This window comes from Mytilus californianus, unplaced genomic scaffold (genome assembly GCF_021869535.1).
Source record: "Mytilus californianus isolate M0D057914Y unplaced genomic scaffold, xbMytCali1.0.p SCAF_8, whole genome shotgun sequence".
NCBI classification, from domain to species: domain Eukaryota; kingdom Metazoa; phylum Mollusca; class Bivalvia; order Mytilida; family Mytilidae; genus Mytilus; species Mytilus californianus.
This window is the reverse complement of record NW_026262734.1, coordinates 101664088-101736176: the sequence shown is the minus strand read 5'-3', so window position 1 is coordinate 101736176 and position 72089 is coordinate 101664088. Positions and strand designations below refer to the sequence as shown.

The window sequence follows — 72089 nt, the reverse complement described above, 5'->3', positions numbered from 1 at the left end:
CTACAAATCGTCTTCAGGACTTAAAACTTTCCAAAGATGTTTATTTTTGGTAAGAACTTGGTTCTTATATGAAATTCTACAATAAGTAAAGTGAGCAATATTGGTCAAATATGCCATCTTCCATATTTTTAGTACATATCACAGTGACGTCAAAGATGAAATTCCTTCACAAAAGTATACATATTATATCATCCTATTCATTGATCAATTAAAGACACATAACTCTCATGGACTTGACGAGTTTTACTATTTTTGCCATTCAGGGGTTTTGTATTGTATACATTTTCATTTCTTTTTGTTTGCTATTTAATTTGATTAATCTCAAAAATATATATATTATATATATTAGCATGCAGTTCTGCATACTGCAGTTACTTTCAAATCATTTAAATACTTGACATCATTATCAACGTTGGCTTCGGATCTAAGGGCGCGAAAACGTGTCTCGTGTGTTTAGATACAGACAATTCATCAAATAATTCGTGATTGCGACTACAATTTGCAAAAGGTTAATTTCAGTTTTTCTTACTCACAGTCACATGGATTGTGTGATTTAGAAACGCAATACTATAAGTAAAGTTCGTTATAATGTTTACATTCAAGCGTTTAACGTATCAACTGAGACATGTAAACAACATACCTTTTGCAGAGATTATAGTACTCCTGAGAAATGAGAAAACCAAAATGTACAATTAATATCGACACTTTTGCCTAACATACTATTTTGTAGTGGTCCACCTGCTTAAAATTCATCTAAAGATCCAGATACGAAACAGACTTCCTAGTCTCGGTAGTTTCCATTATGTGACGTTTTTGGGTGTAGTCAAACCCGTATATAAAGGCCACCCTCAAAACAAGAAAAACACATTAATAAGAGATGCGATATTTAGATTGAGATTCAAAATGCATAGATATTACTTCATTGTTACATGAAAAGCTGACCTGACAAGACATGTTTTGGTTTAATAGAGGAGACCTTTAAAGCACGTTCGAATTCATATCTGAACGTGCAATCAAAGAACTTGTCAAGATGTGTCTTTCGTTTGATCCTTGTGAAAGTTTTGAATGAATTCAGCTTCATGCAAATACAAATAACAAGTCGACCAGAAGGAATGCACATTTACCACCTTTTTGAAATCCAATTATTTGTTGAAATATTATTCCACCAAATGGTCAAATGCCTGTGTTATTCTTCAAAAAGTCTAGTATTTTGACAAAATGAGTCAAAATAAAATATGTGTGTACTACAAAGGTTAATCAATAAAAAAAACGTATAAATCTTGAAATAGATTTTGGTGAGTTATTGCAAGCGTTGTTGAACGTGAAGAGAGCATGACTCCTTCTCAGTTCAATACATCGGATGACCTTTGAACAGATTTGAAGATAAACAATAAGAAAAAAGCTTTGTTTCTTTGATATACTAACTAATAATAAAGATATTTTGTGTGATTGATTTTGGTGCACATAACCAAGATCGTAAGTACAATGTTGATTATCATTACAACCTTAATTCAAAATAAAAAAAAAAATCGTTTGCAAATTCATACATCACATAAATTCAAACGTCGCCTTTATGGGGAATCTATATATCGTGAAGCAGAAGCTGGGACCTACTTCTATATCCTTTTGTATCGTTGGTGATAAGCTGAAATATAGATATAAGGGTTGATGTACATCAGAAAATAATCTGTAGGAAATAAACAATGTTTTTAATAAACAACGCATTTTTGGGTATAACAAGTTGTTAGAAGGTCTTCAATGATGCACTGTTATTGACACAGTTTTCAACCGGTAAAAGAAAATAGGAAACTTACAACATGTCATCACATTGAACAGAAAAACATTTGCAAGAACAAGTGGGAGGTTTACCTAGCTAGCTTTAAAACCAGGTTTAACCCACCATTTTCTTCGGAAAATGAATGTACAAACATCAGAAATATGGCAGTTGTTTTCATTTGTTCTGTTGATTGATAGCGTTTGAATTTGTCAGTTTTTAAGGACTTCTCCTTTTTTTGAATTCGCCTTGGAGTTCGGTATGTTTGCTATACATTGTTGATGTACCAGAGCATATTTTGACTATGAATGATAGTTCAGCGACAAAAAAAAAATTTAAAAAAATGTAATTAAAAGTTGTGAAAAGATTAGAATACAACAGAAAAGGTTCAGTACTTCAAAAATGTCCTTAAGAACTATCGCTTGAAATTGATATGAATTAATTGATTATCGATTATTTATAACATTATTTGCACGTTGATAAACTTTAAAAAATGATAACGGTTATCAGTTACATGTTTGTATTTTCTGAAGTTCCAAAAGTGAAACTAACTTTGTTTACAGTAAACATGTATCTAAGGCCATCGGAAATTTTTTATTTTACTCACAGGATTCAATTTCAAAAACTTTTGGATTGTCAACAAGCCATTGTTACACATATATTGGAGAAACATTAGATGATCTTATTAATGGATCAGCCAAAGTTACGAGTATTCCGAGAATAAACGTGATTTGGTGGAAAGGAAAGTGGTTTACACAGGACAATCGCAGACTCTGGGTATTCAAAAAAAGCGGAAGCACTTGGAATGATAACTTCCATTCCTGTGTATGAAACCTTTGGAGTTAATTCAATAAAGTTTACAACGTATAACGAGGGATCGTGTGTGCGTGTTCGAGGGAATGCCGGCGGAATAGCATGGCGTCGGCTAAAAAAGGAAAGAGCAAACAATCAATACCAAATATATAATCAATCTTTAAATAGCACGAATATGTATAACCCTGGACTAAAAACTTATTCTAGATCATCCGACTACCCATATTCTAATGAGACAAGTCGATCTTCTACATTCTTGGAATATTCTCATATCGTACGAACAAGATCAAATGAACATACCAAGGTTGGCCGAGTTCATGAAAATTGGTATTTTAAGTGTTTTAAGTGTGTCTTCCTCTTATGTTTTATTTCAATACTATTTGTTTTGTCAACGTTTATTATATGATAAGAAGTAACTAGTTTTTATTCAATATAACTTTAATTATACAATCAATAGAAGACAGTTGTAATCGCAAACTATCCATTGTATTTAATTACTTGTAAGAAATTGTAATTCCCTAATTCACATGACTGTTACAAAAAACTCATCAAATATACCAGACTTATAATTTGTTATGCCAGTCGCATTTTCCGTATGTCGACAAATCGAGATATCGAGTTTGCTATATAAAAAGAGAGGGATGATACAAAAGCGACCATCATTATCCATAGATCGAAGAGAAACCGACAACACCATGACAAAACAACGTTTGCAACGTTTGGTGTCAGTTTTTATGGACATCCCCTTTTTGCATTTACCATAGAGTTCGATATTTTAGTTATTTTTTTACCTATTTTTCAATATATCTTTATTTTTGAATAGCTTATAAGTGGTCTTTTCTAGAACATCTAAAAGAGGGGCGAAAGATACCAGAGGGACATTCAAACTCATAAATCGAAAATAAACTGTCAACGCCATGGCTAAAATAGAAAAGACAAACAAACAATAGTACACAAAAAACAACATAGAAAACTAAAGACTAAGCAACACGAACCCCACCACAAACTGGAGGTGATCTCAGATGCTCCAGAAGGGTAAGCAGATCCTGCTCCACATGTGGCACCCGTCGTGTTGCTCATGTTAGTACAAACCAAATAAATAGTCTAACTCGGTAGGTCACATTCGTGAAAAGGGAACGGGATTGTAGTTACGACATAAGGAACATAACTGCTATCATCTGTGAAATGGATATTCCATAACGGTCAACCAAAAGTTCTTGTCTTTTAATTTGGAATGGAAAATACTTGTGTAAAGTGTAGAAATGTCAAATGTTTTAATACTGTTGCAAGATGAAAGAGTCTTCGATTGTATGTACTCTAAAAGATCTTTGGAATTTTTTAGTATCCACATATGATTCACGCCATCTCTAGAATAGGCAGTGACAAGATACGTGATAGCGTCAGTAAAATTTACGAAGGGATGATTTCAACTTCACCATTTGGAACTCTTGGTTAAATAGCTTTCTTGTGAGCAGCAATCCTCTATCAAGGAAATCATGATAGGAATTACAAGCCTGTGAATATCGTATCAATTGGGAGTTATTTACTCCGTATGCCGGCGCTGCGGGAATGTTGCTACATAGAAATGGAAAGTTCACAATTGGGAAGCTGAAATCATCTCTTTTGTCGTAAAGTTTTGTTTTCAACCGACCCTCATTGTCAATTTCTAGATGTAAGTCAAGACATGAAGCAGACTCAACTGTATCTGTTGTATCCTTTATCTCTAGTTCGATGGGATAGATACGTTCAACATTGTCACCAAATTTTGAATTATTTAGTGAGAGAACATCATCTATATAGCGGAAAGTAAAGTTAAAGGATACTGCTAACTTCTTTTCTTTCTTCCTAAGAAGTTTCTGTATTAAGTCAGCCTCATAAGAATAAAGGCGAGCAAGAAGAAGGGCACAGTTGGTTCCCATGGAAATGCGATAGTTTGTTGAAAAAACACGTTCTCCAAACGTAACAAATATGTTGTCAATCAAGAAATCAAGCATCTTGATAATTTCGGTTTCAGAGAATTGTTTGTTTGAATCAGAGTGATTTTTTACAAAGTAGGATTTATCCCTCCTTAAGACAAGATACTTGTATTTACGTTGGCCATTCTTTTTTATGAAACAAAGCAATACCAACTCTTTGAATTTGCCTTTTAGTTTGGAATGGGAAATACCTGTGTAAAGTGTAGAATAGTTAAATGTTTTGATACTGTTGCAAGATGAAAGAGCCTTAGATTGTATGTACTCTAAAAGATCTTTGGAATATTTAGTATCCACATTTGATTCACGCCACCTCTGGAATAGGCAGTTTCACAATAACTTTGAAGCCCGGCTTTGATTGCTGATAAAATTGATGTTAATAATTTAGAAAAGGGTTTCGTGGAGCACTTGGAAGACCCAGCGATATACCGTTGTTTGTAAGGATACTTATGTAGTGTAGGTATCCAATATAGTAATGGAAGATCCAGTTCTTCATCTTTGGTTGAAATTACAAAGGAACATAGAACAGACCTATGATTATCCAGGATTTCCTCTTTAGTAAGTGTCATGGGGGTATATGTTTGGTTTCTACGTGAATTGTCAATACCTAATTCATTTATCAAGCAGTTAACGTAATGTGATTTACACACAAAAACGATGTTGTTTGGGGCTTTGTCTGCGGGAACAACAACATATTTGTCATGGAGGTAGGACAAGTGTTTTACAACATTTTGGTCTATAAAGATTGACGTAGCATTGGTATTGATTGACCCATTCAGTTTCTTAATTCTGATTTGTATCAACGACCGCACAGCCTTAATCCATTCAGAAAGAGTATCTACGTCTTCTTTCTCGCGTTTAACCCATTGCATGGCATAACATGCATAACCCTCGACTGAATCCATCAGTATTTTGAAGTTGTGTTTCCTATTGATGGATTTAGGCTCACTAAGGAATGCATTTATTTCGTTTTTAGCATGTGATATCAAAATCTAGAAAACAACACAAATAGAATTGAAATGTCACTTTCTGGTGTCTTATCCTTACTAATAGGTAGCTTATCTCATAAATCAGAAAGAAGATACAAATAAAATAAAACAAAACAATAAGTGGTCACAATGCATAAACCCTAGGGTGAGAATTTCATGCTTGTTTGCATGACCTGACAAAGAAATCCACTCAAGGACGACGGAGATCGGAATACTTAGTGCAAATGAAGGTTCCAGCCCGAAAAGTAATTCTGGTCATGACTTATTTACGAAGGGTTTTCCTTGATAAACAAATCTTTTGATAAAAAAGACTTGAATATGCTAATATCCAAACAGAGAACATGATCTAATATAACTTTCCACCCAAATATCTTTTAAATAGCAGAGTCAGCTTATTTGAGAGAAGGTTTAAAACCCGTGTTTATGCTCGCTTTAGGAAAAATTAAAGCCGGACCTTAATAGGAGAAAAGACAACAAAGAAAATTAAATGTTTGAACTCTGGGTTTAATAGCTTCCTTGAAAGCAGAAACCCTGTATTATGGAAATCATTGCTCTGGAATATCTTATCAAATAAAAGTTATATACACCATATGCAGTCGCTGCTAAAATGTTGCTACATAGAAATAGAATGTTCACAAATGGGAAGCTGATAGCATATCTGTTGTCGTAATGCTTTGTTCACAACCGACCCTCATTGTCAATGTTTAGATGTAGGTCAAGATATGAGCCAGACTCAACTGTATCTGTTGTATCCTTTATTTCAAATTCGAGAGGATAGATGCGTTTAAGATTTTCACAAAACTTTGAACTATTTAGTGAGTGGACATCGCCTTTATAGCGGACCATTAAGTTAGAATGATTGTAGATTCTTGTTATTTTTCCTAAGAAGCTCCTGTATGAAGTCTGCCTCATAGGAATATAGGAACAAGTTAGCAAAACAAGGAGTACAGTTGGTTCCAATTGAATTATTGGTTGTGTGTTTAAAAGACACTTTCAATACTCCAAACGTAACAAATATGATCTCATTTAAGGAATTAAGCATCAGTTTCAGAGAAATTAATTTTGAATCAGAGTGGTTTGTTACAAAGTCCAATTTATTCCTTCATAAGACAAGATATTTCTATCTACGTTGGCTATTATTTTTTATGAAACAAATGAGGACCAATTCTTTCATATTGTCTTTTACTTTAGAATGAGGGATACTTTTGTAAAGTTTAGAAAAGTCAAATTTTAATTTTTCAAATACTATTATAGGAGGGCATATATTGTAAGTACTCCAACAGATCTCCGGAATGTTTAAGTATTCTTATCTGATTCACGCCGCCCTATGATTGAATAGTTTCATAATTGCTCTTAAGTCCGGCTTTGAGAGCTGATGCAGTTTATGTTAATTTAGAAAGAGGTTTGGAGGAGCACTTGGTAGACCAAGCAATATAACGTTTTTGTGAGGGAAGTTATATAATTTAGATATCCAATACAGTGAAGGAAGATCCAGTTCTTAGTAATTGGTTGAAATTCCAAAGAAACATAGAACTGATGAATATTTAGGATTTCCTCTATGTTAAGTGTCGTTAGGGTATATGTTTAGTTTGCGCGTGAATTATCAATACCGTATTTTTTATTTTTTCCCCGCTAAAAATCAAACTTCCACAGGATATAGCTTGAAAACTAGTACGGTTGATAAGAACTGTCTAAGCACCAATAGATTTGTCGTTCATTTTTGTTTTAAAAAGATTCTGTGGACCAACAACTTAGAAAATCTTGATAAAGTAAAAATATCTGCCAATTTTTTTTAATTTTCCCTATATATCCTTTGTAGTTTTTGCGTATCATGCTGTTCATTTCAACAACTTGTATCTGAAAAGCGAAAACGGTTATCCGCATTTTTATATTATTTTCTGATGTATTTTTACAAAAGAGAATCCATATGTAAGGTTTGAAAAAAATTCTGTGGAGTAGTTAATTACGTACATTTCGCCTTAACAGGTATGGGATTTGCTCATTCCGGGAGGCCGTATGATGACCTACACTTTAATTCACGCCATTTGTACTTAATCTAAAATGATCGGAAATTTTTAAGGCAGAACTCTACTCTGAAAGCTTGTAGTCAGTTAAGGGAAACCAAATTGTGTTGCAATCAATCTTAGAATTTGAAGTTTTCAGAATAATGTCAGATATTCTTACATATAAACAAACCACTCTAATATGAAGCAGATAACCTAAATGGATCCCTTATCTAAAAATTACTTTTTTTATTAATTTGTTAACTAGAAATCATAAGAGTGGTCGTTTCTATGCTGTTCTTTGTTTGTCTTTGTATTTCTTTTAATTTTGAAAACTGTAAACACTAAAAACTGATTGGAACTTGTTTGTTCGTCTGTTTTGAAGGCTTATTTTTCACGATGTAAGGTATTTTATGTTGCAAGGTGCACAGATGCATAATAGAGTGCTGATTATGTGCCACAAAAATCAACTTAAAATGCTAAATTTTTCTTGGTTCAGTGACTTATCGATATCCCGTAATTCATCTGAGGTTTAGATATCAAAACCTTATTGACCTACAGCCAAACAACAGTGTATCAAAGTAGTATAGCAACATTCTTCAAACAAATTTTTCACTAACCTACACGTATTGCTTCCAATAAATATATAGATCCAAGTCAGACCTCAGATGCTAAGTGACTTACAATCAAATAACTTGGCGTACGGATGCACCTTAAGAAGTAAGGCAGCTTCCACGGACAGTAGGTCACTAAGAATTCCATTAAACGCTTTACTGACTAATAACAAGTTTTAAATGAGAGTTAGGATATCAGACACCAAGTGACCTACAATTACGAAATGTCATGTGAGGATACACAAATGGTTGCATCTAAAAATATAACAAATGGAATGTCACTTTGGATTTCAATTGACTTATGATTATGAGTTCATCCCAGTTGTGATCTCAGATACTTAGTGGCATGAATCTAATGTAACAACTGGATACAAATTTTACCCAGAAAAATATGTCAGCACCTTATACACGTTGACCCACATTTCACGGTTTACAGATTACTAACCCTTTTGGAAGCATGAAATGTATAAAGTTGTTTTCATCGACTTACGTATACATTGTAACCGACACAGATATCACGCAGTATAAGAATGCACTAAGTGGAGTATAGAAGCATCTTATATAAAAAGATAGGTCTCTTTCACTTTCTCAAAGACAAACCATCCTTCCAATATAGAAGGTGGGAAATAGACTGGTTTTAAAATATGTCATTAGGAAGAAACACATACTTTTTTTTAACTTTTATTGTAACGAAAGCTATACATTAATCATATCTGGAATGCAATATTTTATTTTGATTTACATGAAATCAAAGGGTACACTTTTATTTCATTTGTGCATTTTATAGACAAAAGCAGTCATTTGAGTATCTGGTCTACATACTAATATTGATATCAAAACTCAAGATGTACATGAATTAAAAGTCTTTTACAAACACTACCTGGTGATAATCTTTATATGGCCAATTAAGTAAGGTGGTTTTTTGTCTTCATGTAAATTCAAAGTTGATTTTTTTAATTGAAATGTTATCGGTACCGCATTGTTTAGAATAAAACTCGACAGCACCTCTGCTTTGATATCACAAATTGAAAGAAAAAACCCAAACCAAACAAGAAATCGGAAGAGTATAAGAAAGATATTGGGTATGAAAAAATAGAAAATAAGTCAAAAGTGACAATAAGAAACACGTATACATTAACAGATAATTAAAATAATAATTATGTAAGAAGAATTAAAAAACAAACAAAAAACAAAAAACACGCAAAATACGAAACCAAAAAAATTAAATTAAAAAATGTACCTCTGAAATAGAAGAAAATTCAAGAAAATGCAAATAATCAAACTAACATTGAAAAAGAATAAAAAATAAGACCAACTAGAGGAGATTGTATTTTAAGCTTGGCCTTCGTAAAACGTAGATTGTACTCTCGCAATTTGAGTTTACCTAGCGACGCGTAACGGAGCTAGGTAAACCGATATTTGCGACAGTAAAATCAAGTTTTACGGAGGTTAAGCTTAAAATAATATACAGTTATTTCCATTCTAATGCCACATATTAAAATAAATTCCATTTGATAAATATTTTGGCTTAAATATGCCATAAATGAAAAAGTTCGAAAAACTGTTACAACGTCTTTATCATCTTAATAATGTGACGTCATAGGTATACTCCTGATGTTAAACATAAACACTAGACGTATACTTTTCGTACGCTTCTGAATGGTTTAAATATAATTGACAAAAAGGAAAATTTTGAAGCACAAAGTAATTTATTTTTTTGTTTATTTTCTGAGAAATTACACACAAAAAATTCGGAATTCAAAATGGTGGATTTCCTTAGTTACGGACTTGAAGAACGTGGGTATCTAACCTTTCAAAATACCTGTCAACGTCCCATGAAAATTATCGTTCCAAACAAACTGCATTAGAATTTATTTACTGATTCGGACGCAGGTATTTCATATAGTGCTGTTTTAATTTATTTTATTTCTGTAGCAAGGTAAACATTACTTTCTCTGTCTAAAGTTTTGTAAAGTGCTGTCTTCTCGTTTTTCATATGAATACATTAAATTTGCAATTACTTTAAAGATATTTTGGGATTTTGAATTGAAAAAAGGGGAATATTTAAAAGGGGCTATCAAAAACAACTATTTGAAAATAGAAAACAACATGGAAAAAAAAATATAATACGAACAACAGTTAACAAAACACTATAAGGAAACTAAAGATTAAGAAATACGAAACCCGACAATTGTAATATGAACTGTGTTGTTTTAGCTACCTGCGAAATCCTCAATATATGTTTGAAGGAATCTTTTACGTACAGGCAGCCGATACTTTATACTGAACGAGGCATTTGGTTTAACTTCATCGTTTCTACCTATGATGGCTGCGTATTTATACATCCCGCACAGCCACACATTTGGTACAGAATATTGTTTTTCAAATCGGATAATATTGTGTATAAAGGCAGTCACAAAGGCATTCTTTTGTCAAAATGAGTATTTCTACATATTCATATTCACAAGTCATCTTTGCTGGTGTCTAATACCAATTGTTCTCTAAATATCAATGCATTTATAACTTTTAAAACTGTTCTATGGTTGTTTACTCAGTTATCTTTTGGCTATTTTTAATGTTAAAGAAATCATAGACATATAGGCAAGACTTCTGAAATTGGAAAAGAATGTATCTGACTGGCCTTAAACATTGAACTGAATGAACATTGACATATTTAAATGATAGTACATTCGTTAATTAGCAGCAGCATGTCTCTCACTTATTAAAAACCCTATACTGAATTAAATCGAACGCGCTTAAATTCAACTAGTATAGTAATCATCCATTTCTTCTTTTAAATTAATATCTGCAGCCATGCAACCTAATCACTCCTTTGGACAATAATGTTACGCTCTTCCAAAGAACCTATTATCAAGAAGATCAGATCGATATTTACTCAGAATTTACTATGTTTGAAGTCAAAAACAGTGAATTTTTCTTAGTATTTTATCGATTTCCTTTTTCCAGGTAGGCTAACCCCAATGTAACTAAGGTATAGTTATGTGGCCAACTTGGTCTTCTTCCAGTCGGCAGTATAACAAATTCTTGGGCGTCCTTCTTGCTGTTTATGGTGTATGAATACGCAGCCACGTCCGGTGTATCAAACACACAATAAACTTATAAATTTCATATATGTGCACATACATTTACTAGTAAAACTGTTTAACTATGAGAGGTTATCAATATTATAGGCATTAATATTATATAATGTTTAACTATGAGAGGTAATCAATATTATAGATATTAATATTATAAAAGAAGTACTTATAGTAGTCATTTAATTCTTCGAATATTTGTTTAAAATCGTTAAATTTTCCTATTGTTACCAAAACTAAAATAAACATGTTTTTTTTCTTGAATCACAATATCAAATGAAAAGTAGTAACTAATATTACAGACTTGAATATATTTCATTTCGATTGAAATTGGGGTTTTCCCGTTTGCTATTTGTAGTACTTATATATAGATGGGAACTAGTATAACTAGTTATGATACTAGTTCTGCAACAGTACTTACTATTTATAAAGTTTGATGTTAAATGCATAAGACACGAGAAAAGTTTTGACGGTTTCTGTGGGTAGGGTTTTATGGTACTATATAAAGTTTGGCATTTAAATGTATTGGTATCGAAGGTGCTCACATTAAAATCGAGAATGGAAATGGGGAATATGTCAAAGAGACAACAACCTGACCAAAGAGCAGATAACAGCCGAAGGCCACCAATGGGTCTTCAACGCAGCGAAAAAATCCCACACCCGGAGGTGGGCCTCAGCTGGCCCCTAAATAAAAATGTGTACTAGTTCAGTGAAAATGGATGTCATACATAACTGCATAACATAAATGAACTTAAATTAAAAAAAACATAGAAGACTAACAAAGGCCAGAGGCTCCTTACTTGGGACAGGCGCAAAAATGCTGCGGGGTTAAACATGTTTTGTGAGATCTCAACCCTCCCCTATACCTCTAGCTAATGTAGAATAAAGAAACACACAGGAATACGCACAGTAAAACCCAGTTTAAAAGAAGTCCGAGTCCGATGTCAGAATAGGTAACAAAAGAAACTAAGCAAAATGGCAATGATACATACATTAACAAAGGACTACTAGCAGTTACTGACATGCCAGCTCCAGACCTCAATTAAACTGATTGAAAGATTATGTCTTCATCACATGAAAATCAAGCACAATCCCTCCCGTTAGGGGTTTAGTATCATACCATCATAAAATATTTCAGAAGAACATAACCCGTATCATGCCAACAACTGGTTTTAGAATAAATATGTTTATTTCCGATGCGATGCAAAGATCCTATGAGTGAATCAGTATTAATACCAAAATATGCAATCATTTAATGACCTGACAACAGTATCGTAACTATATCCCTTCTGAATAAGTCTGTTTTAAGGTTTGGTTAGCTTTTGAGGTGAATACCGACATTTTTGTGCTTTGTAAAGAATATTACCATAAAAGATTGGGTGTGAGATACCTGAACGTATAAGATGTCTGCATGTTGATTTATATCTACGAATGATGGCCTTGTACCGATGATAAAATCTAGTAAATATTTTGACTAGTTTGTGATATCGAAAACCCTGGTGTAATAATTTTTCAGTAATACAGAGATTTCTTTCGTTAAAATCAAATACGCTGTTACATACACGAGCGAATCGAACAAGTTGAGATATATAAACACTATAAGATGGTGACAAGGGAACGTCACCATCTAAAAATTAGTATATATACAGTTGCTGCTATGTTTATTACATGTATTTATAAAAGAAATTAGTACAATTAAGTAAAATAAAATATTGTATTGCAAGAGAAAATACTATGTTCCTGCGAGCAACTAATCCTATTTCTGTGTTTGTCTTGTTTATCGCCAATTGAATTTAGAGTAGTAATACTTTAAATTCGGACGAGCAGGGCGAGGGAGAATTTAAAGTAGTATAACTTCACCAAAGTAAACATTCATATTTTAAATGGGATGAATATATCAAATCAATGTTTACAAAGATGATCGTCAGGCAATCCAAAGTGTTTCCAAAATCAAAGTGTCAGCTCTTTCGAACCAAGAGGAAACACTCTTTTTTTTCTTTTTTTTTTGGACACCGGGGCAGACAAACATTGTCCGAATTAATTTCATTTTATTTTATTTGATATTAGAAATAAGTTTACGATTGATAAATAAATGGATTGGGTTTTAACGTCCAGTTAGCAAAGATAACATGTAAATTAGGACAACATGTTGATGTGATATGAAAATGAACCCTGATTTGTACTAAACAGACAAGTTGAGCCGGATTTTGAGTGCAAAAGTTCACAAAGTTACCGGCTGCAGGAAGACATGTCACCATCATTCTGACTCAGGGTTGATCACTCTTTGTTTTTACCCCTTATACCGCGTGCTTAGCTAAGAAATTACCAACTTTCAAGTCTTTGGTTTGAACTGGCCTGATATCGTACCCATGACGTATCACACTAGCGGCAGTCACGCTTCCAAGAGACAACCGAAAATGTTAACACTCGAGAAAAATTTTTAACTCTTGAACAAAATTATCACATGAATTTTATTATACGTCTGATTTGTTTACCAAAAAAACCAGTTGAGTATACGCATTTGTGTAGTTCTTCTACAATGTAAGGAAATAATTACTAGTATTTGTAAGAGAAGAACTTTTCACCATTTATTCAGATGAAAACGAAACCACACCCACTTCGATTTGCATGTAACTTATCACAAGGAGCTTGTTATGTCAACATTGTTGGAAAACGTCAGACATTTTTATTTGGTACCTTGTTAAAACAACATTATCTTTTATCGACATTTGAAAAAAAGCGCATATACTTTTATACAAAGATGTGTTATAAATTTATTGTTTTAATATGATAATATTATTTTTAATGAGACAGACCAAAAGACGTTGAAGTTAATAACTATAGGTCATCTTACGGCCTTCAACATTAAGCAAAGCCCGTACCGGACAGTCAGCTGTAAAAGTCTCAGGAATGACAAATGTAACGGCTTGATTTGTGTACGAAACAATTAACAAAAACAAATATGATATACAGCAACAAACGACAACCTCTGAATTACAGGCTCATGACTTGGGACAGGCACAAACATAATGTGGTGGAGTTAAACATGGTTGCTGGCGTCAAACACTCCTTCTTACATAGGACAGTGGTGTATAAGTACAACATATGAACATTTTTAACGATTTATTGTGACTTTTTTTTTTACTCAGCTAACCATAGACAGGACTTGGTATAATAATATTGTTTAATCTGAGACATTATCTGCAAAATAATTGAAACTATTAAATGACAAATACTGTTTGAACCCAAAGGCTTTGAAAACTCGATACTGAAACTTAGTAACTAATTTCTCTGATGTATTGGAACTGCACTAAGGTTATAAAATATACATGGCAATATAATTACTACTGCAAAATGTTAGAAAATGATCATTAAAAACAAATATATATTCATATATAATCGGTATGCTCTGCAACACAGACACAATTGTTGGAATTAATACAACGTTGAAAAATTGACTACAAACAATTGCAAGTAAGGTAGGCATTTGCGAGATTCTATTTCTATTTTTGTCAATTTTGTGATTTGCAAATAGTGTATTATGTTCTAATTTTGGTTAAAACCAATATATTGCGTTTATTTCTACCTTTAAAGGTGCTGAGCCTTACACGAGACGTTTGAATTGCTCTGTGCGAAATTAGTTATCTACTTAAAATTTTAAGGATTAACATTTCATTGGAAAATTTGTATACCGTCCTTCAAATCTCAATTAAGGTTAGCATCTTTTTTAATACAGTAGCGGTATTCTAATTCCATTTAAGGGGGTCTGGGTGGGGTTTAAGGGTGGGGAAATGTCCTTCATTTTTGTATTCTTTAATATTGTAAGTCATTTTTCTCTGTTCTTCATATATTTATCTGATTTTCTATTCTATATATTTAAGCACTCTATATCTCTCTATTCTTGATTTTTTTCCCTATTTTTCTCCATTTAAAATTTTTTAAAGTTCATTTTTTCAGAAGATTCGTTATTCTGTAAACCCCATACAGACCCTAATTGAAAGACTCCGACCATAAAATTGACGACAGACGTCATCATGTCGAAGCTAATATTACACTTCATATTGCAGATCAATTTTGTTTATTTTCTCTAATAAAGATTATTTAATAGGGTGACTCGTTTCTGTATAAAATATATCCTTCATGACAAAACTAGTTTAATTATCCAAAAATTACTGTGTCTAGAAAAGGATATTTTGACAGTTTGCTAGAGATATTTGTCGGAAACTGGATGAGCGAAGGTCTGATCAAGAGTAACCGTTAACGCTATGGAAAAAAAACCTGCTGAAAGATAGACAAGTGGACGTCTGATCAAGATTGACACTTGGCAGTATGTTTTCTAGAGACACTTACCAGAGAAAAGATAAGTGGAAGACTGATTAAGATTAACCGTAAGCGGTATGAGAGAGACAATTGATGAATAATGGATTAGTGGATGTCTGATCAAGACTGACGCTTGACTGTATGCAATAGACACTTACCAGAGAATGGATAAGCGGAAGTCTGATCAAGACTGACGCTTGACTGTATGCAATAGACACTTGCCGGAGAATGGATAAGCGGAAGTCTGATCAAGATAAACACTTAATGGTTTGCACGAGACACCTGCTGGATCATGAATAAGTGAATGTCTGATCAATATTGACAGTTAACGGTATGCACTAGACACCTGCCGGAAAATGGATAAGCGGCAGTCTGATCAAGATTGACACTTAATTTAACATATGACATACCTGCTGGATGCTGAATAAGAGGATGTCTGATTATGAATGGCATTAGACGATATGCTATTTAGGGACATTTGCCAGAGAATAAATAAGCAGAAATCTAAAAATGATTAACCGTAAACGGTATGCAAGACACCTACTTGATGCTAGCTAAACGGGTGTCTGATCAAGATTGGCACTTGACGTACGTTATCAAGAAACACCCGAATAATGACGGATGAACGGATGTCTGAAGAGTATTCGACATAAGGTGTTTTAATGCAGACGCCCAGATGCGCGGATTTATTGGGACGCTCCTTTATTGAGCCACATATGGTTAGTGCATAGTCTTTTTCTTAACGTTGCCTTAGTTAGCCCCCTTTTTTAATATCCTGGATCCGCAACAGACGACGCTGTATTGATTTCAACCCTGCATAGTTATATTTCTGACGTAAGCATGTGACTTATGTGTGTAAAATGAAAAGTATTTGATAGAGATTGATACTTTTCTATATAGTAGAGGTACTAAAATGGTGATGGGTACGCGGAAAACTGCTCAAAATTGACACTTACCAGTATGGTAGAGGCCTTGCTAGGTAATTGGTCAATAGAAAACTGAACGAAATTGATTCTTTTGGTTATGCTATAGACATCCATATAATTCATTAAGGTAATCACAAGTCATACCTCTTGTTTTCTTGATGTAAACATTTTAAGAAATTGGGTTAAAGCACTCTTTATTGGGAATTTGGTGTAAATAAAACGATGTCTATAAGCTTTAACCTCAAAACTCATATTACGATCGTGAATTTTGACTGCTGACCTTGAAATGGAATCACTATCAATACATATATAACACAGCCGATGTTAACAATGATGGCTATAAAACAAGGTTTAACCCACCGTTTTCTTTGAAAAATGCCTGTACCAAGGCAGGAATATGGCAGTTGTGTTTCACTTGTTCCGTTGATTGATAGCGTTTGACTTTGTCAGTTTTTAGGGACTTCCCCTTTTTGAATTTGCCGTGGAGTTTGGTAATTTTGTTATGCCTTTTTAATAAAGATTAAATCCTGAGTCTTTAAATTATGATGACATTAAATAAAAAATATCTGCTAAAAACACAAATTCTTCACAATAAATGAATAAATCAAAAACAATGTGATGTCCCTGACTTTGGACAGGTACCAAAATATGTGAACCGTCTTAATTAACTGTTTGTTCTAATTTTAGATTCAGACTTTCACAGTGAAGAGATGTTGTTTAAAAATACATGACTTTTTTCACTATTCAAATATAACTTTCATACATGTAGAGGTGTCAGGAGAATGTTTAATTACATTTCCTCTTAGTATTGATCGCTTCAATGCAACACTACGTGCAGTTGATTCAGATGATCAATATAATAATTATTTTCCAGGAAAACTTAGATCCGTAAAATAATTACTTAATCTACTGTTAACAAAGAAAAACGTCGACAAGTAATTAAATAATATTGCAGATGTGTTAAATGTACATTTTTGATGCATCAACGGTGTTATAACTATTCAAATGTATGGAAAATAATTTACGGCATCAAACCTTCACCATTGTGTATATGTGTGGAAAAGGGGAGTCGCGATGTGGAGGGTTGAAATTTCTTGGAAAAAATAATTTCATACTGAAGAGAAGTGAAAAAAAATATACAATTCTATTAAAAGTTTGTGAACAAAAATTGTAAGTCTTGTTTTGTTTGCTATTGGAAATAGTTTATTCATGATTCATGTTGAAACGTGACAGTCTCAAGAAAAAAAAACCATGTTATCCCCACACAAAGAATAGTCGGTGTCTAAGATAATTTGAAGTACACGTATGATTTAATAATTGCGTCTGTTTCCTGGTTTTAATTTGTTCGCACTTTACTACACTTCATATAGGTGAGCAAAAAATGGGAAAAACATATCAAATGGTGCTATTATATTTCTTATTTCATTTTCGTCGTGAGAATAAAATGATATATTTGGAAATACTTCAACTTGAATGAGATAGCAAACTAACGCTTCAACAAGAAATCTTTATAGGAATAGATTGAAATAGTTTTGACTTAGAAGCAGTCCATCTTATATCTAATATTTTTCCTCGTGTACCACTAACGACCAATAAAAGTATAACACCATATTAATATTGTCATCTTCTCATTGCTGGTGCTTGATACTCCTTCGCCGGTGCACCGGTGATGCCGGTTTAAGACCAGTTGAATATCGATTGAAAGGCGCGGTTTACCAAACATCAAAACGGCATGCCGCTTCGAGTCGAAAAAAGACATGACACAACGGCACTAAGATGGTCAATAAATGCAAGTTTCTTTTAACAATGCTAAATTAAAAACAAAAATATCATGTTCCTCTCCTTCAGAGTGTCAGAAGAATCTCCTAAACCATACAAATACGTTTTATATAAACTTTTTAACTTTTATAATTACCTGTTAAGTTTCAAAAAGACGAAATTCACTTTTTTTTAGTATGCTGAACTTAACCGTGTATTTAGATTTTTTTTATTTTGGGCCCGGTTTTCAAATTGGTCTACATTAAGGTCCAAAAGGATCCAAAATTAAGCTTTGTTTGATTTAAACAAAAAGGAATTATTTGGGTTCTTTGATATGCTGAATCTAAACATGTATTTAGATTTTTCATTTTTGGGCACAGTTCTGTGTCAGAAACTTGTGATGAGTCAAATATTTAAACACAATCCAAATTCAGAACTGTTTCAAGCTTGAAAGTAGTGTCCATACTTGCCCAAACTGTTCAGGTTTCGACCTCTGTGGTCGTATCAAGCTGCACTCCGCGGGAGCATTTTATTACTGTATGATACAAACTAATTTATTATATTTTGGGTATGAGGAATGTCAAATGCATTTGTCTAATGGGAAAGTATCCATCTCCACTGACTATTTTATGAAAAACTATCGCAAAAAGAAAAAAAAAAGACAAACGGCTTTAATGGTCTGCATGAAGGGTCGATGTATAGTCCATCAAACTTGTAGTATGACAGTCAATAGAGAACAAAGTCCAATTTCTAAACGCTCTTTGGTAGGACCATTTGAATGATTATGAAATGTCATTGTTTAAGGGTAAACAAAACAAAAACACAATCCCTGAATGATTTTACTGATATATAGTTTGAAATGTCAGTTTTGATGGGAAAAGACATACTATTCTCATTTCCCATACTTAAGACATGATCTACACCAATTCAATACTTTAAATAGCAACTACTGTGCATCTGACAATTAATATGTTCATATTTAAAATTTCCAGCATCGTAAACATGATAAATACTAACAACAGGGAAATTTTGACCAGTTGATCTGAAAATAACCTAAATGATATAATCCTATTTTGTATACCTTGGTATTTTTTAGTGATCACGTGGTCAGTTCATGCTGCATCCACGTGTTAGTCTCCATATCTAACAGAACAGTTTAATCATTGATATTTGTTGCAGGTTGATAGATGAAATGACGAAAGATTGTTCTGCTGATATTTCAAACGACACATTTGTTACTACAGATATGTCAAAACAAGATCTGAAGGATTCGGAAAAGCTGGGAATGTCAATTGCGGAATCAAATGAAACCTGTATCATAAGTGATATATCAGCTCATGATATAAATAGAACAAATTTGACGTCATACAACAACTTATGCGCAGTTGACGACACCCATGACGTCACCAACCCGTTGACAGAGAAAGAAAAGGGCAAAAAAGAAATTCCAAATTCAGCACAAATTAAAAGGAAGGGGAAAGTACTTTTGAAGAAATTTCTGATATTCCTTTTTTCTCACGTAGGTCTGACATGCCTGGTTATAGGATATTCAATTCTCGGTGCCATTATTTTTCAAAGTTTGGAACAAGGAAATGAAAAACAAAGTAGATTAATTACTACAAACCTCAGAAAGGAGACATTAAATGAGTTATGGAATGCGACATATCGTTTTAATATTTTGGAGAAGCCAAATTGGACAGGACAGGTGGAACATACTTTGCGCCTTTTTGAAAAGCAAATTTACGTAGCCACAAAAGAACTAGGATGGGATGGCATTTCAGATGAGGCTGTGGGTGAGCTGCACTGGTCTTTCACTGGATCCTTGCTATATTCAGTCACAGTTATTACAACAATAGGTAAAACATTAGCAAGATTAAGTTAACAAATTTAAACTGACAAAAATATTTTCTTTTTTATATTTTAGAGGGGTAACAATTTGCTATGTCACCCACTCAGCTATGTGTTATTGATATAAGTACTACAACTATACGCATATATGTTTACACGAGTCCTATAAACTAAACCAAACACACAGGACGACTCTTCCAAGGAACAAGTGTTTTTTTTTGTTCGTGCATAATAGACCATGTTATAACTACAGAGATCTATAAATTTGCTCTAAATTGATGCCCACTAATGTTTACGGAATCACTCGTACGTTAAAGGTGTCATACCTCCAATTCCAAACCCCTATATAATCATCCAAATTCTACAATATTCACAGCCTTCTAGATATTTTATCTTAAGTTTAACTTCAAACAAAACAGGTAGATTCGGAATTGTACATGTATCACCTTTCAATATTTCAATTTTCAAACAATTTTCAAAGTCTTGTATCGAAACACCACCGTTGGGAAGTCAAGCGCAACTAAAGATAACCTCTGGTTTTCTGAAAATCTTAAATAAATATACTAAGGAGCGCATTAATCCTAAATGTTTAATGCAAAATCATATGTATGGTCTATATATATTTCTCTTTCACCAAAAGTTTAATCTCTGCAAATTTGTTTGTAAGTTTAAGTAAACAATGACATCAAAAGCACCATTTTTGTAAAAAAAGGAATACTTTTACATATGTTCTAAATTGAAGTGGGTGAAATGGTGGTCTTATAACATAAAAATATTATTATTTTCATAGATAATACTCCGAATGAAATCATCAAACATGATATGATAAGTAGGAAAATTTGATACCTAGAATGTCAAATTTTCCGACTTATCATGTTTGATGATTTTATTCGGAGGATTGTATATGGAAATATTTTTGTTTCAATCAAGCCAATTGCATTATTTTGCAACTAAACGAATACTTTGGAGGCTTTTTCTGCGTTATGATCAATTAGTACAGAAACCAAAAGAGATGCATATTTCAGTTGAGTTGTTGTAATGAAATATATAACAAGCAACAACGGAAACGTAAGGGATGTCGCCGAAGTGTTATGAGAATTTATAAACAAATATCGTTTTTGCATGGGACCTATATTTACTCATATTTTATGCCATAATTGACATTATTATACTTCATGTCAAAATGCAAGATTTTGATTGGTTAAAATAAGGGCAACTATTTACTCTATCCCATGGCAAATACTCTATTGTCCTTCACGGAGACGCTTGCTCAAGTGTGCGTTTTAATAAATATGGATGATTGTTATGTACAAGACGTCATAGTTTATTACTTTGAATTTGAAATTTGATAGACAGTAATAACAGAACATTCAGTATAATAAATTAAATAACACATATATGAGACGGTGATAGAGCAGACTGTTATCCCTCGAAAAGACATTGTCAACCTTGGCTTCGCCTCAGTTGACAATGTTCTCTCGGGGTAACAATCTGCTCTATCGCCCTCTCCACTATGTGTTATTAATATATTAGTAGGGATCTTAAACCTATTGTTGACCTTTGGTTGTTTTTGTTCAATTGTGTTTCAATACTGTATAATTGTTTGACATATTGATAGACAGTTGTCTATTGTTCATGGCTGTTGACGTCGGATGAACTCAATGACATTTGAGTGCCTATTTATGAATGTGGGTTGATGTGTAATTAACATTTACTCAATATCTTTGTCTATTCATATAGACCAATCTCGAGTTTTTTTAATGAGTGAGTTACACTGGTTGACCCGAGAACAAGTTGAGTAAATGACGTCATTGAACAATCGATTCGTTCTTTGACGTAACAACATAAGCAAGTATACGGGAAAATGCACGAATTCAAAAGTCGTCTATTGCTCAAAGTGGCTTTTAGAAAATACCTTTTGGAATAATAATGATATATATTAGCTTAATTATATGACATATTTGACTTGATATCTGACAGGCTAAGTTTTGTTACTTATGAACGTGCGTGTTGGTAAATAATTGTAGGTAGTGTTTATTGCATTTCAAAACTATTATTGTTTCAACTGCATAACATGAGCTTTGAAATAGTTTCCATTATCTTACTCTTTTATCCATATCTACCAAAACAAAACGTGATTTTTGGCAATACTGAGTGGTTGTCTTAGTTGCTTTTTGTCGTATTCGTTCCCCGTTTGTTATAACCATAATAAGTTTTTTTTTAATTGTCTCACATTTTGTAACGGCGGGATCTTCAACATCTTACTAAAATGTATGGATTGTTTTCATTGCTAAAGGTTGTATGGTGACCTATAGTAATGGATAGTTGTCTTACAGCAATCCTATCACATTTTCGTATTTTTAAATTCATTTCAGAAAATGTTTTAATTTGGTATTCAGTAGGGGATCAACTTCGCAGGATGACTTGTGTTTAATTTTCTGGGCACCTAGACTTCTTCCTGTCGACGGTTGTGAAATAAATGCCAAAAAAAGGAATGTCATCTGGCTGTGCTGGATATATAAATACGCAGTCAGGTCCTGTGGGAATAAGATTCTTAAAACCGAGGCCTCGTATAGGCAAAACTATGTCCATATCCAATATACAAGTCAGATTTCCTGGTATTCTTCTCTGTCGACCTCCATTGTAGAAAATAACTTTTGAATTTATAGTTCATTTGTTCTCATTCTGAATATGCATGCAATATTTGCCCCGGATGTTAGGCAATTAAGCAATCCATTAATTTTTCAATAACTAATTATAGCATCCAATCAGAAGGATGCATCCTTTTCGGTTTCACAAGTTTAGGCGAACCTTTTCCGATCTGTCTATCATTCATTTTACCTGCGTTAAGCAAACAATAACCATCAACATATTTTCTTTACAGGTTATGGTCACATTACACCTAAAACTGCATGGGGAAGAATTGTTACAATGATATATGCATTCTTTGGAATACCACTGACATTGTTGTGTCTAGCAAATATTGGATCCCTTCTTGGAAAAGGATTTCAGATCTTTTATAACAGGATACCAGTCGTTAGAAATAAACGGAATTTTGGCATTGGACATGCTTTACCACTTCCACAAACAACTATTCGCCATGAAAAGGTCAAAGGTGAAGATGGCACTATAATCGAAGAGAACAAATTAATAGTTTATATTCCTACTCGTACTCTGCCGCCTCCGCAGCACGTGCCCATAATTGTTTGCAGTTTACTCGTTATAACGTATACACTAATTGGAACATTGCTTTTTCATTTATGGGAAACTAGTTGGGACATACTAACGTCTGCTTACTTTTGTTTCATCACCTTGTCGACTATTGGATTCGGTGATGTTGTCCCAGGGCATAGTTTAGATTCGTGGCAAAGTCAACCAAAACAGTTTATATGTGCCATTTATCTGCTCTTTGGATTAACTCTATTAGCTATGTGTTTTGATCTTTTGCAAGAACAGGTGAGAACCTTTGCTAGATGGTTTGGAGAATGTCTTGGCATTGTTGAAGTTGAGGACGACGAAGAGAACGAGGAAGACACAGAACACAATATGAATTAGATAGTTTGTCAAGCACATAAGCACAATGCATTACGGTCAAGATACAGTAAATGAATCGAGTCAGATTATGCAAACAACTGATGAATGTAAAATTTAAACTAAAAATCGAAAAAAATAATGTATTTTCACTTTTATTTTCTGAGAATTGTTGAATGAGTTCTGAATGTATTGACAAATGTGTTACCGTGTTGGTATTGAAAAACGTCGAAAAAAAAACAACGTTTTATGCCTGCACAACGGGACGACATATCGACGTGTAAGGAAAATCTACGAACTGGGTATATAGAAAAGATAATTTTGAAAAAGTTTTAGGTACATTTTACGTACATTCTATATAAATATTGAACTATTGTAGGGATATTCAATAATATAAAAACAGAGGCGAAAGATACCAAAGGGATCCTACAACACATAAGTCGACGACAAATTGACAACGCAGATAATAAAAGCAAGTTTTTTCAGCAAGTATAACAGTTGAATTTATTATTTTTTCGATGTTCAGTTAAACGTATCAAAGTTGAACGAATTTTTTTAACAAGAATTTGTGGTGCAAATTTTATAGTTACTTGATCTTCATATTCAGCTTTTCAAAAGATAACACACTTCGGTATTGACTTTTCACTAATCCACTATACAATTATAATTTCACATTTTGCATCTTTATATTGATTAAAATTACTACTTTAGAGATGTTTTAAAAGGCTCACCACTGAACGAAAGCGTCCATTTTGTGATTAACATAAACATTTTATTCCAGTTGTAAAAATGAACAATTTTAAAGCCAGTTTTGATTAAATCATCGCTATGACAGTGTCCTCATCCTAATCTGTTACTACGGCAGTAATCTGGTTCTCCCTCTTGCAATATACGGGTATCTGAGTCACCCTTGTTGTCGGAGCCAAACAAATAAAAGACAGTTCGTAACTTCGGTAGTCGCAATAAGCCACACACTTCAAAATACATTGTATTTCAAACTTAAAACAATTGTTTTTAATAGAAAAAAAAATATTTTAGTGAACAAGTAACATCCTGCGTCATTGTGTAACAGTGGAATACGATCAGAAGAATTTGGTATTCTTGAATTGGCAGACGATATATAGTCTTGAGTAAAAGTCACATAAATCATACATGTACATGATATTGCATTGTCAAGTCAAAAATACGGTATAGAACAGTCAACAAAAAATCAGGGCAATAAATGCTACATAATTCTAAAGATTTCTGTCCACTAGCATTCTTCTAATTGCCTCAGGGGGTTCACGCTTATATATTGGCGAGTTTTTGATGTGTCAATGGGCCACTCGATATCTCTCGGCCGGAAGTCGAAATGAAATTCTCGGAACGTCTCCAAAGTTTTCGATCATTTATACAGGTAGTTATCTACGTCTTTGATACGGTCCCTCTTTTGCTTGGCTACCACGTGACATTACACTATCAAAGTAAATTGGAAAGTAAACAATAAGGCTAGGTTGCAGTCAATAAATCGTTTAAATATAAGAACCTTTTTGCCTTTTCACAAACCATATATGTTTTTAATAATGTGAATGTTTATAAGCGCTTTGATGTGAAAGTTTCTAAATAAGTATTATGACAACATAATTATATTTGTTTTAAAACGACCCCTGTACACTGTGTGTATCTAGGTCAATTATAACGTGGTATTGTGCATTGTCATGATAACATGTAAACTAATTATGTCTGAAGATTTAACCACGTGTGTATTTTCATCATAGACTAAGGATAGAGCATTCTGGTTTAAATGTGTATATAAGATCGGAAAACATAAAGATAACATTATTACCAAAAGTATTCAATTTAATTAATTCAATAGAAATCAAAGAAACATATACAAAATATAAACTGTATTTATGTTTCTGTAGAAACTAAATATTAAATTGAAGTCAGAATATTTTCAGAAAAAAAAATGTTGATTAACAATAATAATTATATTTCTACGTTAATTATTTCCTACCGTTTTAGTAAGGTTTTATAAGTGATTGTTATTTATTTTTTTGTATTGTAATATATCCATAAAACGGAAAGTATGATAAATTAATTAAATATTTAAATTTTAAACGGTCGTGAATAAAAATACTTGTGTGTTTTCAATTCACAAAGATTTAAAATCCTTGCAGCTCACAAAAAAAAACGTAATAATTATTTACAATAACCAAAACAAAATTTAATTAAGTACTATCATAATGTTAATTTTTTTGTACTGTTTTAGTATGAATTTATAAGTCTTTGCTTATATTTTGTATAGTACATGTAATCTATTCATATAGTGGAATGGTAGAATTTAGAAATAGATTCATTTGATAAATAAAATGTCCGTCCGTAAATACTTGACGTTTGTGTTTATTGATACTACATGTACATATATTAAAAATTTTCGGAAAAAAATTACTAACAGGAACGTAAACTATGTTTATTATAAAATTTCAATTCTATTGTTGTTTGTTTGTTTTAATAGTTTAACCTTATAACATCTACATATTTGTACTATGGTACGGTTTTGAAAATTGTATTCACTGTGTTGCCGAACTATCCTACACGTCTTGATACATTCACATTATTTCAAACGCACACTATCGGTTTGCGTTCTCAAAAATTCCAATAATATTAATTTCACTCGTGAATGCGTATTTTCGTTTTTCTTATTTAAATTTAGGACACGGCTGTAAGAGATTGGCATGTGACTTTCATGCACGGTCATCATTTCTTACAGTATTCTGACCTCTAGCTGTTTCTCTTTTGTTTCTTTTTAGAGTCACTGTCCTATAATAAACGTTGACCTTTTCGCAAAGCTAAGGATTGTCTACCCAAGGAATAGATTCCTTAACTTTGTAATTTATTTGGCCTGTTAACTTTTTTCGTTTGAGTGTCACTGATGCTTTTTTGTAGTCTGGCGTCTGGCGAACATCATTTTAATTCTGGTATCTTTTCATATCTACATACCTTTTTATATAAGTTGGTTATTTTGAGGGTATGTACAGGTATTCATAAAATTTCTGAATTAAGATATTAAGATTAAAACCAAGTTTCCCTGTAGAATATATGAATTGATTTAAGTAAAATCAGGAAATCCTTAAAATTTGAGATGTTTTATTAGACCAAAAAAAGTCTCTTTATAAGATGTCCCAATCAGTTGCATGCCACAGGTTTCATTGCACATGGAAATTGGACTTTAGATTTATCTATACAATTACCATGAGCAAAGACAGCTTCAATAACGAGTTGAGAACATGAAGGTCCATGCAGGAAGCAAAATATAAAGATATGATAGATAAAATAAATGCATGCAGAATTCCAGATTATAAAGCAAGCTGAGTGCATAAATTTATATTGCGATTGGTTTAATTTGTGCAATTTGCATAAGTCATCCGGTTTGTAGAAATTGGGATTTGAAAAAGGGTTATCATCGGGAAAATTATGTACATTCCCAAGTACTAAATAAAATAGTCTAGCTTTAAAATGTATATTCAAATAGTAGATGCCAATATACACTTTCAACTGACTTCTAATCATAGTCATTTATTTCAATTCAAAAGCAAACACAAATTCAGCAACAATCCTTTGGGGACCCGGCAGTCAGCGGTCTTAGGTTCACGTGTTGCTATTCTTTTTTTTAAAGAAAGCAACTTGTTTTTCAAAAATTTCTGTGAAGCTGTCTCACAGTAGTTTCGTTGAAATGATATCACTATGTTACTACATAGGTAAAAATGTAAAAATACCCATCGCAATCACAAGAGAAGTACGTTTACAATCTACAATACTTACATGTTCATATTAGGTTTGACCCGATTCCCAATAGAATCGTTGTACACAGAGAAAAAAGACAAACAACGACGAACACTATTTGATTCAAATAACCTACTACTCATTGTTAACAGAATCCCGTCCTCTTTTCATACACTGTATACATGTGTGGTTTTTTGAGAAAAAATAAAAATATAATGTTAATTGCTATTTAGATTTTTTAAATATAAGCGTTGTTCAGGATTGTCATTACATAGTCTTCTGTTTGAGTGATGCTTTTAAATTATAGGTATTATTTAAGCAAACATGTATATTTTGGGTTTCGAAATCCCTTTGAAATTGAATGGCTAATGACGTTGATTTTGTCACCATAATCGCTTTTTGAAGAGTTACTTTTCTATTGTCCTCACTTCACGTTTTTCGCTCTGTATCTTTAACTCTAGTTTTGTGTTTGCCTTTAGTCACTTCACAACATTTGTATTGCATCAAGTCACATTTTAAAAGACAAACATGTGCAACTTACAATTATTACATATTCCAATTACTGTTGACCTATTTTTTTTATTTTTTTTTTTTTATAGTATATGAGAAATACATTGTAGCTTCAACCAGGAAAACAACATTGACTATTGAACAATGAAAATGAGGACGAGGTCAGACGAACCCTGCCAGAAAGATATGTACAATTTACATTTATCCTATACATAAATATCGTGTTTTATAGACCGTTGTTTGTCGTTTGGTCGTTAAATTTGTTTTTTTACCATTGCGTTATGAGTTTGTCTTCAATTTCTGAGTTTAAATATCACTTGGTATAAAAATAAGAAGATGTGATATGATTGTCAATGAGACAACTCTCAACAAGAGACCAAATGACAACTATAGGTTACCGTACGGCCTTCAACAACGAGTAAAACTCAATCCGCATAGTCAGCTATAAAAGTCCCGGAAAAATTTAAAACAATTCAAACGAGAAAACTAACGGCCTGATTTAGGAAAAAGTAATGAACGAAAAAAAATATGATATACAGCAACAAACGACAACCACTGAATTACAGGCTCCTGACTTGGGACAGGCACATACAGAATGTGGCGGGATTAAACTAGTCTGAAGGCGCCAACCCTCCCCCTAACCTAGGACATTGGTGACATCACGATTGATATTATGCTGAAAGTCTTTTAAGATAATGGTTTTACTACAATCATCACATAAACTTAACGTTATCAATGATCCATGCAAATGAGGTCTATGTCATATGATACATAAAGACAGCCATGTGCATTTAACAAACATTCCATACACCAAATATAGCTGACCTATTGCTCATAGTGTCTGAGAAAACAAAAAAACTTAACATTGACCAATGAACCATGACGATGAGGTCAAAGTCAAGTGAAACCTACTGGACGGCCATGTATACTTTACCAGAGTTTTATACACCACATATATAGAAATAAGAAGATGTGGTATGAATGCCAATGCAACAACTCTCCATCTGGGGACCAGATGACGTAGAAGTAAGCACCTATAGGTCATCATACGACTTTGAACAATTCGCAAACCCCATACCGCACAGCAAACTAATAAAGAACCCGAAATGACAAATGAGAAAACTAACGGTCTGATTTATGTACAGTATAATTAACAGAAAAAAACAAATATGACAACAGCAACCGACAACCACTGTATTACAGGCTACTGACTGGGGACAGGCTACAGAGATACTAGTAGTTGAACCTCTGCTTATTGTACCTGAGAAATTGACCTAATCACGTAAACTAAATCGATTTTCCATAAAATGAGGTCGAGGTCAGGAGAACCCTGGCTGTCTGATGGACATACCTTAAAAGGATCCCATATATCACATATTATTACCCTTTTACTGATAATAAGTAAGAAATTCAGATGACCAAAGAACTATAGTTTTTTAAGCAACCGCTGAATGTTAGTTCATTTATATGTTTTGAAGTTTAGTGTGACGTCCATTTTCACTGAACTAGTTAACAATTTTATTTAAGGGCCAGCTGAGGACCACCTCCGGGTGCGGGATTTTCTCCGGTGAAGAACCATTGGTGGCCTTCGGTTGTTGTCTGCTCTTTGGTCAGGTTGTTGTCTCTTTGACATATTCCCCATTTCCATTCTCAATTTCATAATAGGTAAAAATGTAAAAAATGGGGTACAGCAGTCAACATTGTTTCTTTATCTTATTCACTATAAATACAAACAGCTATGTCAACAAAGAAAAACACAATAGCATATAGACACTCTATAGACAAATCACATCAGCAAAAATGAAAGACAAGAATACAAAAAAATGACCACAGCACAATAACACAATGGCGGGATGTATAAATACAGAGCCACGCCAAAAAGATATTATCAAAAATGGCCTAAACAGTAAAGGTTACAAATATACAATGACAAATAAAAAGAACAGTATAACACGTAATCAAGATGATAAAAAACGTCAACACCTAGAAGCTATACTTTAAGACCATCGTGTATTATTTGTGAAGTTGATAAGGAATATCTATCACCAAGGTCTTGGTATCTTCCGATGAACTTTCTTAGAAAAAGGACGCAACGTTCTTTGACATAACCCTGGTTCATCAACTTTCTGCTCAGACACAGGTAATCGCTTATACAACCCGCGTTAACCTTAATATATTACAATCTTTTTTAAAATTAATTTCGTAAGAATTTAAGATTGTTAAATCCATCTCGTTTTTATTTACATGTATTTTTTTACGCTTGTAACATATTTGATATTAAAGCGGCAGATAGATGATTTGTCTTCTTTTGTCATAATATTGATATAAAAATAAGGAGATGTGGTATGAATGCCAATGAAACAGCTATCCACCAAAGTTCAAATGAACTGGATGTGAGCAATTATAGGCAACCGTACGACCTTCAACAATAAGAAAAACTCATACCGTATAGTCGGCTATAAAAGGCCCAGACATGAAAAATATGAAACAATTCAATTGAGAGAACTAACGGCATAATTTACAAAACAATTTACAAAAAACAAATATGACAGACATGATGCCTGCTTCCGAACACTAGAGTAAATATCTACAAATAAAACCTTGTACCCTAACTAGATTAAAACATACAGTTGTGTTTCTATATACTGGTAGGAAATGGCATTAGTAAATACTTATAGTACGCATTGAAAAGGTACCAAGTTATGCAAGGAATGAAACAATTTATTCCAAAAGAGTAGAATGGATTTCATGGCAAAAGAATGTGTTTTTATTCATCATAAGTTCTCAGCACTCCCGAAACATTTAAAACGAATTAGAATTTAAACTAATGACCAAAACCCATAAGTACTTTAAATTGTATAATTTCAAATTAAACGGTTGCACACAAGGGATAGCCTATGAATGGATTAAATTTTTTTCATCCAAAAAATAGCCAAAAACAAGAAACAAATCAGAAAATAAACAAACAATCTGAAAGATTAGTATGTTAAATTCTTAATGTGTTATTAAATCCGTGCGACTGTTTTATTGGTGTTCATTCAGAAAATAAACAAACAATCTGAAAGACTGTTTCATCGGTGTTCATACTTTATGTACTTTTATTTATATTAAGATAGAAAAGTACGCACAGAAATCACCTCCAATTGACGATTGTTCTTCTTAAGTTTATTTATCCCAACCCATTTAATCTGCCTCAATTTGAAAATGCAAGTAAGTGAATATCGCTCTGTTTTTTTGTCTTTTAGTTTTTTAATATTGTTTTGGTTTTGGTTGTTTTTTGGGGTGAACTTCTGGTTAAAATTTTATTTTTTATGAATTAATCCATGTGTATATTATTTAAATTAACTCCTTGATAAATAAATATACGCTTATCATAAGTCAGGTTGATAGTATCGTTCTGTCATATACGATATTGCAGGTCAACCGTTCGTTCCTCCATCTCATATCTTCCTCGCACTTGCGCAAAACTACTTGACATAATGACTTAGTATTTGGTCAGCAGTCGTTTGACAGTAATGAGTTGATACGATTGGTCCTTTTTTATTTTTCGTCAGACAACTATTCCGCGCGTAACTTCTTGTTCTATTATAAAGGAAGAAAACTAATGCAGTTACCACATTTGTTGTCATTTTTATTTTCTGAAAGTATTTCGAAATTATCTTAAACAGTTATCTGTCGATCAAATGAGACACCTTCTTCGTGTATGAACAGGAGCCTTGATGGCCGAGTGGGCTAATTAGTCGAACTACTTAATTAATAGCCTGTATAGCTGTATCAATAATGAGGTTGTGAGTTCGAATCCCGCACGTGGTTGGTGCGCTCGACTCCAATCTTAATAGAATTGGATTGTCAGTTTTCTTACCGAAGGTCGGTGATTCTCTCTGGACAGTCCGACTTCTCTACCAATAAAAACTGACCGCCACGAAATAGTACAATAGTGCTGAAAGTTGTTTTAAACACCAGTCAATCAATCAATTAATCTTCGTGTATATACCTTACAAAATAATGAATATTTGACGATCATTTTTTTTTAAGTTCATGTTTAATTATATATTTGGCAGACGAACGATACAGCCTAATCAACAATTCTACTACCTTGATATTTTGTTTGCTCTGGTTAACTCCTTTTGAGATCTGGTGTGGATTTTAAAAGCTTATTAATAGTGTTTAATATGTGAAACAAAAAATACGAATACAACCAACGTCAAACATAACGGATTTTAAAGTTGACCTTTTTTATATAGAATATCAAAATCCAAATCTAGATCTTAGACATAGTTTTTGGAGAGTTGCCTTAAATATGTACTTCTAATGAATTAATTTTATTCAGTATTACACTTCTACCGAATTAGATCGAAGTAAAAGATTGTTTTTGTCTGAAAGTGAAAGGAGCGCAAAGGAGCCTATGTTGATGATCTGGCAAATTTCCATCAAACTGTATAAAAATAAAATAAAATAAGAATATATCCTATAGTTTTTGGTAAAAACTCTTATTAAGAGTCGAATGACGATTTCGACCATGTTGACCTTTTAGTAGTAAATACTTGTCCTGTTGATATTTTTTGCTGTTTCAGTTTATCTCTATCTACTATACGAGTAGTTTATGCAGAATTAAAAAAAAAACACATTGTCTTTGAAAGACAAAACCTACTATGTAGTCGACTAACGATTTCAGTCACGTTGACATTTGTTCTGCTCATCATTTTTGTTGTTTAAATTTTCTCTATATCTACTATAGTTTCCGCCAAAACAAAAATGGTAGACATTTCCTTATCTTTAGACACTTGATCTAATTCCATGAAAAATATGTTGTCCCCGCAGATAAAGCCCCAAACAACATCGTTTTTGTGTGTAAATATTATTACATAAACTGCTTGATAAATGAATTAGGTATTGACAATTCACTTGGAAACTCAGCATATACCCTCACGAAACTTACCAAAGAGGAAATCCTGGAGAATCATAGATCATAGATCTGTTCTATGTTCCTTACAAACAACGGTATATTGCTGGGTCTTCCAAGTGCTCCACGAAACCTCTTTCTAAATTATTAATATCTGTTTTATCAGCAATCAAAGCCGGGCTCCAAAGTTATTGTGAAACTGCCTATTCTAGAGGTGGCGTGAATCAGATGTGGATACTAAAAAATTCCAAAGATCTTTTAGAGTACATACAATCTAAGACTCTCTCATCTTGCAATAGTATTAAAACATTTGACTTTTCTACACTTTACACAAGTATTCCCCATTCCAAACTAAAAGACAAATTGAAAGAGTTGGTATTACTTTGTTTCATTAAAAAGAATGGCGAACGTAGATACAAGTATCTTGTCATGGGGAGGGATAAATCCTACTTTGTAAAGAATAACTCTGATTCAAACAAAAAATTCTCTGAAACTGACATTATCAAGATGCTTGATTTCTTGATTGACAACATATTTCTTACGTTTGGAGGACGTGTTTTTCAACAGACTGTCGGAATTCCAATGGGAACCAATTGTGCCCCTCTTCTTGCCGACTTGTTTCTTTATTATTATGAGGCTGACTTCATACAGGAACTTCTTAGGAAGAAAGATAAGAAGTTAGCAATATCCTTTAACTCTACGTTCCGCTATATAGATGATGTTTTCTCACTAAATAATACAAAATTTGGTGACTATGTTGAACGAATCTATCCCATCGAACTAGAGATAAAGGATATTACAGATACTGTTAAGTCTGCCTCATATCTAGACTTACATCTAGAAATTGACAATGAGGGTCGGTTGAAAACAAAACTTTACGACAAAAGTGATTATTTCAGCTTCCCAATTGTGAACTTTCCATTTCTATGTAGCAACATCCCAGCAGCGCCTGCATACGGAGTATATATCTCCCAATTGATACGATATTCCCGGGCTTGTGTTTCCTATCATGATTTCCTTGATAGAGGATTGCTGCTCACAAGGAAGCTATTAAACCAAGAGTTCCAAATGGTGAAGTTGAAACCATCCCTTTGTAAATTTTACGGACGCCATCACGAGTTGGTTGACCGTTATGGAATAACCGTTTCACAGATGATATCGGATATGTTCCTTATGTCGTAACTACAATACCCTTCCCTTTTCACGAATGTGACTTACCGAATTAGACTTTTTACCGGAATTGTAATAACATAAGCAACACGACGGGTGCCACATGTGGAGCAGGATCTGATTACCCTTCCGGAACACCTGAGATCACCCCCAGTTTTTGGTGGGGTTCGTGTTGCTTAGTCTTTGGTTTTCTATGTTGTGTCATCTGTACTATGATTTGTCTGTTTGTCTTTTTATTTTTGGCCATGGCGTTGTCAGTTTGTTTTCGATATCTGAGTTTGACTGTCCCTGTGGTATCTTTTGTCCCTCTTCCTTCTTATATCTATAAAAGTCACTTGCCATACCGAAATATTGACCTATATATATTGTATCTATAGACCTTGCCCTGAGGATCATGTTTGTTATTACCTTTTTACGCTTTCGACTAAAGCTCCCAACAAAAAAACAAAAAAATCGTAAATTGAACTTTCAAGAGGAGAAACCCATATAATGAGTCGACTGACGATTTCAGTCATGTTGATCGTTTTAATGATATTTCCATGATGATCAATTTCAACGTAAACAGTGTCTTCGTCTACTTAGAAAAAAATGTTTAACACTGTTTTTTAAAGACAATACCTCCTATAAATCTTGATCAACATAGATGGTAGGTAGATTTTAACATTCTGAATATTTTTGTCGTAGTCAAGTCGTCTCTGTCTAGAACGGTTTTAGATATAATGGACAATACTTGCGTTTTACCCCGTGTTCTATTTATAGCCTTAGTGAACATGTTGGTTAGCAGGTGGGATCATCGGACACATTAGCTTTAATCTTTAATCAGAAAAATACCGAACTCCAAGGAAAATTCAAAACGGAAAGTCCTTCTCAAATGGCAAAATCAAAAGCTCAAATACATCAAACGAATGGAAAACAACTGTCATATTCCTGACTTGGAACACACATTTCTTTATGTAGAAAATGGTGGAGTAAACCTTGTTAGCTAGCTAAACCTCTCACTTGTATGACAGTCGCATAGAATTCCATTACATGTTTATTGACAACAATGTGTGAGGAAAACAAATAGACAAAATTGGAAAAAATGTCAATAAAGATAAACCTTTGAATGATTGCAATCAGTGTGGTTAAAATAGGCCCAGTAGTTTTAGAGATTTTTTTTAAAACAACGTTAATGAACGACGACGGACCACTTACGTTAGTTGATGAAAAAGTTCACATGGCCCTCCGTTCTTTCATGTTTTTACTCAATTAACTTGTATGTAACTGCTACAATGTTACTTTTGTAATTTCTTTTAAAAAAAAATTTACATGTATCAAATTTTCATGTAGGCTCGTTATTAGCCGACTATAAGGTATGGGTTTTCTCATTGTTGAAGGTCGTACGTTTGCGTATAATTGCTTACAGCCACTTCATTTGAAGCTAGTTTAGTGGATAGTTGTTTCATTGGCCATTTTACCACATTTCCTTACCTTTATATATCTGATATTGTGACGTATTTCACATCAAGGTATTTTACCTGCTCTTTCTATTTTTAAAAAACGGTTTTGGTAAGATTACCGTAAGACTGTGACAAATAAGTTTCCTTTGTGTACATGGAATGCTAACAAAATGTCACTGAACAATAATTATTTTTTCTTCGAAAGACTTTGAAGTAATGCTGACACAGGTACCTGGTAATTTAGGGATGTATTAAACATGACAAAAAGGTTGCAGTCTTGTAATTGGTTGCTCCATAGGCTTACATGCAAAACAGCTGATCTTTAAAATAACCTTAAAATAAAATACTACATAGACCAATTTTGCAATGTACATATCATGTATGTAGTAATGTGAAAATGGAATTGAATTGGGGAAAGGGGGGGGGGGGGCCTCATAGCACGAAGAATAAAAAGTTATGAAACCTTGAAGTTAAAGCTAATTTTTTTTACTTTCTGTTTACTGTTTTACTAGTACGCATCACATTCAGTAAACATAATATCCTTCCCCTTTCTTTGAGTCGATGTCCTTAAAAAAATCAACATTATTTTTACATCCAGATAGATGTTTCAATTCAGCATAAACATTTAATGAAACACAAAACATTGAGCTAAGAAATAAAAAAATAAATTCTGAGAAATGGGCTATTTCATTTCACCCTATGTTTTGATTCATCGAAAACTGGAATCGTAAAACAAGACTGGTACCAAAACGGACCTAAAAATAATAGCCAAATCATTTCAAGAAATAATTATTGTTTACATTTTTGGACAATGTAAACAAAAAATTTCATGTTGCTTAAGGTAAAGCGAATTATCTTATTTCATTGTTTTATGTTTAGATGGGAGACCGAATCTGTTCATATTGCAAATGTGACGTGACAAATGTGACAATACAAAAAGTGTAAGTAAAACAGTCAACACAATAGATACACAAACAGTTCACATAACACCAAACTTAAAGTTGTTTTATTGATGTGCAGCTCTTGCTTTACTAATGACACCCGTGTTGTTGCTTGTGACAATTATTATCTGTTGATGCATCGCATTGGCTGTTGTCATAATTAGATCAGCGTTTCAACATGTTTACTAAAACACTAGTTTTGATATTATTATGAAAGACAGTTATTACAACGAAATTTATATAGCATGTACTTGCTAATAAAATCCTACAAGACCTTCAAAATGCATCAAATCTAGGAGCAAATTATTGATCAACCTCAGACAACATAACATTCAAAATTGGAGTATTAGATTTTGAACACGATTTTAATTGACTTTTATTAATGTATTTGTTTATTATAGTATATTGATATCCAATCAACTGAATATTTTGAAATTACATAGCAAACATTGTTTTTCGCAGTTTAATCATACTGTCAACAAGACATAAAGTAGATGGAGCAGTTTTGCTGTTCATATTTTGTGAGGCGTAACCGAGAGCAGGCATGCCATGCAAAGCTCGTAACCAGATAAAGGGGAGTTCAGCATGACTTCGTATTTTTGTGATTTGACAACTATGAAAAATGATTCCGAGCAAAAGGTGTTTTTAATATCTCTAGATACTCACTGATCATCTGCTTCTGTGTGTATATTCAAGAAATCTTGTTTCTTTCAATTCATTTTGGTCCATGTATTTTCTGACTCGTCAGTTATATTCATATTTTAATTCTTTGCACATTATAAACAGCTAGCATTTAAGTATATGGTATCTATAGAAGCAGCCAAACATTTTTAAAAAAGTACAGTAAATAGAAACTATATAGTTTGAGGATTCATTTTATCTTGACATCAATAACATCATGGTGTGATTTTGATTACTTATTTTGATCCTTTCTAAAGATATAAGAGGTCGACTGTCCGCATTCATTTATAATGATTCTGTATGAAGGGTTTCCAAATGACTACGCATATTAAGTCTGATAGAATTAAGAATGTTCTATTTTTAACGACATAAAATACAAATAAACCTGTCAGAGCAAAACATTGCCTATTGCGCAGTTCAGTTTTACAATTCTGTTCATGCCTGCTGTTTTCATATTTATCGTTAATTGTTTTGTCATAAATCAGCTCCTTGTTATTCTCATTTAAATCGTATATTTTGTCATGCTGGCTGTTTTTTTTTCTCTATTTTTTAGTCCATACGGTGACCAATAGTTCCGTACATGCACGTCATTTGCACTCTGGTGGATATTAATCTGATTTGAAATCAATGGACATATATTAAAATAAGAAAATGTGGTATGATTGCTACTGATACAAATATCCACCAAAGTTCAAATGAAGTGGATCTATCACATGCAAAAACTCATAACTGTAAAATATATGGGCATACACCACAAGCACGGGGGCACATTCTACAGCGTCCACACACCACAACAAACCATAGTCTTTCTTATATTGATTCTAACGTCTAGTGATTGTTTTTTGAGAAGAAAATATATATCTATGATTTACCATCAGAACCTATGTGGCACTATTATTGTCATATATACCACGTTTTCAGCAAATAACGGCGAATGTTCATTAATGCAAGTCCTTTAGAAATCAAAAGATTTGGGCCGATATGTTTAGATAAAAAAAGGAAAAAGTCAACATGTTTACTAAAAACACTAGTTTTGATATTATTATGAAAGAACGTTATTGCAACGAAATTTATATAGCATGTACTTGCTAATAATATCCAACAAGCCCTCAAGATGCATCAAATCTAGGAGCAAATTATTGATCAATCTCAGACAACATAACATTCAAAATTGGAGTATTAGATTTTGAACACGATTTTAATTGACTTTTATTAATGTATTTATTTATTATAGTATATTGATATCCAATCAACTGAATATTTTGAAAGTACATAGCAAACATTGTTTTTCGCAGTTTCATCATACTGTCAATAAGACATAAAGTAGATGGAGCAGTTTTGCTGTTCATATTTTGTGAGGAATACCGACCCAGGTTCAGGTCGCACTAATTTCCAAAATTTTTATTATTCTTCACCCTTGCATAGCTTGTCAATGTATACAGTCCGTTTTATGATAAGACGTACCTATTTATGTTTTAATATTCATTTCCTTGACACTATTAACTAAATATTTCCTTTTGTATATGTCTCCGTCTATTTTGTTCAACCATTTCTAATCTTGTCTCGATATCATTCAAATCAAAAGAAAAGATAACTCGAATCCGATACTGATACCAATAATATATGTCACATAAAGTTTCCGGTTGTATGTAAGTATATTCTGTATCTCCCTCCTTTAAGAGGAGCACCACCATGGGTTATGGTGTAAAGGATGACATTTAACACACTGGATCGGTACGCATTTTCCAGAGAGGTTGTAGTAAGAAAGCTAGGACTGGTTCAAACATAAAGGTTTTGAAAGCAGAGAAAACTGTGCACCTTGTAATCAGCATGACTTTATCAGATGAAAATACGAATGCTAAAAGTCCAGGCTAAAAATAAGGCGTAGGTACTTAAATGCAGTCAAGGACCCGCGATCGTCGCGGGTGTGTTATAGTTAACACGAAATTTTAAAACTACTTGGAAGAATTATCATTTCCTTTTGTATTAATGCAAATAGTCAAAAAATAGAATAAAATACAACGTAAACAAACCAACACCTGTTTTCCTGTTAGAGTTATCTGTTCTTGTTTTTTACGACGTCACGACGAGATTCAGAATGGTTAAAAATAAAAATAGGTGGAGACGTATACAAAACGAAATTTGAATCGATATAACATGTGTACCTGGGCGTTGACTTGTTGAATTTACACCATATTTACATGGACGTGGACATGTCTGATCTATCCAAATATACCAATGCCAGTGTCCATGCAATTTATAAGATGTAACAAACAATTATATTTTCCAATATACGATGCGTTTTACGAATATACGTGTTACAAAAATGTACGTACTACAGTATTATCAAACTTGTTCAAATCATTAGTTTCGTGTTTTGAAAAGTACTCAATTGAACCTTTTAATTGTTTTTAAACGTTATCGCACCGACATATAACATTTTAAGCCGTTGAAATTTTGCTTAATCACTCAAAACCTGGACCGCACTTAAAAAACCCGGGCTGCTCTCGAAAAAACACGGATATATAAAAATTAATTTATTCTAAAAATGTCCTTCTCAATGCAATAACAAGAATTTTTATAAAGTGTTTGTATATCTAAGAATAAATTGATTCCAAATATACATTTCTTTTGACATTTGCATTGGTACTTTTTAGAAATAGCTGTATTCTATATTTTGGAATAAAAGCATTGTAAATCTAAATTAAACTTTTAGAACACAAAATATTGTAGAGGTGATGAATTTTTCTATCATGAATACTAACTTACCTTGTATGATAACGAAGTCGGTTTGTTTACATTGTTGATCATATTCACTTGAAAAAAACGTGGTCATACTCGAAAAAACCCGATCAAATCACTCGAAAAAAATCCCAGCCGGACACTATACATACTGTGACATGTAACACTTGGTAAAGATTGTACAATTTTGTTAATTGATTAATAGTGTCAAGGAAATGAATATTCAAACATATGTAGGTTCGTTATATCATAGAAAAATATCTAACGAAACGAACTGTATATATTGACAAGCTATGCAAGGGTGATAAATAATAAAAAATTTGGAAATAAGTGCGACCTAAACCTGGGTCGCAATTCCGAACATTTTGAAATAGGAAAAATCCGTAGCTCTATGGTCCGCAAATTATCAAAAAAACATCATAAGGACCAATGGGCTACGGTTCCGCAGCTACCACAAAGGCTGCTACAAAATGTCACATTTTGCACTTTTGTGACATCACTACTACTATTCAGGTTCCATTCAGCATCAGTTTAAATTGAATTTACATATTTGACAAGTCTAACAACACACGATCCGTCGCCTTGTTTTCATTGACAGAGAATCAGATGCACAATGTTAAAGTCAGGACTTGAAACTAGAATATAAGGCAGAGAGAATTAAATTGAAATTCCGTCGCAGAGTGAGTCGACAATCAGTCTTCAGCTGGTCAAGTCCTTACTTTTTGGAATTTTGAGCAACTTTGGAAATTGTCAGTAAATGCAGAAATTTGAGACGATCATCAACGTATTATCCAAATTGAAACATCCAAAAATATAATCTTAACTACGATGTTATGGAAACATGTGAAATCGGAACGGTAGTTGTAAAAAGGGACATTTACAAAATGATGTTTACACAAAAACTTCCAACACGGTTATGAGAAAGAAGAAGACTGAAACTGAAACTACATATATTAAGTCACAATCAGGAATTGGTTGACCGATATAATATGTCTGTATCTCAACTCACTATCGACATGTTCTCGCAGTCGTAGTTATTCAAATACGAAAATGGTCGTCTTATCTGTAATTTTATCGATTGTGTCCTATTCCCGATTGTCGTATTTTGTCTGAGTGGATTCGTTGACAGAAACGTCCTTGTTTTTTTTCGACTTCATTAGATTCATTCAGTTTGTGTTTGTTACCTTGGTTTGTCTTAATAATCGATTTTTGATATTTGAATACCGGTCAACTACTAAACCATTGTTTGTATTTAACACACATTTTTTCGGGTTTCTTTCTCTAATAGGTGAACACGTTATATGGTGATCACAATAGGTTCAGTGGGAAGCTATCGTTGTCTCAGTATAGATCATCCAGTCATCAGAGAAGACATATACATATAAAACAAACAACATGACGTATGACGGACGCTAAAGTGGTGGCAAAGGACATCAGTGTCTGATTTGAGTCCGGTTTGAAACAACTTGAAAAATGAATAATGCCATAATTTATGTATAAGCATGCATATTAGTGTTTCCCCTATCACAAAAAAAGGGCATGGTAACTTAATTGAAAAAGGGCATCAAGAGCGCGCAAAAATTTATAAAAAGGGCACCTACAGTGTATGAAAAATTAACAAAAGGGCACCTACAGTATGCTGAAAACAAGAAAGGCAATAAATTGTCATATTGCATTGGTAAAGTATGGACTGGCAGTTGTTGATGGAATAGACTATTTTCATATTACCGACTTTTGACTCCGGATTATATAATTTGTCGACTGGGTACCTTGGACATTATGGTACTCGGTCAAGTAAGAGCAACCAAAATAAGTAAAATCAAACATCGGTATAATTTGAGGGGAAAGTTTATTGTTTTCCGATTATTTTGTAGTGAAAAAAAAATGTTAAGCAGGTAATTTCCCCCCAAAATTGTACCGATTGAACGCTTAGTTTTACTTCCTTAGCTTGCTCTTACCTGACTTGGTACCATGATGTCCAAGGTAGCCAGTCGACAAATTATACAATCCGGAGTCAAAAGTCGGTAATATGAAAATAGTCTATTAGAACTCAAGATAGCAAGTGTATTGTTTCAAAATAATATTGTATATGCATCTTTAAATAAAGATGAAAATCAACATTATTCCGGGTAACAGCAAGGGACAAAGGATGTATGTATAATACTAGCTATACATCTTTGTCAGACTTTGAAGGACTAATGCATAAATTTACTAGGCAGTAATTACATGATTGACTGATGTGGAACTTAAATATGAAGATTAGGATATAAGATCTGAAAATCTAGTTCAAAATTTCACTTCAATTAGGTTCAGAGGACAGTTCTGATCAACAAAAGTTGGGCCCCTTTTTTAAAACCAGGATTCACAGTATATAAATGAACTTGTAGAACTTTGTAAGACTATTACCCTGCATAATCATTATCCTTATAAAATATTTAGATCGATATTTAGAATTCATTCCCATAAAGTTGGAACCAAGGATTTGTACAAATTCTTATTGGAACGATTCTAATAACTGTAAATTGTAAATTAATCGAGAATTGATCACGTTTACTTTCGATTTACAAATGAAATGTAAACGGGAAGTGACAAGTAGATAATAAATTCAGAATGAATCCGGATTCATCTACGGATTGGTTCGTTTTTAAAAAAAGCAGTAAATTATCATTTTTGTTAATATGATGTGCTTAGTAAGAACTATATTTGTCTCTCCTATTTATTTTAAACTAAATTAATTTCGTATTTTACATTTTAGAGTATAAATTCATAGGAATACTTTCACGCATGCGCAGTATAGCGTAAACAGTAAAGGAAGCACTTGTTTGACTCGTGAAAACTTTTTCTGAACGTTTTGAATAAAGTTCTATCTTTTTTATTGAAATTGAACGTTTTATACCAAAGATCACGAAAATACGATCATTTGACGAAACTGTGACAAACGAACTGCAAATTGTGATCGTTTTAGAAATATTGAAATCAAAAAGCGAACTGTCCGGGGGAAAACAATTTTTTTCAAATGAACTGCAAATTGTGGTCATTGGCCTTGAGAAATATTGAAATTAAAATGCACACTGACTGATTTTACTGGGGCAAATTATTATGGTGGTCAATTATGAGGTTTATTTATAATTAACGGATTAGTGACCCATCCGATGGCGATAAGCAGATTAACTGTAATCACAACTTCATAACACCTGTTGTAAATGTTAATTAGCTGAGGGTCATAAACTTGCCAAAAACATGAAAACAGGAAGAAAGGGCATTTTTTGAGACAATGGCGTCACCCAAAGAAGTGAAAAAAGGGCATGGCGTCATTTATTAAGACAAAAAAAGGGTATGGCGTCACTTAAATAGGGCATGGCGTCTATCCATGCTAAACATGCTTGGGGGAAACACTACATATAAATTGAATATATCAAGCTTTAACTGCAAAGAAAGAAATAGGTTCGATGTTAAAAGGAAAAGGGAGATACTTAGGGGACAATCAAAAGTCTCGTGTCGAATATTAACAGACAACACCAAAAGGAAAATAAAGAAAAGACTAACAACAACAATAAAATATTGAACAGAAAACTAAAGGTATGTTTTATTTCCGTTAATATGACTGATTAAATTAATAAATATTTATAGAATTAAATAAAATCATCTTTTCATCATTCCCACAATCATGTCTACAGAAATGTATTTAAAAATCGAAATGATTAAAATGTGACTTTCTCTCATTTACAAATGTGGTACTGTGACCTGTTGTTTTGATACCCTTTGTCTTTAAGTAAATATTTGTCTCATTAACAATCCTAACACATCCCCTTATTTTCATAGATGTACCTTTGAAATTTACCGCAAACCAAACAATTAAGTTTTAACAATTCTAGTTTGTGTGCCGAAAAGTTATTTTTCTAATTTAGATTATCTTTCACATGCATCTTCTCTAATCCTACTCTGTCCGTCTTGTTGTTGGTAATCATGAAACCGCTATCATCTGTGTATAATTTAAAGGGTTATGTATAGTCAACATATCACAAAATCGGTGCTGTTATTTAAATTGTCTTTAATTTTTGTTTGTTTACTTTTTAATAGTCGAAATGCAGCAGCAAGTTTGTTTTCTCCATGTCAAAGATTAGTTTATTATGGTTTTTCTTTTTATGTTACGCTGGTGTTGGTATTAAGTCCATTAGAGGTTCAAAGATCAGACTTAAATTTCAAATAAATCTGTAGTAATATCCTGCAAAACCACTAAATTGTCTAATTGCCTCTAGCGTTTTCGTTGTTGATCAATTCTGAATTTTGATCTCTTTTATCTTGGTCAGTTTTACTTATTCATCTGACACTGTGTGGCCTACATATATAACATTTGGTTTGAAGAAGGTACATTTACCTTTGACAATTTCAAACAAGCATTCTATTTTATGTTGAACAATATAGAATAGAATGACCCATGTCTGAGTTGCAGTCCTATATCGGAGTAATACAGAGTTGTTAAATTAGCAGTTCAAAATTAATGGAGTTAATTCAAGTTTTCTGTTTCAGTATTGTCCTGTAAAGATACATGATTATTTCACATAGTACATATATGTGGCTGAACGTTCACAAGTTTTGTTGTTACATTTCTAAGATCAACTGGACCTCAAGATTTTTGTGAAATCTATACTCAATAAGTGAGGGTGTTAAGTCTAAATCAGATGTATAATGAAACCTTTAGTTGGATGTATCATAAAAGAGTGACGAAAGATACCAAAGGGACATTCAAACTCATAAGAATAAACTGACAGCGCAATGGCAAAAAAAGAAAAAAAGACCAAAAGACAAACAACATAACTGGATTATTAAAATACGGAAGTTCTTTATCTACGTAGCTTGATACATAACATTGCAGTTTTTGGTAGAATTGTGTTGGTATCTTCATCAAACTTTAAAATAGGTAAGCGGTGGTTGTTCCTAACAAGGTCCTTTTTTCAAGTTAAATACTTTTAAATGATGTACACTACGGAGTCCGAATATTGATGCCTGCAACATTTTTTATTCGTTTTCACATATACAGGTTTCCATTATTGAAATATATATATTTGTTCTTAGAAATAACGGTACATGGTTGTTGTAAGGACTATCTGGAACCATAAGTAAAATACATGTATGTGGTCCTCCTATATTATTTAAGCTGATGTATTTTTCTATTAAACCATCATAAGATAGCATTGTTCCTCCGGCGGCATATTCAATTATGAATATAGTATTTAAAGCCTGAATTTCAATGTTGTCTAAATACTTTTATTGAAATGATCTACATATTGTTGAAACGGTTGATCCATTGTACAAAATTGTTTAATGGTGATGTCCCGTATACTTGCCTCAGATTCTGTTTGTGCACCTAAACGTCCAGGTGAGAGTCTATTTATCAAAGCAAAATTGATGCTTGTTTTCGGTCGTCGGGACGTTTTTGTAATCGGCCTCGCATAGTTTAAATAAAATCCATTTTTTCGTGTGTTACCCTGCAACATCTTGCAATTGTCCTACATACGATTAAGATGTCGTTGCTTAAATAGTTGGTTTGGTTCAAGTTCTTTTTGTTGTATGTAGAGGTGAAACATCTGCCTCTGCCTTGTCCTCTATTACTACTTCAGAAGCCTCGTCCTATAAAATGGTTGCTTACCCAGAACACCTGAGTAACCCGAAGCACCTGTGTATCCCGAATTGCCTTAATATATCAGAGCACCTAGGTATCCCTGAGCACCTAAGTATCCTAGATCACCTGTGAATCTCGAAGCAATTGTCTCTAATTTCGTTTATCAAGTGTTAATCTGCAGTATAACTGCTTTCAAATTTGGCTCTGATTTTGCATTCTTTTTTGTTTTTGATTTCTTGAAGATTAGTTTAACTTTGCCTTTCACTTATGGGTTTGTCTATGATATGCTCTTGCTTAACTTTGCTGATTCAACTCTAAATTCATCAACTGTTTTGTATGTTTCCTTTTCAAAATGTGATTTATCTTTCAATTAAATAAAGGCAACTAAGATCTTAGTCCTTGATAAAGCATTCATTGAGTATCTCGTCTAAATCTGTCTATGTCACTTTTTCTGTTAATCCCCGTTGACTGCCTGAGTTATTACTTCAACTGTGTGTGCTTTCTCAATTAATACCAAATATCATGTCCTCATTAATCAAATTTGAATGAATCATTTATATTGGCTTTAAAGATCTATTAGATAATAAAAGTTATCGTTCTTAGTACGTGCCTTATTGTATGTTGTATATATACAATATATGTACATTGTCGGAAAATATTAAATCTATTTCGCTTTAGAAACATGACGAAAAGCGAAAAGACAATGTACATATCCTGTAATTTACACCCGGCAATTTAAGGTTTAGTTGTTTAAATCCAAATAGTTGTCTCAAAACGAACTGTACGCAAAAAGAAATATTCACATTACATTTGCTCAATATTAAAGCGCAGAAAGAAACTGAAGACAGCTTCAAAGAAAAATCTTGCATCTTGGTTGGTTGCAGGATAAATGTTCAAAGGAGCTGTTGTAACAATTTCGTACTGGCATAACTTTTACTCAGATTTCACTGGAACATTTATAAATTCGTCCGCTTTTTACGCAGTATAATTAGAAACATTTAAGTGCAAATTTCACAAGAATAGAACACAAAACACTCGCCAACATGCACAAAGCATATAAAACATAATGTCAAGCAAATAAAAATTATATCCAACAGTTTGTACTGAAAAACGTTATAGAGTTAATGTAAATATTGAATTCAAAATAAAAATTATATTAAAATGTTTCTATATATGATTTAAAATGTTATGCTTAAATTGTATCAAAATTTATCAATTAAGTTTTCAGGGTAAAGAAAAAGACATATTTATATCAATATTTAAAACCATCATCCATAATGTACATATAAAAACAAAATTAAATCACATAAATAAAATATGAATAAATTAACACGGTTTTCATTGACAAAATTATGTCAAATACTTGATCACACGTAGTGTATGTATTTATATATATTATTCTACGCACTTCTTCGAGAGACTGGTATTTTGATCGACTGGATTTGTTTGTATTTGTGTTGTTAGTAACATGGATTTATTTTTTATGAACATTGCAGAAATTATAGAGTCCTCGGTATGTTTACAGTGGTATATCATTCGAACAACAGTTGACTGGTGGGTCCACCTATAGCGTTGTACTTATAATAAGCAGTGAATAAAAATTGATTTCATTAATCTGGTTTGTTTTTGTATAGTTTGAAATAACTATATATCAAAAAATACTTATAAACATGGACTGAGATAATGACGACATTGAATATTAAGCAGTAATTATATTACAAAATTATAAATTATCAATTAATTTTATACGAAGTATTATTCCCATTCATTTATCAAATCTCATTTTCAAAGAAAATTTACTAGTACATAGTGGAAGGGCGACCGAAGGTAATTTTTGTTGTGACATCATCGTTATGAATTATTAAAATGATAAAATGCTGAAAATGATAATTTTGGGCGATTTATGGCAAACAGTAAAATGCAATATAAGAAATATATCATGTTTCATCGGGTCAAAGAATAACTCAAAGACAGTTTGGTTATCTCGACAAAGTTATTGATACCTCATTTTTACTTTGTCCATGTATTTCTTTTGGCGAGGATTGACAGTCTGTAATGTTTAGGGCTATTCCAGAAATTAATGTATGGGGGGGGGGGGGGGGGGGGGGGGGGGGGGGGGATGTCAGAAGGCACTTTTTATCTTACCTCGCCATGTATAACATTTTCATAGATTATTTCGTATAATTGTTAAGGCTATTTGTCTTAAATAAACACAACCCATCAAATTTTGATAAAAGTGCCTTCCGAAAAATAATATAAAAAATATCGAAACGTTGATGTTTGTTCCTTTGAATTCAATATGTGCATGCAATCAAGTGTTTGCTGTAAAATTATTTAATCGTCAATTTAATATTGATAGTAATAAAAAGGAGTATGTTCGGTAAGGGCCCTTTTTGCTCTAAACAATTAGTCCATTATCTCAAGATGAAAAGTGATTAAAGGTTATGCATAAATATGTGAGAAAGTGAAATATGAGCTTTTCTTACATAGCTTTGTCAACAACATCAACATTAGGTCGAAAATAGCGATGTTTGTGAAAGTTGACAAAATCTTCTGGATTTCAACGACAATTAGGCATACACTTGTAATTGTGACGTCATAAAAAGAAGGGTTTTACGTACATTTTCAAAATATAATACGTTTTTCCATTAAAGTCATTTCTAAAAAAAATTATACTTTATATATGCATCCGAATCGCTTTTCGGGAGTTACCTTCATCAGGAACACTCAATGCCGAATATTTGAAAGCCAATGATGTATGAGAACTGAAACAGCTAAAGAGCTAACTGATCACAAAGGATCTAAAAGTAATAGCCAAAGCCAACTTAGGTCAACTTTGTCTCAGGAAAACTATGATACATTGCGATAATTATACATTATCTCAATCTCATCAAAGGGCGTTATTTTGCCTATGACGTCGTTGATGTTTACATTGACAATGTCACGTGCGCCCTTAATTTCTGTTAATATATTTTTATCTCAAGCGAGTAGCATGATATGACAAATTGTCACCAAAAAATTTAAAGGAAAAATACACAAAATAGCGATAATGGCCAATACATCAAAATTTGAAAATAAAGTTTAAAATAGGGGCCATACTTGGGTTTTATCGCACATAATCCTATGTTAATTAAATGATTAAATTCGAATGAAAACTTAATTTCAAAATGCTCATGTAGCTTTAGTACATAATACATCAATATAAAACTTACGGAATCAATCACAAGGTTAAAAATTATTATCCCAAGTGAGGACTTAACTGAGTTATACCAAGAAATTTAAACTGAAAAAGAAGCCTGGAAAATAGATAACAACACTAGAACACACCAAAATAAATAGCACTGAAAAAAGGAGGGACAAATATATACAAATATATACAGTATGAGACAAACGAGACAAACAAAATCTAAGACAAAATAAATTGAAGGCATTGCATACGAACATCAATAGAATGTTTTAAATCCCAATTTTCGATTCCTCTGTAGAAGCACACCATCTCTCGATGGTATGACGTTTTATCATTACTCCCTATTTCGAAAAGAGTTTCTTTCAACTGTTTCGATTGTGGTTATAAAGTTGCTTGTTACGCCAATCGAAGCGAATTCAATGCTAGAAATTATTTTAAATAGCAAGAAATATTTATTTGAACTGATTGATTTTGTAAATACCAAAAATGTACTCATTGAACAGACAACGCACTGTTATGATAACTCTCAGCAATTGTTAGTCTTATTCAAATTGCATCATAACGCTTCTTTATTAAAAATCTTATTTTTGTGGGTTTTTTTATCTCTTGCACCGTTCTTTATCTTTGATCTCAACCTTCCTTTTGATCCCGCTCAGCAAACACGCTAACAATAAAACGTAAAATATCATACAATCACAATCGGATAAAAGCAGTACTCCCTACAAAAGCTGTGTGATAGATAAACAAAACAATGAACAATTATTTACTTATATAATACTTAATATTTAATTCGTACAGGCTGAGGTATATTTCCATAATAAATATTTAGAAGTGAATTATGCTGTTCGGTGTGAGCAAAGGCTCCGTGTGGAAAGCCGTACTTTGACCTAAAATGGTTTACAAATTGTGACTTGGATAGAGAGTTGTCTCATTGGCACTCATGCCACATCTTCCTATATCTGTATACTCGTCATGGTAAATTGTTTTGACTAATAAATGATATCTCAAATGTACATTTCTTGTGAAAGTGGAAGATACCAAAAAAATATCCAAACACACAAGTCGAAAGCAAACTGACAATGCCATGACAAAAAAATTAAAAAATGACCAAAAAACATACTAACTGTACACAAAACACAACATAGAAAACCTAACTCTGAGCAACACGAACCCCACCAAAAAATGGGGGTCCTATTCCCTATATTTCATCCGTTGTTTGTTCAAGTGAGTACAAACACGGTAATATATCTAATTCGGTAGGTCACATTCCAGGAAAAGGGGATTGGATAATGGCTACGAATATTAAAACATATTCGTCGTCATTTGTGAAACAGATATTCCATAACCTTCAACCAACTCGTGATGGCGTCCGTAAAATTTTCAAAGGGATGATTTAAACTTCACCACTTGGTTTAATAGCTTCCTGGTAAGCAGCAACCCACCATCAAGGAAGGCCTGACAGGAAATGAAAGCTCTAGAATATTGTATTAACTGGGAACTATATGTTCCATATGCAGGCCCTGCTGGAATGTTGCTACATAGAAATGGAAAGTTCACAATCGGGAAGGTGAAGGTCCGTGTATATTTGCGTCCATTCGTTTTTCGTTTTGAAATATCAAAAACAAAAAACGAAAAACGAAAGTGTTTTCATTTTTCGTTTTTGATTTCTAAAAAACCAAAATGAAAAACAAAAGTGTTTTCGTTTTTCGTTTTTGATTTCTCAAAAACCAAAACGGACAACGAAAGTGTTTTCATTTTTCGTTTTTGATTTCTCAAAAACCAAAATGAAAATCAAAAGTGTTTTTGTTTTTCGTTTTTGATTTCACTAAACAAGAAAAACATCTACATTTGGATTCAATATCTGTATTTTGTTCTATCTAATTCTCGTTTTACGTTGTACAATGTTTTCCTTTCTTTTTACATAGCCATCGGAACCCCGGTGTATTATCTACTTAATGTAAACAAAATAGACCGCCTGATTTATGATTTGAACTAAGGTGATTAATGAATCAAAGACTTTCAAATTTTCTTGTTGTTATCTATAATAAAATATAAAATTACTATATTTAAATATTAAATGAATCACAAATTAAAATAATACAATGAAATATTGTATAAAGATGGTAAAAATAAAACGATTGATTACAACATCACATTAACAAGGGAGGTTACTACTTATCTGATAAGAAAACTAGCCCTGTCGTTAAAGTATGTACAGCGGTTATCAGATCAATAGTATTTAAATCTGAGGTAATGTCGACGAATGAAAAAGACTTTATCAATCTGAACAATAAGGATGCATGATCTTTACTTTTAAGATTATTAGAATTGCATGATGACTGAGGCCAATCAGCCAATATTACACGAACATTCAAGCTCAGCATTCAAGACGGTAATATGTATACGCTATTTAGATTATTTATAAAAAAGTTCACACTCCAAGTCGAGGTTTAGGAGGCCATCTTAAGAGTCACCAAGAAGCAGTCAAAAAGAAGATGTCTATCACGATGCTCGGCACATTATTGTACTTCCCGCCTTACTTGATTTATATCAAAATATGAAATATGTGATAAAAATGCTACGATTTTTTTTTATTAAGTCGCAAATAACAAAACATAAGGTTGTAAGACTAATTGAGTTTGATCAGTATCTTATTGTTTTGCCTCAATAATTGGTGGTTTATTTTGTTCGTTTTGACTTTGCGTGATGACAATACAGATGTTTTGATAATCATTCATAACTGTGAACTTGTTGGACCATTTTTTTTCAAGCACTAAAGCATCGAAACTTAATTGTTGGCAGCATTTTGGGTCAACCACAGAAATAGCCAAAAGCACAGGCACTTGAGAAACATGTGGCTTTCCTCCAATTTTCAGGAACAAGGGGGAGGGGGGACTTTGAAAGTTACGAGGCCAATTTTCCCTGGACTTATTTCACTCATTGAGTCAAAATCTAAAATCGGTCTGCACATTATAAATTGAAGATGACGTTATATATTGTAACAATGTTTTACATATTTCCCTGAAATCAAAATACTATTTAGTGCTATATATTTCTGTTGAATGCATTGCAATACAAAATTGCAAAAGGTTAGAGCCTAATTCTCATTAACTTTTCTTCACTCATAGGGTCCAAAATGTGTTTTTCATATCTTTATCATACTTGAAATGTAATATAAAAAAGTTTAAATTATATATTTAAAATATCTTTCTTAGTAATTTTAGTTCATTTGTATGTTTCGGAGTTTAGTGTGACGTCCATTTTCACTGAACTAGTACACATTTTTGTTCATGTGCCAGCTGAAGCCCGTCCGGGTGCGGGATTTTCTCGCTGTGTTGAAAATTCATTGGTGGCCTTGGTCTTTTTTTTTTTTTTTTGCTCTTTGGTCGGGTTGTTGTCTCTTTGACACATTCCCAATTTCAATTCTCAATTTTATCTTAACAATTTTACACATAAATTTCCATAAACTCAAAATGCTATTCAGCGTTACATCTTGCATGCTGTTGAAGATACAAATTTGCTTTACATGTTTTTGTCAAATTTGGCATCGAAGGCCGTCGATAGCCAAAATGAATTAGTGTCCGAAAGACAATTAATAGCTTTGCTTCTAACACAATTTTGGATTTGGTTAACGATGACCTTCTTATACATTTTAGGAATAAATACTAAAAAGCAGAAATTTATAAAAATCGCGATTTTGAGCTATCTTTAAGCGTTTGCAAGTTGATGATACGTTTAAAATTAAGCGATCATATTATAAAACCCTTAGAGTGTACACTTTGGGATATGGTACTATGAATCTAAGTAAACTTTAAGATTGAAAGACTTTTTGTAAATGACCCTGGTTTGAAATAAATAAAGACTTTTGGTTTGGTTAACTATTTTATTTTTGTTTATTCATTTTGACGATAACTACTTAGACGTAGCCAAAATCTTTTAAAAAATTTCCGCTTTGGACTATTTGCAGACCCATTAGGCGTTTATAGTTTTGTAATCTGTTTAAGAATTACCATTATCTTGTTAGAACCATAGAGAACATACATTGAGTTGCGATACGTGTACTAAGAATTTAGTTAAAGATTTTTTTTCTAATAGATTGGATTTGATTAGGCATTCATATTTTCCCGAGTTTGTTGCAAAACGTTCTTGAGATATTCTTCCGCATGCGTTAACACAAATTTTCGATATCCTTGATTTGTTATTGAGATATATATTTCTCACGACAAAACATTTTCATCTCATTTATCTATGTTCTTAAAATCATTTTCATGAATATTTATTGATGAAATTAATATATAACAAGCAATAAGGAGTGTTATTTTGCACTCCATGATATCCGCGTAATTATACGAAATACGTTCGGTTATCAGTCAAAAAACGCAAGTCACGTGGGCATAAATGTCTGTGGTAACATAACACCGGAATGCCCTCACGATCATCCGATGTTAAAAATGAAATTATATATATTATCTATCATGATCCAATATTCAACATACAAATACATGCGTAGATTAAGCAATTAAAAGACCCCTTGAATATAATTTTTGTTAAAATCAAACTAAAATTGATTATGAACGCTTTGGACCTTAATGTGGACCAATTTGAAAACCGGGCCAAAAATCAAAAATCTAAATACACGGTTAGATTCATCAAAGCAAAGAACCCTAATAATCTATTTTATTTGTTAAAATCAAGCAAAGTTTAATTTTGGACCCTTTGGACCTTCATGTGGACCAAATTGAAAACGGACCCCAAAATAAGAATCTATGAATACACGGTGAGATTCTGCATATAAAAAAACCCAAGAATTCAAGACTTTGAATGAAACCCCATTGAAATTGGTCAAGAAATGAAGAAAAACTTATGAAAAGTATAAGAAAAGTATTGTTTTTAAATCCTTTTTCTTAAAAGGATTCATTTTAGACTTATACTTAAGTTATTGTCCGGAAACCAGAAAATCCTAGTTTTTTTTTTATCGATTTTTTTGTCCGTAATTCTTTAACGTTTTGGACCATAACAACCAAAATCAGTCAGAACATTCCTTATGAAGTATGGAACCTTGTTGTACAAATTAATTGAGATCCATATACTTATAATTAAGTTATTGTCCTGAAACAAGAAAAATGCTTGTTTTTGGTCCGTAATTCCTACAAAGTTGGAATAATAACCCTCAAATCCATTCCAACCTTCCTTATATGGTATGAAACTTTGTGGTACAATTTCATAAAGATCCAAACACTTACATGTATACTCAAGTTATTGTTTGGAAACCAAATGTCTTCGGACGACGACGACAAACGTTATATCATTATACGACCGCAAAATCACTCTTTTATGCAAGGTTGTGCCTGAGATGGTAATGATGGATGGCTTTTAATGTCCAGTGGCAAATTAAATGCATATTCAGGACGAGAACATGTTATTGCAATATAAATTATTAACTTTGCTTTGGATTAGACCAACACGCTGAGCCGGACGTGCTAGTTCGTGATGTTATATTTCGCAGGAAGACATGTTATCCCACGCGGATTCAATATTTTGACTCCGAGCGGACCAGTCTCTGCTTTTACTTAGTAATGCCGCGTGCTTGTAGAGAAGCAGCAAAAACAATTTTAAAATCTTTGGTTTGACCAGACCGAAGTTCCCATAACCTTCGCAATTTTATGCACATCTTCACATGACAGGTTGCAACACTATGCAATGTCATTCGATTCCAAAAAACGTTTAGAAAACTATGTCAATGTGCTTCCCCATAGGGTTTTATGCAGAACAATTATCGGAAATCTATGGTGATTTGCAAAATAATTGTCAAAATCAAACTCTAACTGAACAAAGTGACTGTATCCAAGTTGTAGTTATTGCATGAGTACTGTCTTAATTTTTATATTTGTTTTGTTTTTTACCTTCTTAATTTCTCGATCATTTATACCGAAGTAACTATTTACCGATGTTTTACGTGGTTTCGTGTGAAAGACAACTCTGTTCTTATGAACTGATTTTTACACCACCCAGGTATAAGTTGGGGAGTATCACTCGAATATATTGGCCTGTTTGAAGTCAGGAGCCTTTAATTCTGTTGTTGTCGTCGGTTGCTGTATGCCATATATGTTTTCTTTTTTCAATTATTGTTAATCATAAAAGGGTCACCATTAATAAAATTATATTATTTTGCACGGGGGAGTAGTGGGGGATAGACAGGTTTTGAAAATGAAAAGTCTAACCTGGCGTAAATGAAAAAAAAGGCACAAAAAATGAAAGAAGAGTGACGCTACAGTACCAACAGGTGAAATGTACTGTTGTTTTTTCCCCGCCTAACCCTCCTGATAAAGATGAAACCAGAAAAATGCTTCGGACGCAATAAATTAATAATATTTTTCCATTTTGTCACCAAGAGCAAAAGAAGTTAAGTAACTATATGCTGGCAAATTATTGAAGCTCACGTCTTAACTGATAGTCATAAAAATAAAGAGAAAACGTATGATTACCAATAACAATCTACTGGAGACAGAAACGTTGGTATAGGCAACTAGTATAATGGTCTGGATTGGGGTCCTTCATTTCTGTATTCTTTAATGTTTTAGGCCATTTTTCTCTAATCTTTATACTTTTTGCCAATTATTCTCTATTCTTTATATTCAAACACCGCATTATTCTTTTTTCTTTATTTTTTGGTCCATGTTCTCTATTCTTTATATTTTTTGCCCATTTTTCCTATTCCGTAACCTCTAGTATAAGTCACCATATACATGTAGCCTTCACAAAGGAGTAAAAGTCATCACGAATAGACCCCGAATGGCAAAATGATTGAATGCTAATCCCATTTTGAATTGTGAACTTTCGGAAATTTGTTTTTCAATCAAACGATCTTATTAAAAAAAAAACAGATTATCGTCGTGAATGTTCGTGTAAAAGTACTAATACTTACAGATGGATCTAGGTCATCAGTTCTAATCATCTTAGATTACTTACCTTTCAAAACTGAAAAGTAAAGATCATGCATCATTATTGTTCAGATTGATAAGTCTTTTCCATTCGTCGACATTATCTCCGATTTAAATACTATTGATCTGATAACCGCTGTGCAGGGCTAGTTTTCTTATCAGATAAGTAGTAACCTCCCTTGTTAATGTGATGTTGTAATCAATCGCTTTATTTTTACCATCTTTATATAATATTTCATTGTATTATTTAAATTTGTGATTCATTTAATATTTAAATATAGTCATTTTACATCTTATTATAGATAAAAACAAGAAAATTTGAAAGTCTTTGATTCATTAATCACCTTAGTTCAAATCATAAGTCAGGCGGTCTATTCTGTCTACATAAAGTTAAATTACACCGGGGGGTACCGATGGCTATGTGAAAAGAAAGGAAAACATTGTACAACGTAAAACAAGAATTAGATAGAACAAAATACAGACATTGAATACAAATGTACAAATGTAGGGGTTTTTCTTGTTTAGTGAAATCAAAAACGAAAAACGAAAACACTTTTGATTTTCATTTTGGTTTTTGAAAAATCAAAAACGAAAAATGAAAACACTTTCGTTTTCCGTTTTGGTTTTTGAGAAATCAAAAACGAAAAAAGAAAACACTTTTGTTTTTCATTTTAGTTTTTGAGAAATCAAAAACGAAAAATGAAAACACTTTGGTTTTTCGTTTTTTTTTTGATATTTCAAAACGAAAAACGAATGGACGCACCGGTGAAATTATCTCTTTTGTTTTAATTTTTTTTTCTCAACCGACCCTCGTCCTCAATTTCAATATGTAAATGAAGATATGAGACGTTCTTAACAGTATCTGTTGTATCGTCACTTCAAGTTCAAAGGAATAGATGCTTTCAACAAAGTCATCAAATGTTGAATTATTTATTGAGAGGACATAATCTTTATAGCAGAGCGTGAAGTTAAAGGATATTGCTAGTTTCTTTATATCCTTCATTAGAAGCTCGTGTATGAAGTCAGCCGCCTTCTTATGAATACAGGAATAAATCGACAAGAAGAGGAGCACAGTTGGTGCCCATGGGAATCTCGATTGCTTGTTGAAAAACACGCCCTCCAAACGTAAAATAAAAGTTGTCAATCAAGAAACATACAAAACGGTTTTTTAAAGAGGGGTTCATTTTCCCCAGTATATAGTTTTGCTTTACTTGTTTGTCATGTCGTCGATTTTTGTTTAATGCAATGGCGTTGTCAGTTTCTGTTACTCTGCTTCAACTTCTAAGCTCCCAAACATTTTCTAATAGCAAATACCATGGGGCAGTGGAATGATGTTTAGAGTTTTGCGGGGATTCTTTTTTATCACCTAGGCAAATGCAAGTTTGATTAAAAAAATGATCAAATGCCACAGGCTTATAATGCAGTGCGATAGACCCACGTGTATAACATGTATAAGGTTGTATGGTAAAGAAGAAAATTACCTGTCCTGTTAAAATTAAATAGATCCCTTTGATTTACGATTTTGTGATTTCATCCATAAAACACAAAAACCTAAAACAAAATTATAACAAATGAATAATGATTCAAATAAATGAAGTTTGATATATTTTGTAGTCGTTTAAATTATTAGTGTATAGACAGAATGCAAACTGAGTAATTTGGATGATCAGAATTTTTGTCGATTTTTTATTTTATGAAATACAACTTAATGAGAAGTTTTCTCTAGCTGTGGAAAAAATATGTTCCACCTCAAGATGGTTTTACATTAAATCTCTTTCAGTCTTATTTATTGCAAATTGCTGTTCCTGCTTCAATTTCTGAACACAAGTAAGTAAATTTTCTTTCGTTTTTTTCCCTTCTCGAGGACTTATTTCTTTAAATTGATATCCAGAATGAATATAAAATAAGAAAAAAAGTGAAAGAATATTAGTTTAGAATCCGCTTACTTGACTTTATCACACCGATAAGCCAAAGCACTTAACTTTTTAATTAGATTTCTTACTCTGGTTAACTTTCTGTTGTATACTGCATTACCTTTTATCTTCGGTTTCCTGGTCTGGTTAATTCCGATTGAGATTTAATCGTTTGAATCGAATGTGGACGTGAATAGGGTTTCAGTCATTTGTAATATATATAAGGGATATTTATGAATACACCTATATCTGCATTGAAATATAAAATTAGAATAATGTTTGGATGTGTAATTGCTAATACAACCGTCATAGAATCATTTATGTAATACAATCTCTTTCAAATCACTTTTTTAAAAATATAAGGTCGTTAAGGCGATCTCGTTTTTAGACACGAATAATTTTGTGATTGCCATACGCATGTAGCATATTTGATAAAACAGGGATAAAAGGTTTTATTTTTTGTCCTGGTGAATCTGTCTTGATGCATGATTCCGAACACTAAAGTTGAAAATATCTATCAATTATCAATTAGAACTTATAATAGGTAATTTGAGTCAATGGCCCTTGTATGAAAAAAAAGTACATATACGTCCTTAATCATAATAGATCAAAAACCAATTTCGAATAAACTGTTAGGAACTGCATTTAAATCCAAAACGGCATAGTTAAATACTCAAATGAAGTTCATATCGACTACTAGTTAGAACTCAAATGGTCCAAAGTTTATGCTTGGAACATGCGGAATGAAACAATTAATTCCATAGGAGTATAATGAACTTCATGACAAAAAAATGTGTTTTTAATATCCATGAGTTTTTCAAAATGCGGAATCATCAAATAACAAGCTAAAATTGAACGTATTGATCAAAATCTAAAATATCGTTAATTCTTCTATTCTAAATTGAACATTCAAACACAAATGTAAGCCTATGAATTGCAAAACATATAACTTAACTAGTAACAAATGAAAACAAATAAACTGGGAGCTTGGCATATTGTGCATACAATTGTTTACTGTTGAAATCTTGATGTAAAATCTACTTTTTAATTATTTATTCAAACTGAATTTTCCTGCTTCAATTTTAAAAGGCCACTGCATGAATACGGTCGGTGCTTTTTCTGGCGATCAAGTAATATAACAAATCTAAACATTTATCCGTTTGTCTTATGATAACTCTTTGAAAATATACGCTTAATTATCGCTTTATAAAACTCGAAATCTCGTTGTATTATTTACTATATTGCAAACACCTTGTCCCACCATCGCTTCTTCCGTCTGTCAATTCGTTGGTTCGTTCATCAAATATTTTCGTCGCATTTTTCTCAGGAACTTTAGCGTAACTTTTAGTCAACAGTTTGACAATGATGAGTTGTAATGTGTGAACTTTTTTCATATCTGTCAAACAGCTCGTCCCTGTTTTCAGATACATTGAATTACAAGTTTGGTTATACTTAGCTCGACCACACGCGCAACTTCTTGTTTTGTTATATAAGAAGAAAATGAGTCCCATTTTTGTCTTTTTAATTTCATGGATGTATTTGTAGGACCTATCTTCTCATATGTTATTTCGAAATTGTTTTTAATAGTTTAATTTCGATCAAACAAAACAGTTTGATCGTGTATGATCCTTACAAAATATTGAGTATTTGAAGAAAATGTTTCTTAAAAACAAATGCAGTAAACTTTATATGTTTAATTAAATATTTGGCAGTAGAACGATATAATCAACAATTCTTCTACCTTGATATTATTCTTGCTCCGGTTTACTCTTATGTTGATCTGCATGATGTGGATTTGAAAAACTTTAAAAAATAAGTTTTAAGTGTGTATAACAAAACAACTATAAAAATGCATCCAAATATATATATATTTAAATAATGCTTGGATGCGTTTTTACAAATACAACCTATCGCGCAACCCATCTCAAACATAAAAAGATTACATAAAATTATAAGTCATTTAATGAATTTTTAAATGAAAGTTTGATAAACAAATCTAGATTTTTAAGACATCTGTGTTTTGGGAGTTACCTTAAATATGTATTTTAAAAAACTTCTAGTATATAGTATACGTTTTTATTACCTTCTGCAGAAGTAAAAGACTAGTATTTGCTGGAAAATGAATATACCAGTATATAAAAAACAACGATTATGATAGTAACTAGAAGCTTATTTTTCTTTTATACATGAAATAGATAGAATGCAATACTAACATTTCTGATAGTTTCTTGCATAAATCGATAAAAGAAGAAAACCGATTTTCGCCTTGTCGGCTTACTAGTTAATATTGTCATGATGAACATTTTGCAGTTTGTAGTTGCTCTATATCTACGAAAGATTCATTCAAAATAGAGGCTCTAAAGATCATGTGTCGCTCACTTAGGCAAATGCATATCTTCATCAATGGGACACTCTCCAACATTGTAAACTAAAATAGAATTCATATAAAAAAATCTGACTTTGTTGATCTAGGTTTTTTTCTGTTTTTTGTTTTTTTGGCCTAAAACACAAAGGAGGGTTAAAATCGTCTTGTAAGGGCAATCACTGCTATGAAGAGTCTATTTACTATTTCGGCAAAACATGACTTCTTTGTAGAATTTGTCTTGTTGATAATAAAAGCTAATATCTGTCTTTCATAGTTTTCAAAATAATAGGCAAAAATTGGTAACAATCGTCATTAAAGATCAAGAACTCCAATAATGAGTCAACTGACGATTTCAGCCCTGTCGACTTATTTGTAGATCTTGTCTTGCTGGTTGTGTTTGTTATTCAAAGTGTCTATTTATCTTTTATAGTTTTCAAGATAAAAGGCAAAAAAACTAAAAATTGATAAATATCATAATTAAAAAATAGCAATTATTCTAGTAACAAGTCGAATATAGAATTCAGTCATTAGACTTATTCTTAGATCTTGTCTTACTAATCATTTCTGCTTTCATAAGTTTCTATCTATCTACATGTATTGTAATTTTTAAGATATTAATAAAAAAAAGCAAAAAATTGGGAAAAATCATCATAAAGGGCAACAACTCTAAAAAGGAGTCATCTGACGATTTCAGCCCTAGTGATTTATTTGTAAATCTTGTCTGATCCTAGTTCATGTATTTGCATTTGAATTTTTTCCATCTATTATAATTTTTCAAGAAAATATGCAGAAATGAAAACAGATGATAAAATTCATCTTCAACATGTTCAAGAACAATTACTCCCATCACATGTCGTCTGACAGTTTTGCGAAAATGAACAATAGGTTAAGCTGAACATTCTGGACATTTTTTACCTCTTCATATCTCCTCTTTTAAAAGCGATTTTCAAAATAATAGACGAAACTTGCATTTCATCGATATGTTCTATTTTGAGCCATGTCAAGCATGTTGGTTGGCAAGCGGGTTCATCGGACACATTTTTATCTAGATATCCCAATGATGAGTTCGTAGTTTTAGAAGAGATGGTTTTTGTAAAAGTTTAACGGACAGCAACGACGACGGATGACGCACGACAAGGGAAGAAAAAACTCATTACACCCTTTGGGCCTGGTGAGCTACCAATTATAAACATTGTTGTTTAAGGGAAATAATCCCTATAAGGATTCGACTGACTATTTCTTACATACAGAGGTCTTGTCAAGATGATATTTTTCTGCTGTGTACAGTTTATATTCATCTACTAAAAATTCTGGAAACAAACACAAATGGTAACGGAATCTTCTATTAAGGCCAATCAATAACTCCTATAAGAATTCGAGACAATTTTGACCATATTGTCTTATATGTAAATCAAGTCCTGATGATTACATTTTGCTGTTCACAGCTTTGTCTAATTAAAATTAAGTTAAAGAAAACAAAAAATAGTAAAAATCGTCTTGGTAATAACTTCTATATGGGGTTGACTGACGATTTCAGCAAAGTTGACGTATTTGTAGATCTTGTCCTACTGATCATTTTTTTGGGTTATATTTTCCCTTTATCTACTATAGTTTCCGCATGCATAATATACGAAATTGTTTGAATTTGCCTTTCAATGGCAATTATTCCTATAAGAAGTTTTTATTCATTTAGAAGTCTTATTTGTAGAAATTGTCCTCATGATAATATTCTAGGTTTACAGTTTTTTGTCTTTCTAATAAAATTTCCACAAAAAAATCATTTTTCAAGAGCAGAAAATACTATGAGGAATCGACTGACAATTTTGGTCACGTGATATTAATGCGTTATTCTAAGGAAACTTTAAAAACTTTACATTACTGTAGGCGGTATCTATAGAAGCAGCCAAGCATATTACCAAAAAATAAAGTCAGTAAAAAGAAATAACGTACTCTTATAATATATATTGTCTTGACACAAATAAAATCAAAATTAATTTTATATGTTTTTTAATATGTAGACGGTCGGTCGACTGTTGATAACCACCCAACTAATAGGTACCGCCCATTTAAGTTGCATATTTCAATGAAATTGCAGATTATTGGTTATTTGTACTCATAATGAGATGAACTAAAAAAAGTACCATCACGACGATTTGTTGTTTTATTAAACAGGATATATAACGACAAAATATGCATTGATCGTCATTCGGTACAATCTGTTTACAACAGTACATCATTAAAACTATGAAGTTGCAGGTATTATGCATAGTTGTTTTTGTCTGTGGCGTTAGTTGTATGAACCGAAATATTTTCCGGAAGTATTTACGTAAGTTAATTCAAGCAGTTTTTAAAATTCAAAGTACTATGTATTTCAAAGTAATCTTTAAATTTTACTATTATAAGTAGAAAGAGATCGAGAAAGGAGACAATAACAATTCATAAGTCCAATCAAAAAAGTTAAGGAATGGACAATAACAGTAACTAAATCTTTTCAGAACGTAGTCAGGTAAGTTTTATCAAGCAATTTTAATATTCTATTTACTGTGCATTTTAAAGTAATCTTCATATACTAACTAGTATTACTAAATAAAAAAAGAGAAGAAAGAGAGGAGGCAATAACAATGCTTATGTCCAACCAAAATAGATAACGAAGGACAATAACAATGCTTATGTCCAACCAAAATAGATAACGAAGGACAATAACAGTGCTTATGTCCAACCAAAATAGACAACGAAAGGACAACAGTAACTAAATGTTTTCAGAACGTATTTAGGCAAGTTTGATCAAGCAATTTTAATATTTAAGTACTATGTATTTTAAAGTAATCGTCATATATAACTATAACAAGAAATAGGAGACAGAGAGGGGGCAATAAATATGCATAAGTTCAATCAAAATAGTTAAAGAAGGACAATAACAATAACTAAATATTTTCAGAACGTAATCAGGCAAGTTTTATCAAGCAATTACAATACTCAAATTACTATGTGAATAAAGAGAAGACAGAAAGAAGTCAATAACAATTCATAAGTCAAATCAAAATAGTTTAAAAAGGACAATAATAATAACTAAATATTTTCAGAACGTATTTAAGCAGTTTTAACAAGCTATTCTAATATTAAAATTACTAGGTATTTTAATGTAATCTTCATATATTACTATAAATAGAAGGAGAAGACAGAGAGGGGGCAATACAAATGCATAAATTAAATCAAAATAGTTAACGAAAGTACAAAAAACAATACCTTAACACAAGTAACACAGAAAGTAATGACTTCTTCCTTACCATTAGAAGTTTTAAAGCTATAACGTCCTTGTAAGCAGTAACTTATATTTTATCTACTGGAAAATATATATATATAATCCGTATTCTTGTGCTGCTGGAATGTTGCTAAACAGAAATGTAAGGTTGAGAATGGTAAATTTGACATCATTTGTTTTGTCATAAATAAAATTCTCAACTTATCCTGATTGTCAACTTCTAGATGCAAGTCAAGATATGAAGCAGACGTAACTGCGGTATTCTTTATATAAAGTTATATGGCATAGAAGAAGTCAGCATAGTTACAAAACTTTGTATTATGCAGTGAAATTACATCATTTTTACCGCGAACTATGAAGTCGAAATTTAATGCAACCTTTTTAAAAAAAAACTTATTTGGCTAAAAAGAAAATCAGAATGTACAAACCAAAATTTAGATTCGATACGAACCCAAATAATATTCGAACTTTGGGCACTCGAACTTTGTCTACTAGAACTTCGATTACTCGAACTATCGATAACTCGAAAAACAATTGATGGTCCTTTCAAGTTTGAGATTTCTTGACAATACGGACCACCAAAGTTTAACAAATCTGCAACATTTGTTCAATGTCACGCAGTGGTGTGAATAATTTAGCTTCAATATAAAATATTGATTAAACATGTTGAAACGGCAATCGAAGCCGTTTGTTTATAATTACTATGATTAATACATTGGTTGCAACAATGAATTACCGTGATTATCCAGTGAAATGAAATCCGATAATTTCACTATTCTGACGTCATACAACAATGGGTGATGCCAAGACGTTATCGATGACTTTGCATTAAAACGATTTGGGAATGCGTAGAAAAGAATATAGTTCCTTGTATTTTCTACTTAATTTCAATTGAAAACTACACGGTCACTGTAATAAAAAGAATAACTAATCGAAGAATTCAAATATCGAAAAATAGTCAACTCGTGACCGAACAACATACGCACATTCGTGAAATAATGTGTTGTTCGGCCACTCGTTGAATATTTTTCGATTTTTGAATTCTTCGATTTGTTATTCTACAAGTATCACTACTATGATCTGTTAATTTCGCAAGCAACACTTTTGAATATGTTTTGAAATGTAAATCAAAGTTTTCCTTTGGGATTTTGTTCATTTTGTTCTTAATTTTTTTTTAAACTACACAGTTATTTATCCATATTGTTTTTCTCGTTTTCTAGTGTCAAGACAACAAACATTATTGGAAAGACATCATAAACATGATAAAGACAGCGGGAGTAAAGGTAATATATGCACGAAGTATACATGAATATTCATAAGCATTGGACATCAATCAGAGGGCATGTTGATGATCAAGACTAGCAAAAGACATCAATGAATTCAATTTGCAGAGATGATATAAATAATCATTTTTTATTGCTGTCTCTAATCAATTGCGTGGTCATCTAATCAATAAGATCGGTGATCGCAGATACCAGAACCAACCAACGTTTTAGATGAACTATGCATTGTTTAAAATCTTGTGTTGACCCCTAACTTGTGTTGACCTGTAGATGTCTTTCAGTTGTTCGCATCATCGTTTTGCTGTCTATTTGACATATAAAAAAGTATAACAAAAATACCAAACTCCAAGGTTAAAAAAGGAAGGGGAAGTCCATAAAAACTGACAAAAATCAAACATTATCAATCAACGGAACGAGTGAAAAACAACTATTATGTTACTGACTTAGTACAGGCATCTTCCAAAGAAAACCTGGGGTGAAACCTGGTTTTATAGCAGCTAAACTTCCCACTTGTATGACAGTTGTTTATAGTTCCGATATATTGACAAAATTAAATGAGCAATCCAAAAAGACATAATAGGTAAATGTGACAATACTTGGGATCCAACAGCCAAAATTGTGTAAACATACATCGCAACTGACTGGAAAATTGTAACAAACATACCAATCAAACAAGAATGTGTCCATAGTACACGAATGCCCTACTCGCACTATATTTTTTTATGTTCATTGGACCGTGAAATTGGGGTCAAAACTCTAATTTGGCATGAAAATTAGAATGATCATATCATAGGGAACATGTGTCCTAAGTTTCAAGTTGGTTGGACTTCAACGTCATCATAAACTACCTTGACCAAAAACTTTAATCTGAAGCAGGACAGACGGACAAATGGACGGACGGAATGGACGGACGGACGAACGAAGGGACGCACAGACCTAAAAACATAATGTCCCTTTACTATCGTAGGTGGGGCATAAAAAAAGACGCAAAAAAATGTGTGTGTAGTTGATAGTATATTGACAAAGACGCCGATAAAAAATGTTTTTGTTTGTAGTTGATAGCACATACCGTATATAACACACACCTTCTCGATACAGTACAAATTATAAAGAATAAATACACTGGTAATCAAAACGAAAACAACACTGCAAAAAACCCTTTTGCATCTTAATATACCCAACACCTTCCTATGATAATCAGAATGATTTTGTTGCATCGATTCAGCATAACATTTTTAAATGTCGTTGTTTCCTTTACCCTTCGAACATTATCGAATGCTTTCTCAAACTTTCGGTTAAAGAAATTTTACACTCTGTTATTTTATTCTCTTAAGAGACAGGTCTAATGAAGTTGATGTAAGCAATTAAAGGCAACCGTACAACTTCAACAATGAGAAAACCCATACTGTATACTTAGTAGTCGGCTATAAAAGACCCCAAAATGAAAATATAATTAGTTATCAAAGGTACCAGGATTAAAATTTAATACGCCAGACGCGCGTTTCGTCTACATAAGACTCATCAGTGACGCTCAAATCAAAATAGTTATAAAGCCAAACAAGTACAAAGTTGAAGAGCATTGAGGACCAAAAATTCCAAAAAGTTGTGCCAAATACGGCTAAGGTAATCGATTCCTTGGATAAGAAAATCCTTAGTTTTTCGAAAAATTCAAAAACAAGTTTTGAGTTTAGATTTATATATCGAACGATGCATGCATAGCAGGATACGCGTTTCATGTCGACGCAATAAGTCCCGCTTCTTTTGGAGTGCATGCTATTTCCTCTTTTTTTTCCTTACCCTGTTTTGTATCATCTTACTGGATTGATAAGGGATCTGAACATTGATAAACTCAGTCCTGGTTTTCAATTTGTTGGGTTTGAGCTTTCCTAATGAAGGCAATTCCGGAAAAGCGCTTCACGTTCATCAACTACATTAAGTGTTATTGTCATCTACTGTTGTCTCTAATACATCTTGTACTTAAATATGATTGAATTGAAATTTTAATAATTTATATCTGGAAATATACAAATTGACATAGCAGCGTGTAAACCAAACAGAAAGTTCAGAAGGACTTCACAGTAAATATCAAAAACATCATTTACTGTTTCACACGCAAGCAATCCCGATACATTTTTACAGACCGGAGTTAAGTTTTCGGAAGGATATACGAAAATAAAAGAATAAGATTAAGGATGATCCATCTTATTTTCAATATCAGACTTTTATTGATTAAAAAAATCGTAAAACTCCGCACACACTACTGGTGTTATTCCGTATATGTGGGAGTCCTGATAAGACTTACAATATAAATAGTTTGAAAATAATGAGTTATAAAAGTGAACGGTTTGATGGTTTACGCCTGCACCATAATCAAATAACCCGATTTACAAAATCTTACTTATCGAACACAAGTGTTGAAAACTTCATTGTTCAGTGGTTGTCGTTTGTTGCTGTATATCATATTTTTTTCGTTCATTATTTTGTACATAAATCAGGCCGTTAGTTTTATACCTTCTTTAAAAAACTCGGTATCACTTATTTGAACAAACTCCGAAACAGTGGTGACGTTGCTTCGCTAAACTATCAAAGTCAACGTAGCGTCAGTAAGGAGGACGTAACCGCTGTTTCGGAGTTTGTTATTTGAACACTATAGATTCTAGATTGCAGGTGCTTAAACAATTTCTTTTTAAAACTGATATTCAGAAAGGTTCCCTATGCTAAACATACTATTTTTCAATTCATATGTGACGTCAACATATTATCAATGTGAACAAAGGTATATTCTTCAAGTTTTAAGAGGACGTTCTTCACGCATTAATGTATTGTTCCTGATAACTAATTACATATTAAATAGACTAGCGGGTATGCTACTAAGCACCTTAGTTTTTACATTAATTTGCATCAATTAAAACTAAGACTTTTATCCTTAAATCTCATTTCTTTTCCTATGTTTATTCAAATTGAAACAAGTTTTGCCTGTACCAAGTCAGGAATATGGTAGTTGTTTTTACTTGTTCCGTTGATTGATAGCGTCTGATTTTGTTAATTTTTATAGACGTTTCATTTTTGAGTTTGCCTTGGAATTTGTTTTTTTTGTGTTAAACTTTTTTACAAACCTATATTAAAATATTTAACGTATCTTCCTCAAGTTCGAAATGAGAATCAAGTGCAGTAAAATTGGTACCGTTATTTTATTATAAAATTATATGCTAGATAAGCGCTAAAGTAGTTACTTTTGTCATGAACATAAACACACAGAACAATAGAATATCAATACAGTAAATGGGATTAAAAGAGGGACGAAAGATACCAGAGGGACAGTCAAACTCATAGATCGAAAACAAACTGACAACGCCATGGCCAAAAATAAAAAGACAAACAGACAAATAATAGTACAGATGACACAACATAGAAAACTAAAGACTTAGCAACACGAACCCCACCAAAATCTGGTGGTGATCTCAGGTGCTCCGGAAGGGTAAGCAGATCCTGCTCTACATGTGGCACCCGTCGTGTTGCTTATGTTATTACACATCCGGTAAATAGTCTAATTCGGTAAGTCACATTCGTGAAAAGGGAGTTACCAGTTCTAGGATTTCACAATTCGAAGATGTCTGCACAGACTACCGGAGGTGAGCAAAACACGATCTTGTAAGCACTTAAAACATTTTTACAGAACGATTTATGATTGACCAATTTAACTTTAAAAATTAGATTTTTCCACTGATGACAGAAAAGGATTAATTTTAAAATGGTGATAATTTTATTCTTATTGCCTTATGACTTTAAATTTTGATCCAAATATCTTCATCTGGTTGAGAGGGCTAACATAGGCTTGGCCTGTTTCCCAATACAACTCAATTTATTTTAAATAAATTATTGTTTAAAATAAAGACATTAAACTACATGTATTTCTACTTGTTCTTATTTCTTTATTGTGGTTAAAAGGTACTGGTATAGCAAACATATTATCATCATTATTTTTAGAGAATGACGTGTTCGACGATGATGAGGTAGTCACAATTACTTGTGACGAAGGGGAAGTTATCAGTGTGGTTAATGCGAACTATGGTAGTCAAGCAAAACCTCGTAAACCGAGAAAAAATCGTGACCATGCAAAAGGACGTAAAGGCGGCAAATCTGGGAAAGACCTATGTAGCGACCCACAGTCCTTAGTGAAAGTGATTGGCGAATGTAATGGGAAACAAACATGTGAATTTACAGTCAGTGACCTTTTTGATGAGGATGATTGTATAAACGAGGAAGAGCTTGAAGCAAGGTCATGGTCAAAGTCCAGCAATGATATTCAACTCTGGTTGGATTACCAATGCATACCACGTAAGTAATAAAATGTTAAGATTTAACAAGTGAAAATAATCATCGTTAAACATTAACGAAGCACTATAATAACGATAAGACTTTTTTATATTTCTAAATGTAAAGTATTTCAGATTTAAGTCATTACCAATATGAAAACGGCAATTAAGATGTCGTTTTTTATGAATAAATAATATGGAAATTGAAATAAGTCTTTTTGTCACGAATGAATATGCAATTCAAATGTATCTTTGTTCGGAAACAATGTACAAGAAAACATAAACATAAAGCATGCGAATGTGTTCGGAAATAGCCTATCAGCTGTTCAAACATCTTTCTAGACGAAAATGAATAAGATGGAGAAGAAATAAAAACCATAGATTATATTTGTTTGAATTATCTTGTTATTTTTTTATTTGAATTTTATGATTAACTATATCTTTCCAGATCCATGTTTAAATTTTTATTGTGCACATGAAGGTAGTTGCGTTTTAGTCGATCTTATTGATTTGACCCCTCAATGTAATTGCAAGAACGAGTGGACAGGTGCCCATTGTGACGGTATGTTTATTCAAAATATACATTGTTGTCTAGTGTTCAAATCTAAAAAAAATAATATATTGTTCACCCTTAAGGTGGTTCATAACACTACAGGGAGATAACTCTGTAAAAATCAGCTGAACGTTTTAATCAAGTTCTATTGTTAAGGATGTTTGCTACTCTTGTTTTTGAATTTTTGCCAGATTTTCGGAATCCTCTGGTGTTTACCATGTATTGCCATTAAAATATTTAGCCCGCTAACCCCTACTTTTATTTTCATAATTTTTTTAAATATAGTTTAACAGGCCGTATTTGAAAATCTTATAAAATCCTTGTTATTATTTCATAATTTTTGAAACAAAAAAGTGGCCAATGTTAAAACTTTGAAAAATCTAGAGAGAATAATTTCCCGCCAAATTTTCAATGGCTTATATCTTGAAAACAAGCACACGAACCCTTCATTTTTTTTTTTTTTTTTAGTTCTTTTATTTATATACTATCATTTAAGAACAGTCTTTTAAAAAGCTTGTTATTTTGAATCAGAGTAGCGAACATCCTTCTCAATGATCAAAATTAATGTTTGTCTAACTGCTGTATGTCCAATGAATTTTTTCCGATAAAGTTATTAATTCAAGTTTTTTGTCAAAGGGTCAAAGTAAATATTTTGTCAAATTTTATAAGAATTAAACGAGCCAAATTAATTTTAGTCAAGGTGTTTGTTACCACCTTAAACGTTATCGTTTAAAGTAATACATTATTATGAAAAAGAATTTGCATAGGTTTATCCGTCATTTTATACATACCATGAGTAGCAATACCATTTTTCAAATTGTTTATTTTCACACACACTTTGAGTGCTCACGCCTTGGTTTTGGGAAAGCCTTCAATTTTTTGCATTCCGCTTTTTAACATTATGAAAAGTAAAAGTGAATTTTTTGCTATCAAATTTACACACGAAAAAAGTTGTTCGAACACTCGACAGTTGGTATAGTATACTGTTGAATGCGGCGATAGAAATATTAGAAAAAAAATATTAACTATAATAAATTTTCTTATTAGACAACCCATGCGAAGCAGAACCCAACCCGTGTCCACAAAAAAGCACGTGTTCAATAAATAGTGATGGAAGTGCCAGTTGCTGTTGTGATGAAGGATATACAGGAGATCAATGCGATACATTAGGTCTGAATCTAAAACAGTTATTATATTAACAAGTAGTTATATATTGGACTTTCTATAGTTCGAACAACACTTAAAGCTTCGCAATATAGGTTATTGAAGTTTATGGCAGCATGTTTCATTTAAATAAAAGTTGGATGCAAGTCGTTTCGTTTCAAAATTGATACAAAAACTGATCTTTTCAATTTTCCATATAAACTTTGCTTTTGTAGTAGCTGTTTGCAACAGTTGCTGACATCCACTGTTTATTGCAACGTTTGAAATTATAATTGTGAAAAGTAAATCCGTATTTGAGAGCTACTCTCAAGGACTGTACTGTATTAAGCAATGCATAGATGTTGAAAGAGTATTTCTTTTTGTTATCATAAACCTATATCAAAGATATAAGGCTTGTCATTTAAAACTCTAGAAATAGGACTCATCGATGAGACTCGGATGAGGATAGCACTGCCTTTTACTGTCAAGCGCCAAACGGTCATTTTCGGCTGCCGTTAGCTTCAAATTTGTTAAATATAACATAATTCGTCAAAGTATCCTCATCGTGATTCTTCAGAGGTTTCAAATAATTACCCATTACCGTTATTTTTGGAAAGAATTTAACGTGGTTCGTCAAAATCAGTCGATTTTTTTTTATCGTCATAAAGAAACTGTACATTTTCTCGTCATACACCATAAATTACCTTTTACGTCATTTGGCAAGATTTTTTACCGTTATTCGTCATGAAGGTTCCCCTATTACTACCCTCTCGATTTAAAACAGTTGGAAAACCATAGACGATATTAATCAAACCGATATGTTTTATACATGTTCACAGCTACTTTGGGACAGAATGTAATCGCAATAATCATTCTCGCATTTTTGTCTATCTTCAATAAATGCACGCAATATTTATTTGATTTTACAGTAATCCAATTGGAGTGGATTTATAATGTAGCGGATATATTTGACGTTTTAACAAGTCATTTTATCATTTATTTTTATGGTAGTTGTTATGCTACTTTTTTCTTATGTATCTATGTTACTCAATGTATTTGAAACATTTACTTTATTTGCACTTAAGTGGATGCATGTACTGTTAATCCCTGTCAAAACGGTGGACAATGTTCCCTTGATAGCCAAAGTCTTCCGGTGTGCACATGTGTATCTGATTTTGAAGGAAAGTTTTGTGAAGGTAATTTGTTTTCATATATACTTAATTAAGAACGTTAAAGAAAATGTTCAATTTAACAATGTCCAATCTGTAAATATAAAGACATCTTAATATAACATTTAGCAACTTTTTAATAGTATTTTGTCACCTCACTCTACTATTATGTCATGTAACTATCTTATTACGATAAATGTGTATACTATACAATCATCTCAATATAACATAGTGCAACTTTTTCATACTTTTCTGTCATAGTGCTATCTTACGACGATAAAGTCATATACTACAAAGACATCTTGATATAATATGGAGCCACCTTTTCATACTATCTTATCACATCACTATGCTTTTCTGACAGATTACTATATCATAATGATACATCTTCATACTATAAAGATGTTTTGGTATAACAGTAATGCTGACCAAGAAATAGAGATGCTATCCAGGCGACATCAATTTTATGTGCAATTTTTACAAGTCTCCCTATGTGAAAACACCCAATTTGGCCCTTTAGAAAAAACCGACAAGGCCAC

General features: G+C 32.5%; 1 protein-coding gene across 1 annotated transcript; it reads left to right on the top strand.

The window, feature by feature from the left end:
- Nucleotides 1–14651: 14651 nt before the first annotated feature.
- On the top strand, nucleotides 14652–24478 carry LOC127711617 (TWiK family of potassium channels protein 18-like). Its single transcript, XM_052217719.1, has 3 exons — nucleotides 14652–14740; nucleotides 19445–20121; nucleotides 22998–24478. The coding sequence occupies exons 2-3, from the start codon at nucleotides 19458–19460 to the stop codon at nucleotides 23666–23668; spliced, it is 1335 nt and encodes a 444-aa protein (XP_052073679.1). The 5' UTR covers nucleotides 14652–14740; nucleotides 19445–19457; the 3' UTR covers nucleotides 23669–24478.
- The last annotated feature ends 47611 nt before the right edge of the window (nucleotides 24479–72089 follow it).

What these genes read in the sequence shown, in the direction of transcription:
- LOC127711617 (XM_052217719.1), top strand. Translation starts at nt 19,458, where the DNA reads ATGACGAAAGATTGTTCTGCTGATATTTCAAACGACACATTTGTTACT. An exon ending in CACAGTTATTACAACAATAG is followed by an intron (nt 20,122 to 22,997) that starts GTAAAACATTAG and finishes TTTTCTTTACAG; the next exon opens with GTTATGGTCACATTACACCT.